This window comes from Hydra vulgaris, chromosome 06, assembly GCF_038396675.1.
Source record: "Hydra vulgaris chromosome 06, alternate assembly HydraT2T_AEP".
Taxonomy (NCBI): Eukaryota; Metazoa; Cnidaria; class Hydrozoa; order Anthoathecata; family Hydridae; genus Hydra; species Hydra vulgaris.
Window position 1 is genome coordinate 40,408,056 of NC_088925.1, and position 67,886 is coordinate 40,475,941.

A 67,886-nucleotide genomic window follows, 5' to 3' on the forward strand; every position below is an offset into this window, starting at 1 on the left:
GAAAAATTGTACTAAGAGTTTTTATTGATCTGACAAAGATGTTCGAAACAGTAGACCATAAAATACTGCTGAAAAAATTAAATCAGCAACTGTATTCACATCTCTCTGTAAACCCTGCGATAAGCTATCGGCTGGTTAAAAGTAAAGCGGCAGTTTATAACGCCAACGATAAAATAAAGACATTGTCTACGCGTCCGGCGACCGGACAAATATCTTCTGCACTATTTGTCCGGCGATGTATTACGTGACTGAATGGACTTATAGCGACGGATATATTCGTCCGGCGAGCGTACCACATGACCAACCGGACAAATAGTGATAGGGATATGCGTCCGACGAATATTTCCTTTAAGTTGCGTCAAGCTAGAGTTGCCGGATTACAAACTTGACAGTTATTCTTCTGGTGGAAATAACACTGTCGGGCAGATACTGATATTATTCTAAATAAAATCTTCTGAATATAAAGCGCAGAATATAAAGAGTTAATGGAAAAGCATTATTAAAAAAAAAAAATTACCTCAAATCTGAAATTGATTTGCTTTTTTTCTTATCTATTGATTGCGTATAGACTCATTACACAACATAACTTAAACTTTAATTGAATAATCTGAGGGAAATTTTGTCTTAGTCACAAAATTATTTAATCTATTAAAATGTATTAATCATATATTTAAATAGACGCTGTCTACAAACTTAATAACGATATGTCCTTTTGTAAACTTCATTTACTTTAAAATACCTCTGGAATAATGTCTCATACAATATGTAAGTCTTGCCAATAAAATTGCATATAACTAAAGTCCTTGGACTATGATCAAACATTAGTGTTGGCCTTACCTTTCCAGCCTCAGGCCAAATTTTAAAAACAAATACCATATATAAATGAAAATGATAGCCGATAAAGACTTAATTTGGTTCAGTTACTTAAATTTTCAGTATTTTGCCACGGAAGTTTTTATAACTAAATGCAAGCAGACTACCAATAAATGATAGTTGGAAATTCAAATTTGAAAGTTCTAAAATTTCTTTCGTAGATCTTACAGAAGGTAATTATTACTAAGCTATCTATCTCGAAAAACAAGGGTAATTGAATCTTTTTATTGCTTGATGAGATTTGTATTTTAAAAATATATTGTTATATCTTGCTACATTATTTGGAAATGCAATAGACGACAAGCATAAACAAGCGGCATAGCGCATCGAAAGAATTTGCAAACACTGGCAAAAAAGCAAACGTAAAAATAAAGTACATTCAACAACTGATATATATATACACTTGCAGAATAATGTTCACTAACGGGTTTAGGACAGTTAAAAACGTTTAACGCACTTACTGCACCTAAAAAAAATACTAAAATTGAATTCTATAACGATTGTTATATTGTATCTTATTGCTAATTTGTAATCTTAACTTGTTGAAAAAAAGGATTTATTTGATCAAAAAGTAAAATAAATCTGCATCTGCAGATTTTAGCATTAGCTGTAATGAGCATAGTTTACATCAGCACAATTACGCACATAAAAACCAAAACAAAAGCAACCCTTAGGATGTGTGTGTTCACATTGCCTAATTAATGGATCATACGGAATTTACACAATATGCCATTCACCATGCAACTATGTTACAAGGGCTTTTGTCATGTTGTAGAGGGTAATTAAAAATCCAAAAGGTGTCATATATGTTTTTATAATAAAATGAAATTTTTTTATATCGATTTTCTTGAAAACTGTTAAAAATACTTGAAAATTGTTAAAAATACCTCTTTCATATCATAAAAACTTAGATTATTAAACATTATGTGCTAACAGCCCTAAGAGCAGAATTTTCAAAACATTAAAAATACAAATATAAAAATGTAAGCAAATATAAAGATCTAATGCTGCTGCAATTCTAATGGATTCTAAAATCACATTCTAATGAATTCTAAACTCTTATTCTAATGAATTCTAAATTCATATTCTAATGGATTATAAACTTATATTCTAATGAATTATAAACGCATATTCTAATGAATTCTAAACTCATATTCTAATAGATTCTAAACGCATATTCTAATGGATTCTAAACTCATACTATGATCAATTCTAAACTCATATTCCAATGGATTCTAAACTCATACTATGATGAATTCTAAACTCATACTTTAATGGATTCTTAACTTATATTCTAATGAATTCTTAACTCATATTTTAATGAATTCTAAACTAATACTCTTATTTGAGTTGCAATTAGTTATATGGTTATAATTTTAATATGTTTTCAACTGTTACATTTATTTTGTTTATTGTTGTAATCAATATTTTATAAAACTTCAAGAAAATAAAATATTAAAACACAAGAGGAATTAGGATAATATGCAGTTCAGGATAATATGCAAATAACTTCATCATCTTGTTTTTCTGATAATACAATGCCTGAAGTTGATTTTGATCATTAATAACAACCTCTGTCACAGGATTCTTCTGCTTAAGCATTACACTTAACAGAGTTGTTAAATTGTTATCATCTTGATTTTTAAGAGCTTGATTTACTTTTTGAATATCCTTAAGTGTAATAACTTTCCCAATAGATTTCATCATGTTGCTGTATCAACTTTTTGTTAATTTTTACAGCAAGAATATGAATCATTTCATTTTTTTCATCTACATCCAATCTTTTCATCCATTTTTATTGGTTAATTTCCAAAAATGCTTAAGGATCAATATATATATATATATATATATATATATATATATATATATATATATATATATATATATATATATATATATATATATATATATATATATATATATATATATATATATATATATATAACTCTTTAACTTTGACTACTGAAACTAACTCTCTAATGATGATACCCAATATCTGTATCTTTTCACTCTAATTGCCTAAACCATCTTAATCTTTCTTGATTTCACCCTATCAGATACACTTACTTTTATCATCCTATCAGATACACTTACTATTTCCAATATTTGTCTAGATCATCATTATTTTTCTTATCGTTTAGATTCACACCATAGATTTGATTATTAGCTTTGTTTGTTCCAGCCACTATACAACATCAACCCTCATGGCCAGTGTTTTGCTATCACTTATCTTAATACTCTGAATTCTTGTAGTACATAACTTTCCGTAGATCTGCAATAATGCACCTCATACTCTAAAAAACATAGATAGTTCTGTAAACTTAGCCTATACTCTTGTCATTAAACCATTTCTCCACCGGCTGATCCAATTTTATCTCTAAGAATAAAAAAACTTTCCAACACACTTTATCTTTCCTTCACTATTTTTTTTTCAATCTACTTTATAACTTTTACATTATTCTCAAATCCATTATAATATGATGACCACTTTGATAATAATACTAGGAGCACATTGTGTTCTTGATATAAGGAAACCAAAAAGGGTTCTCTAATGCTCTTTCTACACTCTTCATTATTTTTTTACTTGCTCATTCTTCACTTTACAATTCATAAATTTATCTTATTTATCTAATCTAAAACCTTTAGCTCTCATTCCATCTTTGCAATAATGTATTCCCAGTATTAAATTTAACTTGCCTCTCAAATCAAACATAAATCATTTATGAAAAAATTTAATAAAAAGCAATTTATGTTTATATAATTGAGTTTATTCCTTTGTGCAAAGGAATAAGCTTTAACCAATACCAAGTTTTAATATAAATAATTTATTAAATTTAACTAAATAAGGTAATATTAATGATAAAATTATCACTGATGAAATTTGTAATTTAATAGATAAAAGTAGATATAAAAAATTAATTTAGTTAAGTTAGTATAACTTAACTTATTTAATTTTATATAAACTATACTAGGTTGTATATCGCTTTTAGTTGTAATGTAATCAATTGACTTACCTTGATAACCTTGATTTCTTTCTTTTTTGATAATTACCATAGCTTTAATTTTATATTTCCTAGTTCGTGTTGCATAAAGATTAATATAATTTTTTTGTTCACCAAATGAGAAGTATACAACCCTACACTGGTATGGGGTAGGTAGATGCAACAGGACCAATAACTTTTCCTGACAAATAATAATGACAAGTACAAACTTTTTAACAAAAAATATTGCTTTTCTCTTTACTTTCTCTTTAATTTTAAAATAATTTTTATTTTTATTTTTTGTCTTACATAATAAACAATCTTAACCGTATTAGAATAACATTTAGAAAGTTCAAATTTATGATTTGCTATGTTACATTACTGATTTACCAGAGTTCAATATTAGGATGTATATTGAAAAGAGTTCTATTGTTTTTAGTTGTGACATAATCAATTGACTCACCTTTACAATATTGATTTATTTTTAGATGTCTGTCTAATTTTTTATATATACCTTTTAAAATCCTATAGCTTTAGTTCTATTTTTCCTATTTTTCATGTGAGGTTGACGAGTTCGTGTTGAATGAAGGTAAACAGACTTTTTTTATTCATCGCCATATGTGAATTTAATACATAAAAGTAGATATAAAATTGAATAAGTTAAGCATACCTTTGCTTTAGTCTTGCAACAGAGATTGATTTAAACTTCTTCCCACCATGGATGCAGTTGAATCCTATTTCTACATATGTAAGGCAGTCAGGAATATCAAGATGTTTCTTTGATGGAAAACGTTTTTTGAAACCAGATATAGTTCTTGGTTTTTTTTTTTAAAATATTGGACAGGATATTTTTTCATGTAATTTTCTAAAGTATCCTAGATTTCTTTAAGTGTAGTAAATTGGTCACCCACACAAAACTCTGATGCCATCTTTAGAATGACTAAGGCGACGTATAAATTACACAATTTACACTTTTTACGGCGATCACGTCGTACGATCGCCGGACAAATAATGCTAAAGATATTCGTCCGGTCGCCGGACGTCCAGACACTTCGTAAAATAAATTTGTATTCTTATGTCACCATTTGGTAAACGGCAAAAGTAAACTTAGTTATCAGAAGTCTGTTAACGCCAAAATCTAACCCTGCTCTACCCTACAGTTAAAACTGCACCTTTGGAGGAATTTTCTATTATATTAAGAAAAATAAAAAATGGTATCCAATTGAAACAAGCGTAAGCAAATAAGTTTACTTTTATAACAAATAAACAATAATATTAGGTACCGTAAAATGAGGTGACTTTGGCCAAATTTAAAATCTTTTTTTTTCAAAATTTAAATATAAGTGATTAAAATGTTGATATAAATTGCATTAGGTGTGCATGGTGTCAAAGAATTAAATAACTCAAATTCAAAATAAAAAAATTATATTTTTGACCCTTTTTTTTTAATTTTAAGGGTGAGTCAAAGTCACCCCTATAGTGGTGGTGACTTTGGCCACCTAAAAGCTAATTATAATTATTGATTAATTGTTTCATATTTTACATATTCACAGATACATGGATATTAGGTCATATGTTCTTTGGAAAAAAAATATTTAAAAAAACAGCTTGTAGCTAACTTACACATTTATTCAAGATATAAATCACATAGAAATCTTAGTAATATTTAAAACTCAAAAAAACTATGCATCAATAATCAAACTATCAGTGCTAGAGTTATTCAATAAATTATTTGTAATTATTTTGTTGTCCAAGAGTGAATACCTTGGTTTTTTTACAACAGTCATTTTTTTCTTTGTCTTATTTGTATTTATAGCTGCTTACGTATTAACTACATCAACTTATGATGTAGTTAATACGGAAACTTATTACACTTTTTCCTGGGACAATCGCTTTTTATTAGGGGTATATGATCATCACCTCTAGTTTTAACTATATGTTGTATGAAAGAATCGCTAACAAGAGAACCTATTTCTACAATGACATCTGCATTTGTAAATGTTCTTTTAGGAAGTCTATCTAGTACCTGTTTTCGATCAAGTGGGTATAATCCAGTTTTTCTGAAGCCTGTCCTCATACTTTCACAACCAGGTTCTTCAACTTTTTTCATGATACATTTAAGCAATGCTGGAAACTTGTCTTTTGGAAGGGAAGGAGCTTTACGTCCTTTGCCACTTTCCTTCCAAGTTGTTAATATTTTTCTCCACTGAACTTCCATTGGTCGAAAATATGCAACATCCAATGGCTGCATTAAATGCGTGGAGTAAGGAGGAAGTGCAATAAACTTAATGCTGTTTTCTTCACACAAAGACAGTACAAAAAATTGTGACAAATAATTGTCTCCAATTGGAACATGTTTTCCAGAAGTTTTTTTTAGTTAAGATAACAATAAAGATTCAATCCAATCTGTAAAACAACTGGAGTCAAACCATCCACTCTTTGAGCGGTTATAACGTGCCCCTTTTGGTCCATTTCCTGTCCAAGTTGTCCAGATTGAATCTGCTTTATATACATTTTATGGAGAAAGGATATGACCTTCGGAATCCAGAAGAAGACATAGTTATAACATAGTCTCAAATATTAACAGCATTTTCAACTAACTCACAATTTTGCAGCAATAATAATTTATAGACTCTAATAAACAAACAAAAAAATAAATTAATAATTCCACGAACTGCAATTAATCTAAGTAATAAATAAACAGAATAACTTTAATTTTGAGAAAAACTTAAATTTGGAAGAAGTCGCAAAAGTACAAAGCAGTTTTTAAAAGTTTAAACCATTTTTCATAAATTAGCCAAAGTCACCTACCAGGCAAAAGTCACCAGGCAAAAGTGCCATATTACGGTACGCGGAAATAGAGTTTTAATGAACCGAATTTTGTGCTAAAATCCTGCGCCACGTTTTTTAAAGTCTGTTTTACGTTAGCTTGGTAAAGACTTGTATTGATGGAAAACTTTTCAGAATTTGATGTCAACATAGAGTATTTTTAGAATTTGATATCAACATAGAGTATTTTTAAAAACTAGAATAGTTAAACTTTATTACTGTGTGTTTTATAAATATATAGATTAGCCTTATTGCTGTGTTTATTGCTGTCAAAAATTTGATTGTACTTCTAGGATAAAATTAATGGCAATTCAAATTATGGGAGACAGAGGGACCAATCAATTCTTTTATTTTATATTTGATTTAGATTAAATAAAAAAAAGTCAAATAACTGAAGGTTTAACATTTTATTTAATTCATATCTAATTTGAAGTATGGAAATTTAACTTATTTAATAATTAATAATTATTTATTTAATATAAAGTTAATTAATTATTTTTAACGTTTCCTTGCTGTAATTTAAATTTTAGTTTAAAAATGTAAGCTAATAAATTTTAATAAATGTAAATTTTAACTTAGCTAAAGATAATCCTAAAGTTTACTAGACCTTTTTGCGTTTAATTTGGCCAAATTTTTCAGACCTTAATATCAAAAAATTTAATTTGACATGTTTTCGTTTTATTTTGACAATTTTCAATTTAACTTGTAAAGTGAAAATTGCCAAATTAAAATGAAAAATTGCCAAATTAAAATGAAAAAATGCCAAAATATAGTGAAAATTGGGCAACTTAAATGCAAAAAGGTGTAGTTGTTGCTTTTCGTAAATGCAACAACTAGTAAACTTTAAGATTATTTTTACATACCATTTTATAGTATAATCAAATGAAAAATATATATAAGTATTATATAAATTTTTTATACAATACTTATACATATTTTTTATTTCGTATAGTGATATTTATAATAAATATGTATGACTACATATCTTTATTTGATTTGCGTTTTGAAGTTGCAATCAATGAGAGTTGTAAATTATATGAAAACTACTGCATGGCAACCTTGATTATTATGGCTATAAGCAAAACGAGACATGCTTAAAGAGGAGACAGCTAGTGCAAGGCTTCACAATATAGACAGTGAGGAATTAATAGGTGTGTTTAGTTCTGCCAAATTACGGTCACCTAATGTAATAATTTTCTATATCTCTTGCAAATCAGGATAAAAAAATAAGATTGTGGTTTATCTACAGTCTAGACCTAAGTTTGAGAGAAAAGGTAGTTAAATGGTCAATTAATATAGCACATAAAAGTAGATTTAAAAATCGACTGCATTATGCTAAAATTTGAGTTGAAATTTGCCAAGCGCAAAAAATTGGATGAAAAAGATGAAAAAAACTTGTGCGAGCTATCAAAACTGAGTTTTAATGTAATTGTAAATTCATACTCATATAAACACTTGTCCAACGACCAACTATATGATTTAGAAGATGTCATGTTAGGGAGAATTGTTGGGAAAAAACTATATCACGAATGGTACAATCCAAACACATGCAAACATGTTTTGTATAATGGCAGAGTAGAAAAAGATAAAAGAGAAAAAGAAAAAGAAACTTAATATACACAATATCTTACTGGAAAGATGATGAAACTATTATTGAAGGTATTGACCATTGCATAAAAAAGATACAGCTTGCTGCTGATGTTGTTTCTGAGAGTTGCAATTTTATTAATTTGATAAAACCACAAAAAAAAAACTTTCCCCTTTCACCTGTTTAAATTTTAAAGTTTGTTACAAATTCTTTTTTTTAACAATAATATTTTTAAATTAATTAAACAGTTTATTGTAAATTACATGTATTATGTTATTCTATTAGGGAATGTTGGGGTATTGTGGATCAAGGGGTACAGTACAGAGGTACACCTATAATTATAGGCATTTTCTCAAAGATTAGAACTTTGTTTATCTTGATAATGTAATCGTTTTATGTGCTCATAATCATCAATCTTTATTTATAGTTGTCACCACAAAATTATTGACTACCGTTTTTTGGTAGGTAATTTTAGTTTTTAGCTAACTAAAGTAAATTTTCTTACCTTCCTTATGTTTGTTATGGAGATCATGGTTGAAATAATATTAAAAGTTGAAGTTTTTCATTCTGATAATTGATATTTTTGCTTCCTTTTTGTAGTTTAGCTTTTCCTTTAACAACACTCATGTCCCAAGAAATTAGGCCTAAATTTAAATTGTTATGGCAGGGCACAGTATGTTGCGGTACAGTGAATCGTTTAATTCACTATAGCCCATTGATAATCTTAAAGATTAAACTCACCTCGGTCAGCAAAAGCTCCATTATGGCTAAGCATACACTAATACAGTCAAGTAAATAAAGTTTTTTTAATTCTTTATTGTTTGTCTTTTATGCTTTTAAATAATTAACTAATAATTATATTATTAACACAGTTTTTAATTTTTAGAGTTTGTTAAAACATCATCATCACATTAGAAATCAACTGCATCATGCTAAAATTTGAGCTGAGATTTGCCAAAGACAAACATGTGAGCGCATAAATACATGAAAAAGTCATTTTGTTTTGATAGTTTATCATACAGTAATTGAAACTATTAGCCAATTAAAAAAATAAAATTTATGTTAGTAATGATAAAAATATGTGTTCAAAATTTTTTGATACCAGGGTCTGTTTCAGTCATCACCACCATACCCACCTTTAACTCTAACCTACACCTCTTTTATAGGTTAATGGCCTGGCATAAAATTATAATCACTTTTTGTATTTTAAAATTTTTAATTTATTTTCAAAACCTCTTTTTTATGAAAACAATGTTTATGTTTATTATTTATTCACTTATTATATTTTAAAATAAATTTTATTATAAAATGAAATGTATTTCGCATTTGATTATAATGTACGCACAGTTACGAGCATATATGTATCTTAAATACATGCATATCTGGATTACATTTATGTGTTTATTTATGTATAAAAGCAAATATACATGTACTTTATTTATAAATAGACAAGTACATGAGTATATACATAAATATATGTATAAATATGGGTTAGTTGACCGGTTGATAAACATTGAAATAAAATACCAATTTTTTTTTCATTGAACTTTAAAAGGCCAAAATATTAATTTGGAATTGGTTATGAAGTTTACATTAAAAAATATGTATACTAATTCAGACCAAGAAAAATAGCTTAAAACTTAGTATAATTTTTAAGTGTATTTAAATAGAATGACGCTTGCTATCGAATATAACTCACGTCAGTCACAAACAAAAACAAACTTTAAATTTTCGAACTTTTTATTCTAAAAAAGTAAAAAAAGATTAAAAAACGATTTTGTGCCATACCATTGCCAAAGCAAAGAATATTTTTTATTATCATAAACTGCTAAGTAAAGATGCTACGAAAAATCACGAGATTTTTGGTAGCATCTTTACTTTTTCAAAGACGTTTTTAGCAATATGTCCTCAGAACTGCATCGTTTTTGCTAAAAAGAAACTGTGGATTGATGGAGGATATAACGGCGGCATATTTCATGACAAGCACATTAGGTTTGCAAAATAATATATAATAATAGTTTTTTTATTTTTATCGAATTTTGCTTATATTAGTTTGTTAACTTAACGCTTTTCACTCTGCCTCTGACATAAGGCTACATTAAAAAGTTTTAAAGTTACTAGAAAAAAATTCAAAAAATATTATATGATCTGGGAAACTATTAAATGATTTAGTTAAAAATGGGCAACGTTGAAAAAGTTCGAAAAAGTACTATCAACAGAAAGTGGCAAAAAAAAAGTGGTGCTTACAAAACATTACTTGGAATATTTATTCAATTTTTCACAAAAAAATGAAGAAAGGTTTGTTCTTGATTATTTACTAATTTATCATTGTTGACCTTAACAATGTTGTTATATATTTTTCTTTGCAGAAAATTTGTTTTTTTACCTTAATTATCCAAGCTAATTGAGGTTGAGCAAAATAAAAGTTTTCATTAAAATGTATTTTTTGCATCGCCTACATGAAAATCAAACCAAACTTTATGTAAAAATAAAACTTCAAGGCAGATGGTACATACATATTCTGTAAAAAAATAAAAATAAAAATGGAAGAGCGGAGGGAGGGGTCGGGAGGTTAAGTAACGAATCCTCCGCCGCCCACCGCCAGCCCTCCAATTGGGGTTCCGATACTAGAAATTGTTTTTAAAATTGAACTTTAACTTAAATTTATCTTTGTTAACAAGAATTTTATAGAGTTTTTCACGGAAAGTTTGAGAGAAAATTTGTCAATTGATATATCCATAAATTTACGTAAAATTAGAACGTTTCGCCCATTTTTTTAGAGTCAAATCAATACGCTTTTTTAAACATTGGTTACACAAATGAAGTGTGCGAAAGGTCGCTTACGAAAAATAAACGATCAACTTAGAGGCCAAATTTCTGACACACTGTAAAAAACTTTAATCTGCCCATCAGTGGTTTTGTAAAAATTTAGTGTTTGAACTATATTTACTTAAGTTAATGAATTATATATATTATATATCTTTACTGTTGCCAATTTTAGAAACTCTTGGATAGTAATGACTAAAAAGTTGAATTCTATCTTTTGGCTTTATAAGTTCCTTTTAGTTTTATGAAAGATTAAGTTTTATGATAGATGATATATGCCGCACATATGTATATTTTTTTAGCTTGTGTGTGAATTTTATAAAACAATTAACAATATTAACTTTATAACGGGCACGTGCAAAGGGGTATTTTATAATAAGCACATGTTAAAATCTCTATGCTGCGGTTTGCATCATTGATTTTTGCCTTCCCCCTTCTAATTATTATTTTACAAAAGTTGATCTTAAAAAGATTAATTTTCAGTTAAATTTATCAAATGCTACAAAAAAGAAACAATCTTGATATTTTAAATTTGTTTTTGTATTTCCATGTTTTTAACTGACATAATCATACATTGTTTGATTGTACCATGATACAATCATACAGTGATATAATATCATATCACTGTATGATATTTACACAGTCCTGTATTACAGTACTGAAACAACAAAACATCGATTGGGTAAGCAGTAAAGTTTTCTATATGCTTTAATACAAAGCCCTGTAGAGATTATATGAAACTTTGTTAAAACCATACCAAGCTTATTCATAAGAACTTGGGCACAGTTTTGTAGTAAAATATCCATGTTTTTTTGTGTGCAACACTTTATATTAAATATTGTTTAAGAGTTATTTTTTAGTAGTTTTTGAAATACTGTTAATTTTTTTTGGTTTTCCTAATTATAATATTCATATATTATAATTAAAACATCCACTTTGGTGTGATAAAGAAGATCGCGGTTTCTTGAAATGCGTCACAATAAAATTACTCAGTTTTTACATTTTAAACCGTTTGCAAAAATCGAAGTTACAAGAAAGTGTGAAATCATAAGAGTGAAGAGACATAAGCATAAAATAAAAAAAAATGAAACTAAGTGTTAAGTAGATACAAACTCTTTGAATATTTCGTATTGTAGCGTGATTTTATTAAATTTAAAAAATTACTGAGCAACCATTGTTTAAAAAACTACCTGCGATAAACCAGTTAAACCAAATCATCGTCTGTTGGCACCGCAACGTTTATATGTAATGAGAAAAACAGCACGAAAATTAGTTAACGGACCTAGCTAACGGAGAAATTTTAACTGAAAAGTTTATCGGAGCGGTAATATAAGGAGCCTAAACGGAAAGATCAGAATACCATTTACTTTTCTCCGTTTTATAACCGACCGTTTGAAGTTTTTTTTGGACACTTAAATTCTCCTTTAGTTTAACGGAGAAATGTGAATACGGCTGCAGAACGCAAACCACAAAATAGTGTTAAAGAGTTTCTTACTTACCACAATATAATTTCTTATTGAACCAGTTAACAAAATTATGAAATGTATTTCCAAAAAGATGTTTATTTCATTAACAATAAATTAATTTAAATACGAGTTAGAAAAATGTTTTGGTTAGAAAATTTCGCAAGCTATTTTGATCATAGACATATATGTATTAAAAAATATTTATATTAAGTTACGTTATAAATCACAGTAAAAACTTGACACAGATACCAAATCAAATGTGATGTCCTTCAACGATCTATTGTGCAAGGATCTATTCTAGCTCTTCTATTTACGCCCTTTCTGGAGTTTCATCCAAATTAGACTGAATTTTTTTTGCAGACATTAAGACATAAGCGTAATTTCGGAATTTAAAAGTCTTGTTTCAGATTTAAAAAATTGTCGATAAACTCAAACAAAAATAAATACATTTTATTTTATAAATTTATCTTTGAATCTTTGCATAAATAATACAAAATTATCTAAAAACGTCTGACTATTTTTAAAGCAAAACCCTTCTTATCATAAAAAACCTTTAAACTTTTAAACTTTTCGTTCATTTGTATCTTTCATACGCCAATATAGCATGGGTAAGTACCCCTATATCTAGTCTATGTACACTCCATCAGTGGTAGAAATTTCAGTTTCTATAAAATATATTAATATATTAACTCGCTTTTAGAATTACATTTTATAGAGACAAGCTTACCCATGCAGATTCATTACCCAAACAAATAAATGCTTTAAACATTTTCTTAATCAGTATATCAAAATATATTGCTTATGCTACTCAATATATTAAAATATATTGTTTATGCTCAAACATGGGAATACTTACAAGTTGATATATTAATAACTTTTTTAAAACTAATACAAATAAAATTAACACTAGAGCAGCTGAAAACTATAAAGTACTGGAAACTATAAAGTACTGGAAACTATAAAAAAGAGAACAATCTTAGCTCTATAGCTAATCATGATTCTTACCTGTATATCAAATTAATTCCAAAAATACTCCACATTATCTTTTATGGAACATGTTGAAATATATTTAAAAAAATCTCATCATGTTAAATGAAGTTGAAAGTCAATTGATTTTTACACACAGTTGGCTAATAAACTAAAAGTTTACTTATTAACTAAAATAGCTAAGTTTTTATTCTATAATAATTAGAAAACACTGCATAGACTGTATATATAAATACAAAAAAAAGTTTGAATATTTGGTAGAATTTCTTTAACATTTATTTGTTCTTCGTCTTTTGGTGCTCCTATTATCTTGGCGCTTGGGCACATATGCCTCTTTTTTCACCTTCTATTAGCGTCCCTGTAAGTATAAACGAACGAGTTAAATATTTGGAAAGTCCTTAATGTTTAACTGTAGTTTCGAAAAAAAAAAATTTGTTTTATTGGATTAAAACTTTATAATGACCTTCCCAAAATAATCAGAGAGAAAAAAAAAGAACTTTTTAAAAAAAAATTAAAATGTTTTTACTGTCCAAAAATAATATAAATTAAAACTTTCATATTTAATATCACGACACTTGCTAGTAATGATTTATACTGAAAGGTTCATCCTGTATAAGTATATATATATATATATATATATATATATATATATATATATATATATATATATATATATATATATATATATATATATATATATACATATATATATATATATATATATATATATATATATATATATATATATATATATATATATATATATATATATATATACATATATATATATATATATATATATATATATATATATATATATACATATATATATATATATATATATATATATATATATATATATATATATATATATATATATATATATATATATATATATATATATATATATATATATATATAGGATTATTGATACAAAATAATAATTTTTAAAACAAGTGTTACATATTTTTTATTTGTTAAACACTGAAATACTTTATCTTAATGGTCTTATTAAAGAGCACTGCAGAATTATTTGCAATAATATTTGATTATTGCAAAACAATTTTGATATTGTCTGATATATTATCACTTTTGTTAAAAGAATATACAAAGCAAAAAGACACAGTTAAATATAAAAATACTTATTACTTGTTCAAAATTTTACTTACCCTCCTCCCCCTCCTTTCTTATAACAAACTTGTTACACGCGTTAGTTTTTATTTCCCTATATGAATTTGTTAACATGTGTTGGTTTCCATTCCCCAACATTTTTAACATTTGTTTATACGCATATACAAATTTTGTCAAAACAAACAACCTCAGATTTGTTTGTTATTAATGTCTATAGGTTTATTAAAATGTTAAATAAAAACTGTGTTTCAAAGTGCTTTTTTTTTACGGATAATGAACAGAAAGTCAACAACTAAGTTAGTATACAGATGAACACAAATATGAAAACTAAACTACAAAATAATGAGAAAATAGACTTTTATAAATACAACTTTATAAATACAACTTTTTTTCATCCAATCTACTGACTTTTGGTCTATTAAAAATACGTTAGGATTTGCAGTCAATTTGTTAAGTTAACTAGAGTTTTTTAAGCACAAATACGGGTTTATCAAAACACGGGACTATCCAAACACGGACCTATTCAAACATGGAACTATCCAATGACAAAAGAACTCATAGGTTCAAGGAGATCTTGGAAAAAAAGTATTATTTTATAAAGACTTTTTTGAATCATTTGTCACAAACCCGACAATTTTTCTGTTCCAAAATCTTATAATATTCTATATAAATTTTTAATTTGGATAATTAAAAAACTTAAGAAGCATAAAAAACGTTGGTTTTTCTAAGCTTCTTGATTAATTTCTACCAGTAGCGATATACCATAAAAACGGTTTTTTTTTAGAGGAAAAAAGGCAAGGAAAAAAGGCAAGGAAATAAGGCAAGGAAAAAAGGCAATAAAAAAAGTTTAAAATCAATCTTTTTGTTTTTTCTTTGAAACTTCTCAGTAATAAAAGCTGCAACAAAAAATGATCTTTGCGTACTAAATAAAAGCTTAGAAATAAATAAAAATGAAATATAACATATAATTTCTATAATGGTTTGCGTACTAATATATGATGAGCGTATTAATTGAAAGCTTGAAGATAAAAATTTAGATGTAATTTAAGCAATAAATTCCATACAAGACGCAAAAAAAAAAAAAAAAAGAATGTTTAACAAGTTTTAATATATAATGATTGTAAGAATATCTTGACAAGCAAAAATGTATAGAAATTTAATACGCTTGCAAAACATTCATGTGACTTTAAGCACACATACTATGACCACGTATATCACATGATATTTAAACTTTGTATATAAAAGGAATTTACAATATTTAAAAACAGTTTGATATAGAGAAAGATTGTGCGATTTAAACGTTTAAAGCCTCTGAAAACTTTGCACTTGGTAACTTTGGTAAGATTTCAAAAACTTTTATTTAGTGGGTAAACAGATTTAAATTTAAATCAAATTTATATATATTTATTACACTATATATACTTATATATACATGTGCGTGTGCTCTTAAAGGTTTCGCGATAATGAAGGTTTTCTGCGCATTATTGTTGTTGGGTGTGACTCTTGCTCATATAATTGAAAGGCCTGAAGGAGATGAATCTTGGATTCGATGGAAAATGGCTCACAACAAAGCATATAGTCATGATGGCGAAGAAACTGTTCGATACGCAATCTGGAAAGATAACGAGAGACGTATTAGGGAACACAATTTGAAAGGCAGTGATTTTCTTTTGGAGATGAACCAGTTTGGTGACATGACAAATAACGAGTTCAAAGCATTTAATGGTTATCTCTCTCACAAACATGATAGTGGTTCAACATTTTTAACTCCGAACAGTTTTGTTGCTCCCGATACAGTTGATTGGAGAAACGAAGGATACGTTACCCCAGTTAAAGACCAAGGTCAATGTGGTTCATGCTGGGCATTCAGTACCGTAAGTTTTTTTTTGCCTAGGAAACAAAATTTTGTTGTAGTCATTAGTCGATAAAACTACATCAATTTTTTGTAGTTTTCATGTCGCAGCTGGCTTAAAAAATATTTTTCATATCGTTTTTTAATTTGCTTTAATACTTTTAATTTGCTTTTAATTTTAATTTTTATTTATTAATTGATTATAACTTAATTTTAAATTTAATTTAATTTATTTTTTAATTAATAATATTTTTAAATTGATAATTAATTTTAATTTGCTTGCATTTAATGCTTTTGTATCCTAAATTATTTTTTAATATTTTTGAATAAATTTTTAAGTTGCATTGATGAATAGATAACAATCTTATTTTTACGCTAGACTGGATCACTTGAAGGACAAAACTTTAAAAAGACTGGTAAACTTGTTAGTCTCAGTGAACAAAATCTAGTAGACTGTTCTACTGCCTACGGCAACAATGGGTGCAACGGTGGTTTGATGGATAATGCCTTTACCTATATTAAAGAAAATAACGGCATCGACTCTGAAGCTTCTTATCCATATACTGCAGAGGTATGTTGAAATAACAAGTTTATATACAAGATAAAAAACAGTATATAGTTAAAACAAATGTTTGTAGGAAACATCAAATATGAATCATTGTTATTTTAAGTCTAAACCTTATAACCATATAAAAATAAATTAACAATTTTGGTTGATAAAGACGTTTAAACCGACACTCATTTTACATGTATTACTAAATATATCAATAAAATAAATATTTAATGGTATAGTATTAGTATTAATAGATTTTTTGACATTTAATCGCAGTAACTGGTAACTAGCCAAATTTTATATTTTAGGACGGAAAGTGCGCTTTCAAAAAAGCATCTGTTGCTGCAACTGATACAGGGTTTGTAGATATACCTGAAGGAGATGAAAACAAGTTAAAGGATGCAGTTGCCTCTGTTGGACCTATCTCTGTTGCAATTGATGCTAGCCACTTTTCATTCCAATTTTACAGAAAGGGAGTCTATAATGAAGCAAGTTGCAGTTCAACAGAATTAGACCACGGTGTATTAGTTGTCGGGTATGGCACTGAATCTGGCAAAGATTATTGGCTAGTAAAAAACAGGTAACAATAAAGCATTTTGAACCGTATTGAATATTTTTATTGTCAAAGTTATTACCAGAGTGCAATATGCAGATTTAAATTATGTATTCTTAGTTTTGCCCATTGTGATAAATATTATTTTTAACTAAATTAAACCATATCTCAAGGTAGATAGAAGTGTTAACGTGACAACTTAATATGTTTAAAAATGGATAAAAAGTTTAGATTACCTATATATATATATATATATATATATATATATATATATATATATATATATATATATTGAATCAGATTTTAAAATTTAAATTTTTTTCTTTCTAGCTGGAATACATCATGGGGAGATAAGGGTTATATTAAAATGAGTAGAAACGCAAAAAACCAATGTGGAATTGCAACCAACGCTAGCTATCCATTAGTTTGAAGAAAAAATACACTTTCGTTTTTGTAAAATAGTGTTTTTTCAAATAAATAAATTTTTTAAATTAATATCCTTAATTGTATTTCTACTATACAAACTTTAATAGCGAATAGCTTTCACCATAGCTACTACCGCCACTTGTCATTGGCTACTACGGTCACCTAAACACCTGTTGTTGCTTTAATATTTAATATTTAATGCACAGGTAAAGGGATCTCAGAATGTTAGGTGTTTTTTAAGATTCTACTAAGCTCCAAATATTTAAGCATATACTTTGTTTTTATTTTTGAGAGCTGAAAAAATGCTAGATTGCCAAAAAGTTTTAGTAGTTTTTTAATATAGTTTTCATATGTCTTTAGATAAATATTTAGGACATACTTTTTTCATTAGGGACCTCAGAATGTACCTCTGAATATATTTTTAAATGTTTGGTTCACTTATCTTTTATACTTTTTGCATTTCACTACACAATGCTAGGTTAAAGGACCTCAAGAGGCTCGGTAAATGAAAGTTAATTAAAAAAAAAAAAGCATTCAATTTCTTTTTGACGTTATGAAATGAATGTTCTGCTTATAGTTTCTTTGTTTTTTTGAACAAATAAATAAATATATAAATAATAAATAAATATATAAATAATAAATTAAACTAAAGTGCGTTTACTAAAGTACAAGTACAAAAGTGTGTTTAGATATTCCTTTGCAGTAGAGAATAAAAAAGAAATGGGAAAGTCCTTTAGAGTTAAACCAACAAGCAAATCAAGAAGCAATTTTCCAAGAGTTGTCATAGTGATGAAAAGTAAACAGTTAGAGTAAGCAGTTGAGTGGTGACGAATAAACAATAACGTGGTTGGGCTGCAATCAAATCAAGAAAATTTTCACGGGTGACAGGAATAATATCGAAAAATGAATATCTGAATAGTATCAAATATATTAAAAGGCCTAATGACACAAAAAAAAAGAAATTGTGTCGCAAACGAATTTAAGGAATAGTGTCGAAAATTAAAAAAAGGAATAGTGTCGCAAAAGAATTTAATGAATAGTGTCGAAAACATAAAAAAGAAATAATGTCGCTAATAGTAAAAACGGAATAGTATCGCAAATAGTAAGAACGGAATTGTAGTCGGAGAGAATTAGCAAAAAATAGGGTCTAAAAATTAAAATTATTTATTTGTAAAACATTTGTTGTTTTTGAAACAGTTTTTTAATTTCTATTTTTTTACTAAATAGAAAAAAGTTATAATGTTTATACAATTAATTTAAAAAGCAATTATTTATTTATTGAGAAAATAATAGGTGATTAAAATTATAGGGGTTTCTGGGTTTTTAGAAAAACACAAATTCTTTTTCTATATGAGGCATGGCTCAAATGATGACATTTTGATGACAAGTTGAACCAACTTTTAGAATTTCCTAGACCAACTTATTGTCCATGATATATTTTTGAAATATTTTTATTAAGCCTTCTATTTTTAAAAGACTTGAGCAAATAGGCCACAGCAACGTGGGGCCAAGAGGCCATGCCCATCCCACCTCCCTTAAATTTTTAATGACTTCTTTTTGTTTGTTTAAATAGATTAGTTTTAAATATTACTTTTTTTGGTGTCTTCGGTATGTTTTGTTGGTCCTTTGCCTCCCCTTCCCTACTAAAATGTCACACACATGTATTGAAAAACCTGACATTTATTTTATTATTTATACTATAAATATGAAAAGATAACTAAACTTGAATTTAATAAAGCAATTATTGAACTTTAACGCAACAAGTCATGTGGATATGATGATATAATACTTATGCTATGGACAGCATTAGTAAACCATTATTTTATCTTTTAAACCATTATCATCTCCATTTAAAAATAGTATATTCCCTGACAAACTTAAATTAGCCAAAATTAATTCAATTCTCAAAAAAGGTGATTGCAATAATTTTTCTAACTATCGACCTATTTCTCTACTTCTAGTATTTTTAAAAGTATTTGTGAGAGTAATTTATAATAGAGTTAATAAATACTTTACATTAAACAATTTATTATACAAAAATCAGTTTGGATTTTAAAGCAATTGCTTTACGGAACATGCTATTATTAAACTTGCTGACGAAATATACAAGTCGTTTGATAGTGATGAACTGGTATTAGGAGTTTTTATTGATCTCTCCAAGGCCTTTGATACAATTGATCACAGTATTTTACTTTCCAAGCAAACACATTACGGTATAATAGGCTCAGCTTTTAAGTGGATTCAAAGCTATTTGTCTAACAGAAAGCAATTTGTATTTCTAGAAAATGTGTGGAGTTCCTTATGGTTTAATAATAATATATATTAACGATATGCATAAAGCTTCTCAAAAAATACCTACAATTATGTATGCCGACAATACAAATTTCTTTTTTAATCATCCTGATGCAAAGACTTTGTTTGAAACTATGAATATTGAACTCAAAAACTTCAACCTCTGGTTCATAGCAAACAAATTATCCCTAAATTGTGAAAAAAATAGCTTTACTCTTTTTCATAAAAAAAAATAATCAATTAATCTTCCGTTAAAGCTGCCTAAACAGTTTATTAATAAAAATCAAATTGAACGTGAAAAATACACAAAATTTTTGGGAGTACTTTTTGATGAAAATTTGTCATGGAGAATATTGGTCTTCTTGAAACAAAGGTGTCCTCTGTAATAGGTGTTTTGTATAAGTCAAGACCTTTTCTCGATAGTAAATCACGTAATATGCTTTACTTTAGACTTGTACATAGTCAACTTTTGTACGCAAATATTGTATGGGCCTGCACCCATAAAACCAAATTGCTAAAATTGCAAAGTCTGCTAAACCATGCATGCAAAGCAATTAATTATTTAAATAGGTTAGTAAACCCGACTCCAGTGATGGAAAGCATGATGGTCCAAGATATTAAGAAACTTAACACATTGCAGATATTAATTTTTATGTATAAGTATAAAAACAATCTTCTACCAAGCGTAATTTCACATAGTTTCCTGATATTATTTTCTGAATCTGCGTTCAAATACCAGGTACAACTATTACCTGGGGAAAATTAAATCACATCAGTCAAGTTTTCTAATTACAAACCGTAGTCCATCAATATAGAATCATTTCGAAAATAAAAATATTAAAGACCTAAAAAGCATTTCATCGTTTAAACGGAGTCCCTGACTGAATATAACAGCATATATATATATATATATATATATATATATATATATATATATATATATATATATATATATATATATATATATATATATATATATATATATATATATATATATTACTATTATTATTCAAAAAAATTAAAAACGTTTTTTATCAAGGTTTTTATGTTTACGATGTTATTTATTTTTATTTTTTTAAATGATTACATGAAAAATTGTTTAATCAGCGAAATAAAGTTTGATGATGAAAAAAATACTTATGTCAAATAAGGATGCTTTGCAAAAAATTGCGATGATTAAAGCCTGGGAACAAAAAAGCCCCAAAGTTTTAACCCCACCCCCTGCCCCAAACGTAAGAGCAACAAGTTGATGAAATATTTTTTGTACTATTTTCAACTAGACTTATATTCATCCAGAAATTTTAAGTTTCATGGTATAATTTCTCAGCGTTCAAAAAATATGACCATTTAAAATTTGCAGCCCCCTCAAATTGAGGGGGGTTTAAACTTTATATGGTCATATTTTTTGAACGCTAAAATATTTTACTATGAAATTTAAAATTTATCGATGAATGAAAGTCTAGATAAAAATAGTTCAAAAAATATTTCATCAACTTGTTGCACTCACTTTTGGGGCAGGGGGTGGGGGCAAAATTTTTTGGGCTTTTTTGTTCACAGGCTCCAAATCATCGCAATTTTCAGCAAAGTATCGTATTTGACATAAGTATAAAGATATAAATGTTTGGAGTTTGCTCCATATCTGGAAGTTAGATATCTCGAAGACCAAAAAATGCTGGCGCCACCCCTGTTCATGGTACATATCAGCATCTAATTTAAATGTATGATACATAAAATATTCTAAAGTATACTATAACAACCTCGTACAAGTAAACCTTCACAATAAGTTTCCAAAAAATCTAAATAAAAGTACAATTTAAGATCAATCAACAGCTGTCTCGGAAATGTAAAAAACTCTCAGAACATTGTATTTCTTATCGAGGACCTAAATAATGGAATAACTACCAAAAGGAATATAAATTTATGGTGAAGTTTTTAAATTCATTTAAATTTTTATTTATTAGTTTTTTTTTTTACGAGCTTTATATCATTACGATATATTATTTAAATTTTTACAAAGAGGTTCTATAAAAAACATTACTGAATAAACAACAGGTGCTGTTTAAAATCCATTACTAGAAATTGAGCATTTTTTATAATATATATTTCTTAGGCTTTTAAATTAAAAAATTCTCATAAATTTCATATTTAAGATAATATCATTGTTAAATTAGTACCATCTGCAACATTGATGCACAACAAAGTTTCTTTTGTAACTTTTAAAGATTTAGCCACACTTTTTGTATGTACATCCTGTTTGTAAATATGTATTTTTTAGCCATCTCGTTTGGAAATTCGATAGAAAATGTTCTGCAAGTACAAGACTTGATTGTTTTCAACATGAAAATAATCAGAAGAAGAAAATTCAATATATCTTGTGAAGATACATTGAATTTTCTTCTTCTGATGTGTTCTTAAGATTTAATTGATTAAAATTTATCATCATCCATCAAATACTATCATCAATTTTCAAATCGTCGGAATACAAGGAAAATGCGGCAGTATGGAGTTATTTATACCATTATTTAGTATTTAAAATTTCTATATCGTTTGATATAAAATTGTTATTCCGTCACGAATATTATTATATTAAAATTTTTGAATATAAAGCATAAAATAACAGCTGCGTACAAACTAAATTGATTCTTCGTAATATTTCGATCTGCTTTTGCACAGATCGTCATCAGACGTAAAATAAAATACAAAAGAAACCGTTACAAATATTACATAAAAACGTAATTAATTTCAAGTGATTCTCTAACTTTACGTTCATCGTACTCTGATTTTATTGGTAGAGTTTTCGGATTTGACCAATTAAACATACCATTACATTCTCTACCATGTTCTGTTGCACCAGATGCATCCCATTTACCTTTTAAATAGTTTTTTTGATGTTCAATGCATCTCGTTAATATTTTCTTTTTTGTTTCACCAATGTATATACTGCCACAAGAGCATATGAGTTTATATACACCGGAATTGCTCCCAGTGGACACAGTACGTTTTTAAAACGTTCTTTGGACGTTTTTATTAGGTTTAAACCTTAAAAAACGTCGAAAAAACGTTTTAAAAACGTTTTAAAAACGTACCGTGCCCACAGAGCTATTTGGAATTAACTAAGACTTGTTGACCTGAAAGATTTTAGACATCTAGTGTCTAAAATCTTTCAGGTCAAACAAATAACTACTTTTTTTTATATAAAAATACCATAAAACAATGATAAAATTTAAAAATGGTCATTTTTATGCAATAGATATTTAATCTAATATCCCCCCCCCCCTCCTGAGAGGTAAAAATGAGACACATAATAAAATAATAATAAAAAAATACAAAAAGTTATTTAATAACAAAAAAACAATAGTGATAAACACTTGTCTATTTTTATATATATTATAGTATAGAGTAGGTATGCCCCACAAATTTCATTAGTAGCTGCTATCTTGGTTCAGTATCGGTTGCTAGTATGCAACTAATACCGAACCAAGCAGTTTATGCTGCTATCTCTGGCTGATGAAGATGTAGAGCAGAAAGTGAAGAAAACTATGTTGGATAGATTAGTTCAGTATAACGCTCCTTACAAATTCAAGGATGAATAACCTGAGCTACCAATCATCTAAAAAGTCTAAAAAAGATCTTTCAAAGTCCCAGTTAAAAGATATATATTTTATTGTTCCTGAAATACATATTTTTGGAGATCAGAAAATATTAGTTAGTGGACACTTGGGAATGGGGAAAAACTGCGTGCACATAGAAATAAAAAAGCGTAAATTTAGGACATCCTAATTTAAGTATATATCTTCATATTCACACATATATATGTTAACTTAATATAAACAAATGTATAAAAAATTATATAAAACATACCAATCTATATATAAATACACATGTATAAAAATAAAATAAAAAAATAATAATACGCAATATAAATATATATAAAAACTAAAAGGGGACAGTAAAAAGGTATTAAAAATCACAGTGTTGTAAAATCGAATAAAAATTAAGTAGTGGACTAAAGCCCATCCACAGGGCCACAATATATTCACCAATGAAAGCCTAATAAAAAATGACTAGCATTGCTTTTCAGGGATGCACCTTTTCAATCTTTATCATCTGTAGCCTACATCATATCAGTCATTATTGCAATAAAATGGAAAACCAATCACCCGCACCACTCTCAAATTTAGGCAACCTTAATAGATTTTATAAACAAATGTTGGTATAGAGACAAATATGCATAAAAACAATATCTAATTAATATAACAAATATAAAGATATGAGTATTTCCATAATTAGGCGCGTTTTCAAAAGACTAGTTTCACTAAAGATAAACTGCTTAAAAGTTTGGCAGAAACACGTTTGTTTTGATTTTAACTCCTATGTGTGTATAAATAAGCAACAAAACTTAATTTCATCTGCTTAAGTTTAATTTTGAAACTAAAATTTTAACCGCTTTACGTACATGACAGTGCGTTACGTATATGACATAACAATATTAAATGATGGACTTTATCGAAATAATTACTTTATATATGAAGTAGGCTATTATAAGCATTACAGTTAGTTTTACATTTAGTTAGATGACAAAAGTATCAGTTTCTTAAAAAAACACTTTTATTATTTTCATACTGTATTATTTGTTGTCAGCAGCCATACTTTTCATGACAGTTATCAAAAAGTTTATATACGAAATTTCGGTAAATACCATGACCAGATTTAAATGACTGTTTTTTCGATTCGATGAATTGAGACTGTTTTTAAATAACTCAAGTAAACAACAACTTAGATATAAGCAAATTGAAAAAAACATTGGGAGTATTAAGTGCAGTAAACTAGTCAACGATAAATTGAAAATATGATGAACACCGATTAATTATTTGCATTGATGCTCTACCAATCTTCTTCACTAAATGCCATTGCACACCTAGAAAATGCAACCGGTTATGAGGTTTTTTTGATTATTTGATCCCATTTATACCATACATTATCTTCACGAGTTGGATATTTGAATTTGTTCACTCATGTCATTTGTAATGTGAATACTTCACATTCAGCTGAATCTGCATCTTTATCAAGTATCAGCCTAATGTAACGCTTATTATCGTATTGAGCCTTACACCAGTCATGCTTTTTGAGCATAATAAGTTTACTTGTCGTTGGATGTTGTTAGACATTTGAAGCCCCATCAGCATTTATCAGATTATGTGGCTGACTAACTATTTGAGATTGCCCATCTACAATTAGTTGTACAATACCTGTTGCTGTATTGAGCAGATCGGATTCAATCTTAGTAACATGCTTATTTTCATTTTATGCAACCACTTCCAGCGGACCAAGCTGAACCCTCCGTGTTTTATGGCAATTACATGTGCTCGAGACTTAGCAAAAGGATAAAAAATTACAAACAGAAGCAGTTTCCTTTCCAATGAATTGCAATTGATGTAGTTTCATTGTTCCTGCAACAGGTTTCACTCCTTCGGGGACCATTTTAGCTATAGCACCAATATCTTCTTCGCTGAAATAGCTTGATAATAGTTTTCTGGTAATAAAATTCTACAAAATTTGTAGAACCTTTATACCAGAACTTTACATCATGACAATATGGTCGGCTATTTGATCAGCGGTACGTTTTAGAGTGCCTCCAATCGCATCTGCTGCGCTCTTGCCATGGCCAGCTTTAAAGTATATCTAGCTGCCGCCTGTAAATGCTTCATTATGACAAGTTAACAGCATATGATGCTTGTTCTTATACTGTGTTGTTGGCCAATCACTCCAAAAATGTATTTTTTTTTTAATTTTTTTTTGCCGTTTAATAATATATACAGTTTGAAAGCATATAAATAAAAATAAATATTGGCGGGGCAAGAAGAAGACTTATTTCGTCTTATCACCAAGCCCCATTCTCTCGTATATACAAAAACCGTTATATTTAAATACACTGTACAACAATTTTTAACTTTTTGAAAAAAACAAGAACCAAATTAGGTTATCTTTATTATTTCAGACGTGCTGATTCCAAATATGTAATCAGTTATGCTGTAGCACGTCACAATTTTTTGTAATAACGATTTAAAGATGTAACGTAAGATGAATTTTTCTATACATATGAATAAGTGTATGAACATTTTTATTATCACTTTTAACACAAATTGTTTACTTGCATTTAATTGTATTTAGCCTGGCGTTTGAATGCTGCATCGGGTTCATTGCGCTGCAAATTCCAGCAGTAATCTGAAAGCATGGCGTGGCTCCACTTTCCCTTGTATCTGCTTTCCATTGTGGCAATACTCTGATGAAAGCGCTCGCCATTTTCATCATATACATCTCCATTGACAGAGAAGAAGGAAAGATGGGAATGAAGAAATTGGAGCTTCAGCGACATGTTACAACCCAGTTGTTGATAGAATGCAATTAATCTGTCTACCAAATCAGCGTAATTTGGTGCAATATGTTTTCCAAGAAATCCCTGGCACACCCGTTTGAATGCATCCCATGCTGCAAGTTCATATTGATCCATCGTTCCCAAAAACGTTTCATCCAGCATCAGTTCTCGTATTTAGGGCCCCACGAAAATGCCCTCTTTAATTTTGGCGTCACTGATTTTAGGAAATTTGGTCTGCAAATACTGAAATGCTGGTTTGTCGTGACCTAACGCCTTTACAAACTGTTTCATGGTTCCAAGCTTGATGTGAAGATTGGGCAAGATGATCTTCTCTTTATCCACAAGAGGTTCATGAATGACGTTATGGGAACCAACCTCAAATATTTCTCGTTGTGGCCAACATTTCCTCATATAATGTTCTGATTTCATCCTGCTATCCCATTTGCAGAGGAAACACATGTACTTAGTAAAACCAGCCTGCAATCCATTTAGTATAGCAATAACTTTCAAATCTGCATATGTGGACCATCTCTGTATTTAATTATGTCCAGAATAAGTAATATATTCACATAGCTTTCCCTCAAGGTTACCGAATTTGCTATGGGAATGGAAGGAAGCACATTTCCAGTATGCAGTAATACTGCCTTAATACTATAAAGTCATGCGTCAATAAACAAATTCCACATAGATGAATCGTATTGTATTCCTAGATCATCAAACAATCCACTGATATCATTACAGAAGCAAAGTTCTTCATCCATAGAGAAGTATTGCTGCAGTTCCCGTGATCGTTTTCTAAATGACGACACTCATGCATCACCAGCCAACAGATGCCACTCCTGGAGACGTGAAGCCAGCAATTCACTCTGTTGCTTTGTTAAATACAAATCTCGAACGAGATCTCTCAGGTCAGATCCTGTTATGAAGTGGGGTTTACGCTCTGTATCTTCTGGCAACTCGTAACTATCATCATCATCAGTATCCTCGTCTGAATCAGAACTGTCCGTGTTTGGGATTTTTCGATGGAGGTTCAGGAACAGGGAGTTCAGCCGAATGAGGAACAGGACGAATAGCTGAAGGTAGATTTGGGTACACTATAGCTTTCTTACCCTTAGAATTGCGACCTGATATGTTAACAGAACAGAAATAGTAATCTGAGCAATGATTTTGGGGTTCCCGCCACACCATTGGCACCCCAAATGTTGGTCCTCCACCAGTCCTGTTCGCCCACGACAATAGTGAACTAGCGCACCTCACACAGCATGCATGAGGCGCGCAGTTCTTATCCTGGTCGCCGACTTTGCAACCAAAGTATAGTTCATACAGTTTTTTCACATGTGGTGTCAATCTTCGTCTGCATCTCTTTAAAGTCAGTTCGCCACAAATGTAGCAAAAGTTGTCGGCTTGATTTTTACAAGTTCTGGGCATTTCTTGTTTCAATATACACTGTATTATATCTATATATTACTTGGCTAACTGTAGTTTATCTAAAATAAAACAGACTTACATTTAGTCTAATACAAGGTTAAACAAATGCAAATAGGTATATGATAAAGAAATGCTAATAAATAAATTATAAACAACTGCTAATAAATATATTAAAAATCACATTGATAACTTTCATTGTGAAAATCGAAAATTTGAAAATGTGAATTTAACCAAAATTGGTGGGTCACACAACAAAACGGACATCATTTTCGTAATCTCCAAATCAAAATACAAAATTTCCGTTTTTTTTTCGTTGTTGTACAGTGATATCTATAGTTAATAAATTATTTATTAAAAAAAATATTAAAGTAAAATAGATAACAATTCGTTGCCTTTTAAAAAAAATTTAAAGAATTAAAATTTAAAGAAAGAGTAAGATCAAGTGAATAAGAAAAAATAAATAAGATATTATTATTTGCTTAAAACTTAAACATTTAAACTATGATTTAAAAATAAAAAGTAAATAAATTAATATACACCATAGAATTAACATAAATAAATTAGTATACTTCATAGAAATAACGTAAATTAATTAGCTAACGCCATAGAGGTAATACCATAATTAAGGTAATAAAAAAAAATGTTGACACACTCAGTGACAATTATTTTTGTATTTGAATTTTAATTAAAAAAAAAAATTTAAAATCGGATGTATTTTTTTTTTTTTTTTTTTTTTTTTTTTTATTTTATTTTATTTTGCCGTTTAACAAATTTGACAGTTTCCATAAATTTACAATTAAGTTAATGGCCGGAGCAAGAAGAAGGCATAATTTGCCTTATCGCCAAGCACCGTGTTACAATTTATAATTTTTACAAAGTTGCTTCAAGAATATTTAACATAAAAGAAAAATTAAATGAATGTTTACAAAAGATATATAATAAATAAAGTAAAATATCGTTTAATACATAATATCATAAATAGATTGAGTAAAAGTAAGAGTTAATATATAAAACTTTATATATATTTTAAGTAAAATATATAAAAGATAAAGTAAAATATCATAACTAGATTAGGTAAAAGTAAAAGTGAATATATAATAACTTTATATATATAAATACGCACAAAAAATAAAATAAAAAATCCATATTATAAAAATATTAAAATCCATAAATAAGAATGCCTACTTTGATTTATTTTTAAACTGCTCAATACTGGTTGTATGTGTAATCACAATTTTGGGAAACATTTTCCACAAGTAAGGTCCACGATAAAGAACTGAATATGAAGTTAGTTTTGAATTATATTTTGGGACGATAAAGTTGTTATTTAATTTTGTTGGATGTTTATGAACTATTTTGTCAAAATAGGATTAAAATATTTTAGGAGATAATCCTATATTTGTTTTATACATAAACATTAAAACTTGGTGTAAATTGATTTTATATATATTTAATGCTCTAAGTATACGCAGAAGAGGCTCACAAGGTACAGTTCTATCAGCTCCAAAAATTATTCTTCACGCGTGTTTTTGTTTAAAGTACAATTTTTTTAATTTTGTATGGTTTTTACTTGCCCATGCAATATTGCATTAAATTAAATAACAATGAATAAAAGAGAAATATAAACTTTTTAAAGAACCACTGTTTAAAAATAGTTTAATCCTATATATCATTGCTAAATTTTTTGATGCTTTATTTTCAACACTTTTTATATGCAAACTCCAACGTAAATGTTCATCCAAGATTACGCCTAGAAAGTTTACTGAGTTTTCTCTTTTAATGTTAGTGTTATTGATTATTAGATTAGGCAATTTGATGGGAATATTTTTTGATTTATTCACTTTGTGGATAAATCAAAAAATATAAAACACAAAATAAATTTGGTTTTATCCACATTTAGAGAAAGTTTATTGCTTTTAAACCACTCATTAACTTTCGATAATTGTTTGTTTGTTGTTTCAAATAGTGCATTAATATCTCTGTGGGAATAAAAAAGATTGGAGTCATCTGCAAAAAGAATACAATTTAATAGGTCTGTTGCTAAATTTATATCATTATTCTACACTAGGAATAACAGTTGTCCTAAAATAGATCCCCGGGGAACCCCACAAGTTATGGCAGTAGGGAATGTATGTTTTTGTTTATACACTATAAATTGTTTTCTATTGGTAAAATAACTTTTGAACCAAAGTAAATTGTTATTTTTTACTCCATAGTGTTCAAGTTTTTTTATTAGTACATTATGATTAACGGTATCGAAAGCTTTTGACAGATCAATGAAAACTCCTAAGGTAAAGTAGTTACTACTGAATGCACTTGATATTTGATTGACTAGTTCAACCACTGCATGTTCCGTTGAATTTTTTTTTTGAAACCAAATTGTTTTGAATACAGCATGTCGTTATTTGAAAAGTGATTAAAAAGCCTATTGTACATTATTCTCTCAAGTAGTTTTGAAAAACAAGGTAAAATAGATATAGGCCTATAATTAGAGATATTTGAGTCATCTCCAGACTTAAATATCGGCGTGATTCGTGCAATTTTTAGCTGTTCAGGGACGATACCTGTTTTAAATGAAAGATTAAATATGTGAAATAACAAGGGTTCTATTATATTTTATACTGATTTTGCAACATTAACGTTAATTTTATCAAATCCAGCACTTTTGTTAGTTTTAAGGTAAAAAAAAGGCGGTTTGCAATCCAATTAGTTTTAAATTAGGTTCATCCATAACTTTATCGTAATTTTTTAAATAAGATTCAAATGGTGTTGAATTCATAGGAATTTTTAATGCCAAATTCGGACCAGCATTAGTAAAGAAGCTGTTTAGTTTTTCAGCAATAATGGATTTATCATAAATTGTGTTTTTATCAATTGTAATTTTTTTTTGGCAGAATGTTTCTTGCATAGTTATTTTTTCCTATTATTTCTTTAACTACACTCCATGTTTTTTTAGTGTTTCCGGTGGCTATACTTAATAGCTTTGCCTAACAAAGCTTTTTTGAGTTCCTTTTTGTTTTTTCAAATATCTTTTTATAATTTTTATATGTCATTTTGTTTTTATAAGTTTTTTTTCAAGTAATTCAGGGTTGTTATCTGTCAAATATGTCTGAGACATAAAATATGTCCCACATATTTTCTATCGACATATTTTGACATAATTTTATGTCTGAATGATTTGCTGTGTGATATTCTTGAAGAAAAAATCAATCTAACAAATTTATTGCGCATTTCAACTTAATTTACAGAGTTAAGTGAAAATAGTTTAACAAATTTGTTGCTTTTTTGCAATCAATTATGCTTCATAAAACTTTTACTTTAAACCCTATAAGCAAACATCAGTTGTTTCATAAAGGTCTTTTTCTGCCCTTTTTAGCGATGTATCATTTGATAGTATTGACTAATATTGGCATTTATTGACTTATTTATTGATTATGACTTATTTATTGATGATGACTAATATCGAAATTGATAGTATTGACTAATATTGACATTTGATAGTATTGACTAATATTGACTAGTATTGAGGCATCATTTGATAGTATTTGATAGTATTGATTAGTATTTATTAGTATTGGCGCTTTCCCTTATTAGAATATAAGAACCATCTCAAGCTGAGTTTTTATTACTGAAAGTGGTTTTTATTAGTATGACTAAACTTAAAATTATTTCTTTGATTAAAATAATAATAAAAAAAAAACTTTTTCAGTTATTTTTAAATATTAGTTGATCCGGAAAAAGATTTCATTATGAAAAACTGAATTCAAAAGATCCTATGAAAAAAACGGTTCACAGAATTTCAAAGAATTCGTGCCAAATTAAATTCATTTAAGCTGAAGAATTTGAAATATTTTACAAAAGTTATATTCAGCTCATTAAATTCATATTAAGAAGACTAACCGGTAATAATTTATAACTAATTACGAATAATATACTTTTAGTTATAATAGTTATGATTTATTTAACAATAAAATAATTGACAATTGCATTATAACAGCATAATTAACTGCCATAAACTTGGTTAAAATGTTTTGAGTGAAATATATATTGGAATAATTATGTTTTTCGTTTTCCTTACAATTTGAAGTCAAAAATGGAGAACAATTTATTGAATGAATCAACTATTAGTTAAAAATAACTAAAAATGTTTTTTTTTAAATATTATTTTAATCAAGAGAATAATTTTAAGTATAGTCATATTAATAAAAACCATTTTCAGTAATAAAAACTAAGCTTGAGATGGTTTTTACATTCTAATAAGGCAAATCGTCAATACTAATCCATACTAATCAATACTATCAAATACTATCAAATACTATCAAATGATGCATCAATACTAGTCGATACTCTCAAATGATACATTGCTAAAAACACTTTGTCAATACTATCAAATGATACATCGCTAAAAAGGGCAGAAAAAGACCTTTATCAAACAAAAGATATTTGCTTATAGGATTTAAAATAAAAGTTTTATGAAGCATAACACAGGTCAACAAAAACAAAATTTTTTTCTGGTGCCATGAAAACAATTTGTTTTTTATGTAGGATTTCTTATTTTGATTTCAAATGTACAACTCATTTTTTACCATCACGTCAAGTTGTAAAGATATTTGGGTTCAAATCTTTAGAATTTGGGGTAAAGTCCCTAATATTGTCGAAAAAAAAGTTGTTCAAAAGTGTGTCAACCTGAGTCTCAAAAGAAGCGTATTTTCATAGAGATTTTAAAGATGTTATTCGTTTGTAATAAAAATAAGTATTTTTTGTATTATTGCTGAAAAACATTTTGTTGACATTTTTTTAAGAGTCTTTAGCATTTTTTCAAATAATTATTTTACCAAATTATTTTAAGGAAAAATTTTTATGTTTTCTAAAGTCTCTATACTATCTTCTAAAATACGCTTTTTTTGAGACCCAAGTTGACATACTTTTAAACAACTTTTTTTTTACAATATTAGGAACTTTACCCCAAATATTAAAGATCTGAACCCAAATATCTTTACAACTTGACGTGATGGTAAAAAATGAGTTGCACATTTGAAATCAAAATGTGAAATACAATCCAAAAAACAAATTGTTTGCTCGGCACCAAAAAAATTTTTTTTTTTTTGTTGACCTTCAATTATAATTGATTGCAAAAAAGCAACAAATTTGTTAAACTATTTTTACTTAACTCTGTAAATTAAGTTGAAATGCGCAATAAATTTGTTAGATTGATTTTTTCTTCAAGAATATCAAACAGCAAATAATTCAGATATAAAATTATGTCAAAATATGTCCATAGAAAATATATCTTACATATTTTATGTCAGCAGAAAGTAATTCAGGCATAAAAATATGTCAAAATATGTCGATAGAAAATATGTCCGACATATTTTATGTCAGCAGAAAATAATTCAGACATAAAATTATGTCAAAATATGTCAATCGAATGTTAATCTAAAATATAATGGATTGAGAAGCTAGTCAAAAAATGTTAATCTAAATATAATGGATTGAGAAGGAATACTGTTAAATAATATATTGTTGGTAACAAGGAATGTTGGGAAATGATCCGATAAGTCAGTTTTGATTATGCCTGTGTAAAGACGGTTATTAAGATGGTTATTAGTTATTATATTATCAAGAAGTGTAGAAGAGTTGTTAGTCACTTTCGTTGGCTTGATTATTGTTGGAATTGAATTATTTTGAAGAAGAGTGTTTATAAAATTGTTAACATTATTATTGGAAGCATGGTTTATTAGGTCAATGTTAAAACCCCCAACTAAGTAGGCATAACTTCGGGTTTTATTTATACTTGTTAAGAATGGTTTAAGATGAGTTTTAAATTTTTTTAAGCTAGTAGATGGAGGGGTATATGTTGCATTTATAATTATTTTTTTTGTGGTTTTATTTATTAATTCAATGCATAATGACTCACAATCTATTTCATTTACACAGAGATCGTGACGTAAATTATAACTAATTGAGTTGTGAACAAAAATGCATACGCCCCCACCAACACTAAAACCACGTGGTTGTTGAACTGATGAGTAATTAATTAGTTCAAATTGGGCATTTGTTTCACCACGCTTTCACCAAGTTTCCGTTAGACAAATAATTTTAAATCGTGTTTTAATTTATCCAACAAAAACCTAAGATTTTCAAAATTATTATTTAAACTTCGAATATTAATGTTTAAAATTGAAAAACTATTTTTATTTTTTGAAGATATTGAGAAGATTCAATAACTGCATAGTATTGGCTTTCAGATATTTTTTGAATAAAGTTTTTAGAGTCATCGACGTCACTCAGTACGATATTTTCATCTAGAAATTTAATTATACAGTTTTCCTCCATTTTAAAGTAAAGCATATATAAATAAACGCAAAATACTTAATAAAATAGTTAGCAATAGTTAAAAGAAAAGTAATTAACCCTAACCCTTACTGACACGGATTCGGGATTTCTTTCGTTTTCTTAGACACCCACTCGCGTACAATCAGCTTATCATGTGATATGTATGCAAATTTAGCTGTCGCTCAATTTTCATTTTTTCTTTAAGATCTTTTCTTATTATGTTCGTTTAGAAGCAAAAATCTTCGTTTATGTAGATATTTTCACCCTTTAATTTAGAAGAATTTTTAAAAATTTCTACCTTATCTTTGTAGTCTAACAGCTTAATAATAATTGTGCGTGGTGTTTTTACATTTAGGCATCCACTGCGATGCACTCGTTAAATTCTCACATTTTCCACCCCTAGAGTCTCCTCAAAAAGTTTATTCACTTTTATTTCACTTTCAGACCACGTTTTATTTTCATTTTCTTTGATGCCATCAATCCTAAGGTTATTTCTTCGTGACCGATCCTCAATTTCTTCAAGTTTTTTTTTAGAGTCAATGAATTCATCGTTTTTATGTGCCTCGGTTTTATAAAATCTTTTTTTTTAATAGACTCAATATTATTTTTGACCTTTTGTTCAATGAGTTTCCCAAAAAAATGTAAACTTGCCTTTATATCAAATACATCCTTTTTCATCGTTAAATTTTTTCCATGCTGTCATTAATGTTTATTTCAGCTTTTTGTTGTCGGTCGCTCGTTATTTTTGCGTTGGCACTGATGAGTTTAAGAATATTTTCTTCTTGTTGTTTTATTAGTAATACTATATCTTTTTGTACTCCGCAAACAATTCCTTGAACATTGTTCGAATTTCGGTAATGGTTACTGCTATATTTAATAATTGATAGCAACTTGTATTTTATACTTTTAAATTTGTATGATTAACAAAAAAAAAAAAAAATTTCTTCGATTAAAAAAAACACGTCTGTTCGCCGTAAAACTAAATGCAGAAGTTATAGTTGTAAGTGTTGGATGACGTTCTTTTAGATGACGCAGAACTGGCAGTAAATAAGCCCATATTTCAGCGGGCTCATGCTTGATGCAATCTGACTCTGTGCAAAATGATACAATTTCTTCCTTCAAGTATGCAATACCAATGTGTAGGGATAATTGATTGTTGAATGCACCAAAGTGCAATGAGAACGTGTGATACAATGCATGTCTCACACGTTCTCAAAAAGTACCTTTTTTGCAAATTATTGCATATTATTTTTTTTCACAATTACCAACAGTCATACAATTTGATGCAAAATCTTCAGCTGAGCAAGCTTGTTAATAATAAGTCGTACATTTTCATGCAGCTTGCAGAGGCAAGTTTCTCTGTCACGTGCAGTCGGAATTACCACCCAAAATTGTCTACAAACAAAAAATGTAGCATATAAAACTTTTATGTTTGGGTTCTACAGCAAACGTTTTGTGCAGGTCTGAAAGTGTACTTAGCAGAAGTCTTTGTTTTGTTTTTTTTCACTTTTAAGCGTGATAGTGTCTCTTTTGCTTGTAGTTATTCTACTGTTATAATCTCTTTCATAGAATACAACAGATGCATAGCAAAACATTGGAGACTTATATCTTGCACGATACTGTGAGCAGTTTGATCTTGATAAACAGCGTGTTTTAATACCAGTGAAATCTTAAGTTTTTTTTTTTAGTTTTTACTTATTCATCAGTTTAGATGTAATTATTTTTGCGATGACAAATTTTGCTCTGTCTGATTTGGTTGCTGAATACTTCTCGCGTATGGTATCACATAAAACATTATAAAACAAAAGTGCTCTTTTGATTTCAGGGCGCCTATTCAAATCTTGGGTTATGTTTCTCATTTTACTGCGTGGCGTGTTTCTGTTTAAAAAATCTTAATCTTTCTGCTCGCTTTCGATATATCGGCTTGTTTGGTTTGCTTCATTACCTGTACTCGTAACTTGTATATCAGTCAATACGCTTTACTTCGTTCGTTTCTAATGCACTTTTTTCCTTGAATTTTCTGCCTAGTTTTATTGTAATTTGGAGTTGATGAACTAGGTAATAAAGAAAGTGATGTACCTGGTAGAGATTCTATTGATAAATCATTTACCAATGATAATTTTAACTTTGCATTTGCTCTACTGCGCTGCTGTGCTTCTCGCCATTGTTTCCGTTGACGTCGCTGACGTCAACGTCAGCTGACGTCGCTGACGTAGCTCCTCTCACAAACTGCTGGGGATTTATAGATGGGACTGTTAGACCAATAACTAGACCAGGAAAAAACCAATTACTCTACAATGGACATAAAAAAATACAGTCTAAAATTTCAATCTGTAGTTGCTCCAAATAGCCTTATACCTAACTTATTTGGACCAGTTGAGGTAAAGAAACACGATAGTGGAATGTTAGCTGACACTATTTTATTAAATTTATTAGGACAGCATTCATTTGATACTGCAGGTAATCCCTTATGTATTTATGGTGATCCCGCATATCCTCTTAGAGTGCATTTACAAACAGGCTTTAAAGGTGCAATGTTATCTCCACAACAGAAAATTTGGAACAAGAGAATGAGTGAAGTTAGAGTGTCAGTTGAATGGTTATTTGGAGATATTTTGAACTACTTTAAATTTTTAGACTTAATTTAAAATAACTGTTTGTTGTTGTTGAAATAGTTTCAACATTTCTCTAGCTTTACTTTGATTGTTAACTTCTTTTAGTAATTTTGCATCACTTTGTGATGAATGTGTTTTGTCAGCCTCTTTGAATCTTTCTATTATATCAACAACAGCTATATCCACCTCTGATTCTACTGGGTCAATGCCAGATGCTTTTTCTTCATCTCTTGTTTTCTTTTATGGTTTTCAATTAAAACATTTAAGTGGTCTCACCCATCGCTATTGACTTAACTTTAAAAATTAGTTAACTCGCGGAGTTAAGTGCATTTGCAATCTTTTCCCAACTTTTTTCTCTTTCTAAAGACCCTTTTTTGTACTAGTATGGCCCATGGAGTAATATTTCACGAAGAAAGAAAATGTCATGCTCTTCTGTCCATCTCATTAAACTAATATATAAAAAATTAAGAACCTGACTAAATAAATAAACTTAAAGTTCATTATATATATATATATATATATATATATATATATATATATATATATATATACATCCATATATACATATATATATATATATATATATATATTATATATATATATATATATATATATACATCCATATATACATATATATATATATATATATATATATATATATATATATATATATATATATATATATATATATATATACATCCATATATACATATATATATATATATATATATATATATATATATATATATATATATATATATATAATGGACTTTAAGTTTATTAATTTAGTCATAATGGACTTTAAGTCTATTATGACTAAATAATGGACTTTATATATATATAATGGAATTTAAGTTATGTATATATAATGGACTTTAAGTTTATTAATTTAGTCTTATATATTTACATAATTATACATATATATATAATAATGTATAATTATGTACACGGTGTGTCCCAAAAATAACCGAACTTTTTGGATATAAAATAAAACACACATTATATCATCATTGAAAGTTTTTATTTATTCAAAATAGGTTCCATCAGACTAATACAACTTTTGACACGATCAACCAGCGCATGCATAGATTTTTTATGTCATTTATAGGAATGTTCTTCAGCATCTCGGTTACAGCTGCTTGAATGGCTGGGATATCATCATAAAATGCCCCTTTCATCTTGGTTTTCAGTTTTGGAAATAGAAAATAGTCACATGGTGATAGATCAGGCAAATATGGAGGGTGGTTGTTGAGAGAAATCCGTTTTTTCATCAAAAATTCGTTCACTTTTTTGGTCTTGTGAGGCGGTGCATTGTCGTGCAATAAAAACAGTTGTTTTCCTGCTGGATATTCAGGTCTAACACAACAGATTCTTTTCCACAAACAATCTAAAACGCCTAAATAGTATTCTCCATTAACAGTTCGACCTTCTGGAACAAATTCCTTGTGGACAATACCCTTCGAATCATAAAAAGTAATCAACATTGTCTTGATTCGAAACTTCTGGAAACGCAATTTTTTTGGTTTTGGCTCGCCTTTGGACTTCCATTCAGCAGATTGATGCTTAGTTTCAGGGTCATATTTAAAGTACCATGACTCATCACCAGTTATGATCGAATTAAGAAAGTCTGGATCGTTTTCAACAGTTTCAACAATGTCTTTGCAATGCTCCACACGGGCATTTAGGATATATACATAAGTATAAATACAAAAATGTATATATATATATACATATATATATATATATATATATATATATATATATATATATATATATATATATATATATATATATATATATATGTATATATATACATTTTTGTATTTATACTTATGTATATATCCTAAATTTGTATCAGAAATTAAATAATTACTTTCTTAGACTTTTGGACCAAGAACTACTTCGATCTATTTATAAGCCATTTTCAGAAAACACGAATTTCAACGTGTTGACGTTGCGTAAAAAGTTTTAAAACGGCATTTCGGGGAGTCCCATCCATTGCGCATGCCTAGTGTCGAATACTTATCATAAATTGTAGAAGTTGCGGTTGCAGTTCTCTTATCGTAAGCTCTCTAATTTTGCGATATTTCTGATCATGCGTTTAAAATGAATTAGTCAATTCATTGCAATTATGATTTTTTTAGTAAATAACAACATAATGTATCTAATCATGTAAATTTCAAGGATATAAATATTTACCTTAATAAAAATTCAACCGTTACGTGCCCGACAATTCAAAAATGTACGCAACGAATCGATTTTATTATAAAATGACAACGCGATAAAATTTGCTTTAATTACCGCTCTCATAAATAAATTCCTAATAATTTGCGAATACTTTAAAATGAAATAAAGCATTTTTTTACGGTAGCTAGTAGGGATGCGCCGAACGTTCGGCTGTTTTGCCAAAAGTTCGGTTCGGCCGAACTATAACAAATGTTCGGCCAATAATGCAAATTTGGAATTCATCATACATTTATCTAAGTATAAATAAAATTTAACTCGTACAATAGTTACGGTTTAAATGGATAAAGTTTTTATTAAAAAAAGCGTACCAATCGAACATAGAAGGACATAAGATTTTATAAATGTGTTTCAATACAGTTTTGGTTTAAATTTTATTATGTATTTTCAATATAGAATAAATAAATCTGACCAAATGGAATAACAGATTTACCAAAACTATTACTCAACTAAAATAATTGTACAACAAATACCCCCTCTGCATCAATTGAGTATTATTTCAGTTCATCACAAAAATCTAGTTATATAAAATCACCATTTGTTAATCTTAAAATAACAAATAGGAATTTAAAGGAAAAATATATTTTACTGAACTTAAGTTTGTTAAACGTGATGCCTATTGTTGCTGTGGTAAAATAAATAAATTTCTCTACAGAGAAAGTTTCTTACAACCTTGCTACTCAACTGGTTTAACTGATAAAAAATATTTGAAAGAAACAAACTTAGGGTAAAACATTATTATGGAGTTCCATAATAACGCTCCAATTAAGTATTTTGTTATTATTGTATAATTGTATTATGTAATAGTAATAACAAATCAATAATTTTAGAAAAATAAAATGTCAAAAAACATGAAAATCAATTATCACTTGTTGCCCTTAAGTTATAATGTATAAACATTAATTTTTCACCACTTTCTGGTGATAGTTTGATTTTACTTGGTTCATAAATGTTACCACCTGAACTAAAAAGTCTTTCACTTTCAACAGAAGGTGGTGCTGAAAGAAACCTTTGAAAGAAACCTATTTTTTTAAATTTTTTAAAGAGTTTCCACAATTTTTCCACCATAAAAGAGGACTTTTTTTTCCATAACAAGAGGGAGTTTTAAATTCTCTTCAATGTTGATCACTTGCACATTAGAGTGTGATCTTTTAAACCTTTTGCTATCTTTAGTAATTGAAAAAGGAATCACATTCATTTATAATTGTCAGTTTGGAAACTAGCCGAAAGCATTCATTAAATTTTGGATACGCTGGTTTCACAAACACTTCACTTGTGTCACTTACTGTGGGTTCTTCACAATTAGAATCAGAGGATTCAAGTTCTATATTTTGTTGCTGCATTTCTTGCATCTGCTCATTTAGCCAATTTTTTATTACATTCTCATCTTTTGATACATTAATTTATATCTAGGGTTACAAAAAGTGGAAGTAAATAAATACTTATCATGTAAAAATATACTTAGTCTTTTGCCTACTGAGTCTTTCAATTGTTCAACTAAAGTATTTAAACTTAAAAAAGCCTCACAAACTAATGCTTGATTAAATAATACTTTAAGAGCCACAATCGAAGGAATAACATCTGACAAAAATGTCTCACGTTTGCTTAGATTAAAAAAAAAAAAGTGAAAAAACGGTAAAGTTTTAAATGGTTCTAAAATATGAAAAACTTTATCTAATAAGCCCTATTGGAATAAATTTAATGTTGATTGGGTAGCATGATCAGCTGTATAAGTTGCCAAAGAAACTCTGTAATCAAGCATTCTATCAATCATACTGTAGGAACTATTCCATCAACAGACTTTTTGTCTGGATTTCGTTTGCAAATAAAGTTACTTCATGATTGAATTCAAAATTAAATAATACAGAAAAAGAACTTTTATAATTTTCTATACAACAATATATTCATACACAACTGTCCGTTGTCTTTATGCCGCTGCAAACGAAACCTTAACCGCTATACGACCAAACGCTTGTATTACAAAGATAACATGACTAGATACTAAAAAACACCTAACCCATATTATTACTAAAGTTTAACTTAAAAATAATGAACTCACTAATGTTGGTAATATATGAATAAAGATTCTAATTTTCTTTTTGGTAATTTTCTTCAAATATTTTTTAGCGAGTGGCGATATTCCAAATATTGGCAAAAGAGAATATACTAAATAATCATACTTTTAATATTGGCAAAAGAACGGAAGCTTCTAGCTTCAGGACGAATGCTTCTTAAGTTTAGCTCACCCGACATTTTTTAACATTTTTTAATAAAAATATACACAGTGACGTAACTACAAATTCTAACTTCTTCCACCGCAAGATTTTCATTGGAGCACTTTTTAAAAAAAATACCCGTGCATTATTAAAAAAAAAAAAAAAGTCCAGAAAATTTTCGCAGAGCCCTTTTACCGCCAGAGTCCTCACTTCTAGAAGGGATGCGCTTTCCTTCTTTACACCACTGCAAATACAAGTTTTATCAAAACAAACATTCTCAGCTTTTAATTGTTATTAGAAGTTTATTAGAATGTTAAATAAAAACTGTGTTTCAATATGTTTCTTTTTACGGATGATGAGCAGAAAATCAACATCAAAGTTAATGTGTAGATAAACACAAATATAAAAGTATAAGAAGCCTTAAAAATTAAAGACTTTTGTAGTCATTTTGATGAGTTAACTAGAGTTTTGGCGGTATTTATTGGTTCAATAAGATTTTGAAAAAAAGTATCGTTTCTACACACTTTGTTTCAAACCCGACATTTCTGTTCCAAAGTTCTATAATATTCAATATAATTTGGATAATTGAGCAAACAAGAAACTTGAGAAGATCTTCTTTAGTTTTAAAGTTTAAAAAGCGTTTTTTTTCTTTAACTTTCTGGTTAATTTACTTCCACAAACATCCATACCAGAAAAATTGTTTATTTTCAAAGAAAAATAAAAGACGTCTTAATATTGAAAAAAAATTAATTTTTATGTTTTTTTTTTGAAAAATTTTCAGCGATAAAAACTCCGACAAAAAAGGATATTTGCGTAGAAATTAAATGCTTAAAAATAAATAAAGATGAAATATAACATATAAGTTTTATATTGGTTAGCGTACTAAATATTAATTAATATATGATGTGCGTACTAATTAAAAGCTTGAAAATAAATTTAGATAAAATATAACATAAGTTCTATACAAGAAACAAACAAAAATAAACAGCAATTTTCAATATATTATGTGTAAGAATATGCTGACGAGCAAAAATATAAAGAAATTTAATACGCTTACGAAACATTCATGTGACTTTAAGCACACATAGTATGATCACGTATATCACATGATACTCAAACTTTTTATATAAAAGGAAGTTACAATATTTAAAAACAGTTTGATATAGAGAGAGATTGTGTGACTTAAACGTTTCAAGTTTCTGAAAACTTTGCACTTGGTAACTTTGGTAAGATTGCAAATTTGTTTAAATAAAATATGTATATTATATATATACATATATTTATATATTCTACTACTTTATATACATATATATATATATATATATATATATATATATATATATATATATATATATATATATATATATATATATATATATATATATATATATATATATATATATATATATATATATATATACATATATATATTTATCTATGTTTTTAAAGGTTTCGCCATAATGAAGGTTTTCTGTGCATTGTTGTTGTTGGGTGTGACTCTTGCTTATACTATTGAAAGGCCTGTTAGAGATGAATCTTGGATTCAATGGAAAATGTATCACAACAAAGCATATAGCCATGATGGCGAAGAAACCGTTAGATACACGATCTGGAAAGATAACGAGAGGCGTATTAGGGAACACAATTTAAAAGGCGGTGATTTTCTTTTAAAGATGAATCAGTTTGGTGACCTGACGAATAACGAATTCAAAGCATTTAATGGTTATCTCTCACATAAACACGTTAATGGTTCAACATTTTTAGCTCCAAACAATTTTGTTGCTCCCGATACAGTTGATTGGAGAAACGAAGGATATGTTACCCCTGTTAAAGACCAAGGTCAATGCGGTTCATGCTGGGCTTTCAGTACTGTAAGTTTCTTTTCTGTATAAGTTACAAAAACGTTTTTGTAACAAGATTTTGTTATAATTATTAGTGAATTAAAACTACATAAATATTTAGTAGGATTCTATCTCACTGTAAGATTTAATCGTATTTTTCATATCATTTTCTAATTAGCTTTAATACATTTATTGTAATTATTTTTTAATCTACTATTATCAACATTTAACATATTATACGGCTATTTGGTTGCTCTTTTTTTATATTTTGATTTATATATTAATTATATCTTTTGTATACGAAATTATCTTTTGAATAAATATCAAGTTGCATTGGTGAATACACATAGAAAATTATTTAAACAACAATCTTATTTTTAAATTAGACTGGATCACTGGAAGGACAAAACTTTAAAAAGACTGGTAAACTTGTTAGTCTCAGTGAACAAAATCTAGTAGACTGCTCTACTGCTTACGGTAACAATGGGTGCGGCGGTGGTTTGATGGATAATGCCTTTACCTATATTAAAGAAAACAAAGGCATTGACTCTGAAGCTTCTTATCCATATACTGCAGAGGTATTTTGCTATAACAAAGTTGTATACAAAGCAATTAATAGCACATAATTAAAACAAATGTTTGTAGGAAACATTCAGTATGAACTCCTTTTGTTTCAACTAAAACGCTTATAAATAACAATTATAACGCATTATCAAAATAAATGTATATTAAAATAAAAAAATAACTATTTCAGTCGATCAAGAGATTTCTACGTTCAAATTGATACTCATTTTACATGTTTTATAAAAACTTTTTTCAAGTTTATAATAAATACTTTGATTATGTTTACAGTCACTGGTAACTATTTAAATAGCTTAATTCATATTTTAGGATGGAAAATGCGCATTTAAAAAGTCAAATGTTGCTGCAACTGATACAGGATTTGTAGATTTACCAGAAGGAAATGAAAACAAACTAAAGGAAGCAGTTGCCTCAGTTGGACCTATTTCTGTTGCAATTGATGCTAGTCACGAATCATTCCAATTTTACAGTTCTGGAGTCTATAATGAACCAAGTTGCAGTTCAACAGAATTAGACCACGGTGTGTTAGTTGTCGGGTATGGCACTGAATCTGGCAAAGATTATTGGCTTGTAAAAAACAGGTAAAAATGAAAGTATTATGAAATACAGTAGTTATTTTTAATGTCAAAGTTATGAAAAAAGTGCATAACTCAAATTTAAATTATGTGTACTTTGTTACACCAATTATATTGTGAAAATGATTGTTTTTAACTGAATCACATACCTCAAGATATCTATAAATGTAAAGATGACAACATAATATGTTTAGAATTAACTTTTAATCAAACTATGGTATAAATATAAAAAAAGCATAAATTAATTATATGAAAACTTTGCATCAATTTTTGAAACTTTAAGTTTTCTTTTTTTAGCTGGAATACATCATGGGGAGATAAGGGTTATATCAAAATGCGTCGAAACGCAAAAAACCAATGTGGAATCGCATCCAAGGCTAGTTATCCATTAGTTTGAAGAGAAAAATACACGTTTTTGTAAAATAGTGTTTTTTCAAATAAATAAATTTTCAAGATTAATATCCTTGTTCATATTTCAACTAAAGAAACTTTAATAACGAAAAGCTACCACCATTGCTACTACAAAACCCTTTAAAACAGGTTGTATTGTTATCAGTTTTCGTGCTTAAAAAGAGGTTCTATTGTTATCAATCTAGTTTTTGTTCAAATTTATGATTTAAAGTTGTTTAAATTTTAAAATATTTCAAATATAAAAGTGTGTTTATATTTAGAGGTTTAAAAACTAAAAACTTAAAAACTCATTTATAAAAAACTGAACTAAATTACAATATATATTAATAACATACATTAATTTAAGGGTTGAGGCGCGTAACGCTCTCTCCTCTTACTTCAAGCTACTCTTCAAGCAGCATTTTGTAGTACAGCTAGAATAAAATATGTATGTATAGAACATCAGATCATACAACTTTTGATCATGTTGTTTTGCAGGCAGACTGATTTTTAAATAAATTGTTTAAATGAGGAGTTGTAATCTATGTTTAGTGATGCCAAATTATGGACCTCTAATGCAACAACTTCCTATATCTTTTAATCAAAAGTGAGATTAAAACTAAGATCAAAAGTGAATAAGAAAATAGATTATCAAGACAAACTAGACTTAAGTTTAAGAGAAAGGTAGTTAACTGGTCAATTAATGTAATGCAGCACGTTTTTTATTGTTATTAATTGATAATTATGGTAGTAGCTATAAAATACTTTAGTAACACATATCCAATTAATAAAAAAATTTATTTTAAAACTTTTAAAAGTTTTTTTACATTCTTTTGAGTAAAGGGTAGGGGAGCAGTTGGTTTGGGGAAAGAGTGTGACACGCCCCATCTATAAGTTAATGTAAACACCTTTTATCAAAAAATATATAATATATATATGTAAAATATTGCGACATAACTATTATATAGTATGCTAATTTTACTTATGTTAGTAATGATAAAAATATGTATAAAAGCAGACAATTTTAGATGCTAGGGTGCGTTAAGCCAATACCATTATATTGACCTCTAACTCTAACATAAATCTCTTATGTTTGTCTACTATCAAATTATAATCATTTTTTGCTTATCAAAATTAATAATTTTAAAAAAAACATTTTTTTCTAAATAAAGTGTTCAATTTCTTAACGAACAATTTCTTAAAGAAATCTATATATCAGAAAATCGACTCTTAAACCGTCATATTATTTAAGGAACTGTTTGATTCTGATCATTTTTTTACTTTTAAAAATAATATATTAATATATAACAATTTAATAACCAAACAAGTTGAAATTTTTATACACATATTTAATTGATGTTACTTAAATCGCTACCACGTTTTTTTCTTATAAGTAAAAACTAAACCGTGCTAAAGGAACTAGGCTGTTATGAATTGGGATGGCCTGGTTAACCTGACTAAAAAACAATACTAAAAAAAATAATAATAATTATAAAAAAATAAAAGCGTACATTGGAATTTTTAATTAGACTATCTACTCATTTTTTAAAATTTAGTTGGTTGTTTTAAAAACAATCGGAAATATCCTTCGATTGGATAAAAGAAATGGCGCGATATATTTTGTCAAATCAGCTACATTCATGAACAGGGCTCACTTGTTTGTGTTTGTATGGAAAAAAACTTACCTTTAAATAGTCTTACCTATAATTTCATCACCAGGGGGTCAAATACATTTGTTCAAACACAAATATGTTATTTCTAGATTCTCAAATACAAATTCAAAACAGCATTGGTGTTTTCTAAACACCAATGTAAACACAAATGTTTATAGTTAGTTAATTAAGTTACAGTCACAGCCTTGTTAAACTGAGTACACACACCTAAACCCAAATCGTATGTCGGCCACGGTAAATTATGAACTGTAGTAACTACAATGACTGAAAACTCTCCAATAGTTGTTTAAATTTATCAACTGATGTTGCTTCAATAACATTATCTGGCAACGCATTCCAGTCATTGACAAGGTTGTTAAAAAACTTTCGTCTGACTTCGCAGTTCCTGACAATTTTGCGATAAAATCTGATTCGATGTTGAGCCCCGGGTGCTATGCTGCAAGGCCTCACGTGTCAATAATTAGGTTTAAATTGTTGAGAAGCTTATACTATTGAAAATATATGGTATAATAATATACCATACATTTCAAGCTTTTGCAGCACTCTTACGTGCGAAACTTTATCGAATGCCTTTGCAATATATTATATTGAATTTACGATTGACTGTGTATTTATATATAAAATTTACGTAAATTATGTAAAACCTTATACATAACAAGGGTTCCTATCAAGTGAACTTGAAATTGAACATAAGTTGCACATTTTAATACCTAGTGCAATACTGTCCGCTGTCTCTATGCCAACCTTCTAACTCGACTTCTTTTAACTTTCTCTCTAATATCCTTCATTCTTCTAAAGATTACTTACTCTTGGTCTGTGAAGGGGTTATGATGCTATTAAGTGAGCTGAACTTGTCTTTGTGAGCCGTGGTATATAGCCTCTACATGGCAATTATTCGGAGGAGGATAAACCACATGGAGGATAAACGGTATATATATTAAATAAAATAGTATGATAGATGTATATAGTGCAGTCTAAAAAAATTTTCTTAATTATTATTATATTCTCGTTATCTGATCTATATTTCAATTTTTAATTTTTACGGAGAAAATGCTGTCACTTTGCTGCCGGATTTTCTCCGTTGAAACTACGGCGAATTTTTAACAGTGAATTTGTTTTTTACCAAATGATCAATTATGACTTTTCTAACTATTTTTTTCCAAAAGATTTCATGGAACAGAAGTGAGCGATATTGGCATGTAATTGACTGGATCTGTTCTGCTACCTTTTTAATAAATAGGTGTAACATTAGCTCTGAGCCAAGATGATGGAACGTTTCCAGATTTTATTGAAATTTAAAAAATCAAAGTTAGCTGCCATTGATGTGGCACATGCTTTTAAAATAAACGGACTAATGTTATCATCGCCCATTGCTCATCAATAACCCTTGATTATAGAGATTTGACCATATCAAACAACACCCTTAAGCATTGCGATCCATAAACCTAGCTTGTCAATTTATGTTATTTATAAAAGTGCTTATTTCATCATATTTGCCGTTAAAACATATTTTTTTGCTGTCAAAACTATTTTGATTATTACTGTTTAAATTGTCCTGCCAGCTAAGAGATATATGCCCTTTAAAGGCTGTACCTAGACAAGGTCCTGTTAAAACTTTGTTGATGCTATTTTTTGATTCTGTTATTATTAGATCAAGTGTGTTCCGTGTTTCAGTTATAGAGATTAGATCGTATTTGTTTTGCTCAGCTAATAGTTGGAGTTCAGTAATTTTGTCTTTATTAAGTGAAGTTGCATTGGTGTAGAAGCGATGGAGAGGTTTTGATTTATTATGATGAAGATTTTTTTTGTTTGGTGCCGACGTATTGATTGATTTGCTAATTGTTCTTGATTGATTTGATTGATTTGCTAATTGTAATTGACTGGAATGACATACGATAGTCCTGTAGCTTCGCAAGGTTCTTTCCAGTCGCCAAACGGATTTTTCTCAGTACCGTTGATATTGATTGTTTTTTGTGTTTTGATGCATTTAAGCCTCCCTCCTCGGATGACAAATCGAAAGGACTGTTTGAGTTCTTTATTTGTCTTTAAAACGTCTTTGTATTTTTTCCCGTTTTTATTAGGCTTTTTAAAGGTATCAACTTCAGAAGAAGTTCGGTCTGGGCTAATAAAAACTTTGTTTCTGTAATCGTCAATTTTTGATAGATTCTTTGCGGAAGGTAGTACACTATTTCTAGTTTCCACGTCTTCAAATTGGACAATAATCGGTTGAGTAGCTAGCGAGTCCTTTTGAGCGCTTATATTACTGGAAGCTTGTTGACTATTTTGTGAGTGGAACCTGTTTTAATGGCCTCAATAATAATTTTTACAGCAGCTTTGTCATCATCGTGACTTTTTGGCCATGGTACACCATAAGTAACTACACAAGTTACTTTTGTTTAGTTATCTTTGCAATAGCCTTTGCTGCTGTTGACTTGGGGTTAGCTACGACCTCTGACCTTGCTGCTGAATTTACCGTGTACGTTTATGAAGCAGATGTTGTTGTTTGATGCTCTTTAATTTGTTGTAATTCAATCTAAAAGCAACATTGTCCATTTCAAGTGTTGATATTTTCTCTGTGAGAAATTTAATTGTTGCTGCCAGTGACTGAATCCAGCTGTTATGCCTTGTGATTGTTTCTTATGCTTGACCAACCATTTTTGGCCTGTTTATTAGTGCGGGTATTGGATTGCGTTCAAATTCCTTATCTTGTTATTTTGTTTAAGGTGGTCCTATACTAAAAAAATTGAAAAAATCCATTTTTCAAAAATTGCATATTCTTGAAACCCAAACATTCTTCATTCCAAATATATATAGATTATTACAGCAAATGATTTTTAAATTGCTTTAAAATAGCAAGTTTTGTAATAAAGTTTAAAACTTTTCTTAGCAACGACCTTAGCAACAGGTTGTTTACATTAAATAGGTGTTTTATACTGTTGCGCCATAAACTATTGATTTGGATTTTTGACGCTTTTTTTAGTTTTTGACACTGCTGCCAGTAACTTTTTATGTTTATTTTCCTGAATTGCCATGATTTTTAAGAACAATTATTATGTTTAGATATATTACTTAGAGAAAAACTAAAAGCCTTGAGTTTACTTTATTTGCCTCGTGCTTTTTTAATTATGGGAAAAAATAAATATGATTTAAACTTAGGTAGAAAAGCAGGTGGTAACAGGATATTGATAAAAAACATTTTTGAAGAAATCAATTTTCTCAGCATCAGCAGTCTGCTATACAAATGGTTTGACTTCTTAATTGAAAATCGCTAATTTAACTCAATCAAAAATCTTGGTATCAACATCTTCAAAAAAGTTATCGCATAACAGTAATAATAATAATAATAACAATAACAATAATAACAATAATAATAACAATAATAACAATAATAACAATAATAACAATAATAACAATAATAACAATAATAATAATAATAACAATAATAATAATAATGATAATAACAATAATAAAAGTAAAAGTTAATAATTCAAAGGAATTGCCTTCATTCTTTATTTTTATTGGCACAGACATTTTAAAATCAGTTGTTACTTTGATTGGACATTGTCGACAGTGTCATGATAATTCAATTAAAATCTCAACTGATTTATAGAAATAAAATGAATTGGCTGCATTTTTTAGCACTTTTTATAAAATATCTTCGTGCAATTCTTATCCAAAAGTTTACATCTTGGTATCAAAAGATAGATACAAGAGTTATCTACAAATTTATAAAGATTACGGGCGCATCCGGAGGGAATAGCGGGTACAAAACCACCATTCATACCGGAAATAAAGACTAACAATATTTATATAAAAGTGTTGTTTTTTTTTAATGAAAATTTAAGTTTTTGTATACAAGATGTTTTGCAATTAGCTATCAGACCACAGTCAAATATAAAAGTTTTATCATTGTCTTTGGATGGATGTAAGGGTGATGGTTTCAAACACCCTATTGTCAAAAATGACTCTTTTTTTTAATAAATATTTATCTTCATAATTAAAAGGAAATCTAGAATCAAATCAAAAATGATATTTTACTACTTTACAACATACTTTACAGCGCACCCTTTGTTTCAAGGGATGTAGATGAGGAAGGGGGCGAGTCATCGCCCCCTCTCCTTCTTTTACAACCTAAAAAAAAATTATATTTTAAATGAGATTCGAAAAAATATTTAAATGTAATTAAAATAATAAACTTTAATATAAAAACGACTTTTACCAAAATTCAAAGTACACCACATAATGCTAAGTGATAGATGGTTCCCCCTCTTACCTGAAAAAATTTTTAAAAACAAATGTTTTATAATATTATTTTAATTAGTTTACATCTTGGCTTTTAGTTAATGATAAAGATATTTAATTCTATTAATGAAACTATATAATAATCATTGTTTTTTTTTTGTTTTTTTTTTGCCGTTAAATAATATATACAGTTTCGAAGCACATAAATAAAAATAAATATTGGCGGGGCAAGAAGAAGACTAATTTAGTCTTATCACCGAGCCCTATTCACACCTATTTACAAAAACCGTAATATTTAAATATCGATATAATACAAACTATTTACTAAATAAAAATAAAAAAGTAAAATTCGTTGTCTTTTAAAGAAAAACTTAAAGAACAAAAATTTAAGGAAAGAGTAAGATCAAGTGAATAAGAAAAAATAAATAAGATATTATCATTTGCTTAAAACTTAAAAATTTAAATTAAGACTTAGAAATAAAAAGTAAATAAACTAATATACACCAGAGAAATAGCATAAATAAATTTATAGAAATAACGTAAATAAATTAGCAAATCTTATAGAGGTAATACCATAATTAAGATAATTAAAAAAAAAATGTTGATTCACTCAGTGACATAACATTTGTATTAATTATTTTTTGTATTTGAGTTTTAATTAAAAAAAGCATTTAAAATCGGGTATATTCAAATCCATAAGTAAGAATGCCTGTTTTGATTCATTTTTAAACTGCTCTATACTAGTTTTATGTGTACATACAATATTGGGAAACATTTTCCACAAGTAGGGTCCACGATAAAGAACTGAATATGAAGTTAGTTTTGAATAATATTTTGGCACAACAAAGTTGTTACTTGAAAATTTTGTTGGATATATGAACTATTTTGTCAAAATAGGATTGAAATATTTTAGGAGATAATCCTATATTTGTTTTATACATGAACATTAAAACTTGGTTTAAGTTGATTTTATATATACTTAATGCTTCAAGTATACGCAGAAGAGGCTCACAAGGTAGAGTTCTATTAGCTCCAAAAATTATTCTGCACGCGTGTTTTTGTTTACTGTACAGTTTTTTTAATTTTGTATGGTTTGTACTTGCCCATGCAATATTGCAATAAATTAAATAACAATGAATAAAAGAGAAATATTAACTTTTTAAAGAACTACTGTTTAAAAATGGTTTAGCCCTATATATCAATGCTAAATTTTTTGATTTATTTTCAATACTTTTTGTATGTGAACTCCAACGTAAATGTTCATTTAAGGTTACGCCTAGAAAGTTTGCTGAGTTTTCTCTTTTAATGTTAGTGTTATTGATTATTAGATTAGGCAATTTGATGGGAATATTTTTTGATTTATTCACTTTGTGGATAAATCAAAAAATATAAAACACAAAATAAATTTGGTTTTATCCACATTTAGAGAAAGTTTATTACTTTTGAACCCCTCATTAACTTTCAATAATTGTTCGTTTGTTGTTTCAAATAATGTATTAATATCTCTGTGGAAATAAAAAAATTGAAGCCATCAGCAAAAATAATGCAATTTAATAGGTCTGTTGTTAAATTTAACTCATTAAAGCACACTAGGAACAACAGTGGTCCTAAAATAGAGCCTTGGGGAACACCACAAGTTACGGCAGTCGGGAATGTTTGTTTTTGTTCAAACACTATAAATTATTTTCTATCGGTAAAATAACTTTTGAACCAAAGCAAATTGTTATTTTTTACTCCATAGTGTTCAAGTTTTTCTATTAGTACATTATGATTAACGGTATCGAAAGCTTTTGACAGATCAATGAAAACTCCTAAGGTTAAGTAGTTACTACTGAATGCACTTGATATTTGATTCACTAGCTCAATCACTGCATGCTCCGTTGAATTTTTTTTTGAAACCAAATTGTTTTGAATACAGCATGTCGTTTTTGATAAGTAATTAAAAAGCCTATTGTACATTATTCTCTCAAGTAATTTTGAAAAACAAGGTAAAATAGATATTGGCCTATAATTAGAGATATATGAGACATTTCCGGACTTAAATATCGGCGTGATTCGTGCAACTTTTAGCTTTTCAGGGACGATACCTGTTTTAAATGAAAGATTAAATATGTGAAATAACAAGGGTTCTATTATATTATATACTGATTTTACAACATTAACGTTAATTTTATCAAATCCAGCACTTTTGTTAGTTTTAAGGTAAAAAAAAAGGTGGTTTGCAATTCAATTAGTTTTAAATTAGGTTCATCCATAACTTTATCGTAATTTTTTAAATAAGATTCAAATGGTGTTGAATTCATAGGAATTTTTAATGCCAAATTCGGACCAGCATTAGTAAAGAAGCTGTTTAGTTTTTCAGCAATAATTGATTTATCATAAATTGTGTTTTTATCAATTTTTTTGGCCGAATGTTTCTTGCATAATTATTTTTTCCTGTTATTTCTTTAATTACACTTCATGTTTTTTTAGTGTTTTCGGTGACTTTACTTAATAGCTTTGCATTATAAAGTGTTTTTGAGTTCCTTTTTGTTTTTTCAAATATATTTTTATAACTTTTATATGTCGTTTCGTTTTTATAAGTTTTTTTTTTAAGTACTTATCATATAACGTTTTCTTTTTGAAGATTTTAGTAACTCGTTTGACATTCATGGAGTTAAAACAATTTTGGTTTTTACAATAATTTTTTTTCAGGAAATTCTTGATCATATAGCTTGTTGAATTGATTTAAAAATAAATCATATGCGTTGTTAACGTCATGTGACTGCAATACCAGATTCCAATCAACGTTGTCTTAAAAGATTTTGAAATTTTTTTACCGAGTTTTCATTGATCTGTCGCCTAAATTTAATGGATTGAGATGGAATACTGTTAAATAATATATTGTTGGTAACTAGGAATGTTGGGAAACGATCCGATAAGTCAGTTTTGATTATGCCTGTGTAAAGACGGTTATTAAGATGGTTATTAGTTAATATATTATCAAGATGTGTAGAAAAGTTGTAAGCCACTTTCGTTGGCTTGTTTATTGTCGGAATTAAATTATTTTGAAGAAGAGTATTTATAAAATTGTTAACCTTATTATTTGAAATATGGTTTATTAGGTCAATGTTAAAACCCCCAACTAAGTAGGCATGACTTCGGGTTTTATTTATACTTGTTAAGAATGGTTTAAGATGAGTTTTAAATTTTTTTAAGCTAGTAGATGGAGGTCTATATGTTGCATTTATAATTATTTTTTTTGTGGTTTTATTTATTAATTCAATGCATAATGACTCACAATCTATTTCATTTACACAGAGATTGTGACGTAAATTATAACTAATTGAGTTGTGAACAAAAATACATATGTCCCCACCCACACTAAAACCACGTGGTTGTTGAACTGATGAGTAATTAATTAGTTCAAATTGGGCATTTGTTTCAATACGCTTACTCTAAGTTTTCCTTAGACAAATAATTTTAAAATCGTGTTTTAATTTATCCAACAAAAACCTCAGATTTTCAAAATTATTATTTAAACTTCGAATATTAATGTTAAAATTAAAAAAACTATTTTTATTTTTTTGAAGATATTGAGAAGATTCAATAACTGTATAGTATTGGCTTTCAAATATTATTTATTAAACTTATTACCCAGTGGGCACAGTACGTTTTTAAAACGTTTTTAGGACTTTTTTATTAGGTTTAAACCTTATAAAAACGTCTACAAAACGTTTTAAAAACGTACCGTGCCTACTGGGTAGAGTCATTGACGTCACTGAGTGCGACATTTTCATTTAGAAATTTTATTATAAAGTTTTCCTCCATTTTAAAGTAAAGCATATATAAATAACCGCAAAATAGTTAATAAAATAGTATTGTTAACAATAGACACGACGTGAATGTAAGCTAGACCCGTCTATCAAAAAAATTGCAAGTTCCACAACTCACTTTATATTTTTGCAAGTTCCACTACTTGCTGTATTTTTTTTTGTCCAAGTTCCACGACTCGCTGTAAATTTTTTTTTGCAAGTTTCACAACTCCGTGTACATATCTTTGCAAGTTCGACTACTCACTGTACATATTTTTTGCAAGTTCCACTTCTCGCTGTAAATTTTCTTTGCAAGTTCGACTACTTGCTGTACATTTTTTTTTTAAAGTTCCACTACTCGCTGTACATTTTTTTGCAAGTTCCACTACTTGCTGCATACTATATATATATATATATATATATATATATATATATATATATATATATATATATATATATATATATATATATATATATATATATATATATATATATATATGTATATATATATATATATATATATATATATATATATATATATATATATATATATATATATATATATACATACATACATATAGTCAAAAAATAGTAAAATCATGTAACATATTCACATTAGGAAAACATCAACTCAATGAAAACATCAACTACAATGTCAGCAACTAGCTGGAACTTTTTCATATAACACAGGTCAACATAAAAAATTTTTTTTTCTGGTGCCGAGCAAAAAATTTGTTTTTTGTATAGCATTTCTCATTTTGATTTCAAAAATGTAACTCTTTTTTTACCATCAGGTCAAGTTGTAAAGATATTTAGGTTCAAATCTTAAGTACTTAGGGTAAAGTCCCTAATATTGTCGAAAAAAAAGTTATTCAAAAGTATGTCAAAAGAGGGTCTCAAAAGAAGCGTATTTTCATAGAGATTTTAGAAAACATAAATATTTTTCCTTAAAATTTATTGACAAAAAAATTATGTGAAAAAATGCTAAAGACTCTTAAAAAAAAGTCAACAGAATGTTATTCACCAAAAATACACAAAATACTTATTTTTATTACAAATGAATAACATTTTTAAAATCTCTATGAAAATACGCTTCTTTTGAGACCCTCTTTTGACATACTTTTGAATAACTTTTTTTTCGACAATATTAGGGACTTTACCCTAAATACTTAAGATTTGAACCTTAATATCTTTACAACTTGACCTGATGGTAAAAAAAGAGTTGCATATTTGAAATCAAAATGAGAAATGCTATACAAAAAACAAATTGTTTGCTCGGCACCAGAAAAAAAATTTTTTTTTGTTGACCTGTGTAATAATCAACAGCTTTAGAATCATATTCTTTTTAGTCCAGTAAGAAATAGTAATAGTCTTTCTATGTTTTTTTAAGCTTTTCTATACTGCTATTGTGCAAGACTGTCATTGCTGTATTGGAATCATATCATTCATAATTATTATTGGTATAGTATGTATCAAATATATCTTATATTATAGTATATATTTAATACATACTATAATATAATATATATTAAATATATAATATACTATAAATATAATATACTATAAATATAATATACTATAAATAGTATATTAAATTTAATATACTATAAATATATTATATATGTCTATATATTTTTAGACAAATATTAGTATATTACTAATATATGATATATTCTAAATACATAAAAAAGCAATATATTATATTATTATATGATATAAATGCTTTTTAAAAATGTAATAATATGATTGGACTGCGCAAAAAACATGTATTACTGATTTAATATTTAATAAATGTTATTTTTACATTGATACTTTATAAATGTAGTATTAGTACTTATATCACAAAATCATTGTATAGAAAAATCACCTAAATACTTTAATAATTATTATTTTTGGCTTATAAAAACGAATATATAATATTCTTTAGTAACCCCCTCTTCATTCTCCCCCAAACAGAAGTCGGAAAAACAAAACTTAGGTACCAAAAGTGAGGGTAATAAAGAAAAAAAAAAAAAAAAAAAAAAAAAAAAAAAAACATTTACTAAGCACAAGAAGTACAACACACTTTTTGATATCAATAAATAACACTTTAACTTTCGTCAATATAATAAAAAAATACTCTTTAAAAAAGTTCAACTATTCTACTTTTAAAAAAATTTCTAAGTTAATATGAAATTTTAAAAAAATATGCTACAAAACACCATCCTACCATACTGCTTAAACGCCAAGTTCTAAAAACGTGGAACAGTTTTTTAGCACAAAAATCGGTTCCGTAAAACGGGATTTGACATACCTAATATAAAGATCTGCATCGCTATTTTTTCTTGTTTCTAATGATGCACACACATTGCATATTTTTGAAAGAACCCGATAGTCAATACCATTCCTTTAGTCACTAGTAAAAAAAGAGACAACACAATTAAGTAAGAAGTGATCCCTTTTTTGCCCAGTTCTATCACAGGAAACAACAACATCAGCTACTACATTAATATCAAAATCATTTTTTTGTATATTGATTTTAAATTATCAAAATTCATCAGCTACTCTTTGATATATGATAAAATTTATCTTGAATACCATTAAATGTTTTTATGTTCATTGTTGCAGGTAAGTTCAATGGACCACAAAATTTTTCTTAATAAAAATGACTTCTAGTTTCTCTTATGTCAACAATAGATCTATAATTTAATTACTTCTTTAGGACAAATACTCATTTAGGACAACGCTTTATATTTATATAAATTATATAAATATAAAGCGTTGTCCTAAAGAAGTATTTGTTGGTGGTACCACTTTAGAAATAAGTATTGCATCAGCAGTTATTTCAAACAATTATGGTATTCTACTATATTAGACATATTTTCAGTGGCGGAACTACTGGACGCAGGACCCTGCGTTGCGGGGGGGCCTACCAGCTATAGGGAGCCCTCATATAAAAAAAATTATACTCTCAATAATATTTATACTATAAAACTCTTTTCCGCAGGTATAGTGGGCCCTAAAATATAAAACTTGGATAAAAAAAATGTCATCTATCGTATTAAAATATATTGTTCAAAAATTTATTTTTGTATTGGAGTGCGTAGTTTACATTTAAACGAAAAGTTTTAACCTTTTTAAAATTGCATACGCAATTGAGAAATAAAGTACGATTATCAGCTGCGAACTGCCAGATGTTATTGTATAGTTAATTTTTATACCGTTATGTTGTGTTTGTGTATGAATTAGACAATTAGACTGAATTCGGTAAAAGTAATAATTTGTTGCGTATAAATTTTTTTTAAACTGTAAGAAGTTCTTCAATTTATAAGTTCTTAGTTGCATATTCAATATTTTTAAAATATAAACAATATTATTTGTTATGTCGTTGCATATCAAGGATAATGATTCTATAATCCTTGTTGCATATACAAATTAACTTTTAAATGTATGTTCTCATTTTCAATTTTATATTAAATCTTCCGTTGTATTAAGTTAACTTTTCATTTCTTATTTTATCTGAATTACTAGTCTCCAATTTATTTAATCGTGTTGCGAATAATAAAGTATTGTTGCACGAGAGTTTATTACTTCACTGATATATTTAATAAAAGGTAATTAATAAATTTGTAATAATTAAAAATTTTACAACAGGTACTGAATTTATAAATTTGTAATAATTTAGATTTTGACTCATAATAATGGAAAAGAAATTAAGTAGTACAAGCGGTGCAGCAAAAAGAAGAAAGTTAAAAGAAACAAAAGCTACTTTAGCTAAATTGCCGAAGCTAACAACGTTTTGGAAACCAATCGAAAAGCGAGCGGAAACGGAAGTGGAAAGTCAAAACTCTGCAGAAGTGGTATGTATAAATCAGTCAGTAGAACATGATGATATCGAAGAAAACATTGCTACTGGTAATAAAAATGTGAACGAAGAAGATGTGAATAGGTCTCCGAGAAACCACCGAAATGAAGACCAGGAAGATTCAAACTCTGATACGAATGACGCCATTGAACAAATTAATTTAGAAAAATCAAGTGAATTATTTTCTACTGTTTATTTTTAAGAAGTCCTTCAACTCCAAAAAGTAGTTTCGTGCAATATGGTTTTACTGATATAGTAAATAAAAGTGAAATATGTATTTTTAATTATATAATTTAAATGTATATTTTACTTTTACATATGTATTAAGATCTTATGAAGCAGTATTTAGATTTTAGTTTTTTGTTATTTTTTCTAAGTTTATGTTATCATAGTTATTGTAATTTGTAATTGTAATTATTGTATGCATTTTAAAATTACTCTTTTTTTTATTAATTAAATAATTTTATTTCGGTTAAATTTTTTTCAAATAATAAAGTTTTCACACTATCATTTTTTTTCTATATTTTCAATAATGCTCAAGACATTGTTTTGCAATAATTATCTGACCTTTATATATATGTTTTTTTTAATTTTGTTCAATAAAAATTGAAACTATTGTTTTTCTCATAATATAAGTTTCTTGCACGCTGCGATAAATATTTTGTGATTGGTTTGTCTGTTTGTGTTGAAATTTTCAGGAATTGTTTATTATTATATATATGTACATTAACCTTACCAAAATAATTCATGTTAGTTAACTGGTTCCAAAAAAAAGGTCAAAGTTCTAAGCCTTTTCGGGGCTATTTTTTAGACCATAAACCGGTTTTCTTACAAAAGCTTGAATAATTTGTTAAACTATTTAATTTTGGCAGGGTGAGTATAACATCTGATATTAAAAAGCTGTGAAAATTTTATGATCATACCATTATTAGTTCACAGGCTGTTTATTACAGCGCGTAGTCCAAATTTAGGGTCCATAGACCCAAAATCTAGACCCTAAAAAAAAAGTTAATTTTTTTTTCATTACTGTATTTTAAATATGAAATATTATACTTTTTATAAAAATCATAAAAACTGAATGCATTTTTAAAATATTGATTTTATTAGTATAGGACCACCTTAAGTAAAAAAGAGTCTTTTTTTTTTAAGTAATTTCTACTTAAAAAAAAAGACTTTTACTTTTATTGTTACCGTATTTTACAAAAAAAAAAAAGTTATTTTAATAGCTTTTTTTATTGTATTTTTATTTTTTATTTTAAACTTATTATGAAGTAATTGAAGAACAACTTGTGAAACTATTTAATGAATAATTTTTGAACTTGTAAGACAATAACTGATAAAATTGTTTACTAAATGGACCACATTCAACATTAAGGAACCAACCGACAGTTTGGCATATTATGAGACTTTATCGTCTTTAAATTCACTTTACTTTTTTTTCCTGTTTATCAAAAAGGAACAAACTGCAATGTCCACTGCTTGTATATAATATAATGCTAAAATGTTGACTTTATATGTCGTTAGTTCATTTAGAGATTTGTGTATTTCGTTCTTTTCTGTTGAATGTCTTCCAAAGAAAAGAATGAAAACAATTTTTAATATCACTTAAAAACTAGTTTTCAAGTCTTAAAAATAAAAAATGAATATTTGTTTATAACAAAAATAAAGCAAAGAAATTTTCCTAAAAAACTTTGAGATTCTTAAATGAATTTTAAATTTTTAGCTTGCCCAGCTGCTATAAAGTTACTAGAGTGCTTCTTGAGAATATTTTTATCCATTATGATCCAGTATAAGCTAAAAAACTAAAACAAAAACAATATAAACTACTTTTATATTTAATTTATGATCAACTAATTATCAATCAAACCATTAATCAAAGTAAGCAAATTTTTACTTCAACATAGAGTAAAAATGATAAATATTGGTTTATGTTAATAACATAAACCAACATATCACTGTTATGTATAACAGTGGTATGTTGGTTTATATATTCTGTAATTATTATATAATAAATATTCTGTAAATATTATATAATATAATAAATATATTATATAACAGGGTTCCTTAAAAACTTTAAATATCCTTAACAAAAAAAAAAAACTCCTTAAAAGTCCTTAAATAACCTTAAAAAAAGTTAAAATTTGACTGCTCTCCTTAATTTCTCCTTACTTTTTTTTTTTATTTATCTAGGAAATTTTATTAAAGCAAATGGATTATACTTATCTATAGAGAAGCATTTAGTTACTTCTTTGATGAGTTAAAATCCTATACTTTTGTTTTATATATATATATATATATATATATATATATATATATATATATATATATATATATATATATATATATATATATATATATATATATATATATATATATATATATATATATATATATATATATATAAACATACTTAATTACAGCTAAATATATATACTTTAGAGAAAAAACCATTAGCAAGATATTAAACAAACTTCATATTAAAAAGATTGTTATATGTTTTTTACTAATTACCTTTAGATGCCTAAATATAAAAGAAGTTTCTGGAATATTTGGTTAAATAATGGTAGCTACCCTTTTGTGATTTCGGAAAGATAAAAATCCCAGCCTTACAAAATGCAAAGTTTGCTTTAAGTCGTTCTCATAAGCAGGCATGGATATAAAGGCTCTTGATGTACATGCAAGAGGAGCAAAGCACATATAGCAATTGCCTAAAGAGGATTATGTTGTTTTGTTCAAAGAAACTTTGTAACAGTACCACAAAAGCCTACCTCATCAAAGCAATGTATCATTTCAGATATGCTTCAAAAGAAAGTAGTTTTGAAAGCAGAATTAATTTGGTGTTTAAATATTGCTCAAAGCAAATACTCTTTTAGATCAAGTGAGAATAAGTCTGAACAATTTGCTTTGATGTTTCCAGATAGAAAAATTGCCAGCAACTTTTAATGTGGTCAAACAAAATCTGGCGATATTGTAACTCATGGCCTTGCCCCTTATTTTGAAAAAATTCTCATAAAAGATCTTAACCTGCTGGATAACTTTGTATGTCTTTTTGATGAGTTTTACAATAAAGCTATAAAAAAAGGTCAAATGAACTTACGTGTGCGCTATTGGAATGAAGAGAGGAATACCGTTTGTACAAGAGATTATACTTCAGAATTCATAGGAAAAGCTGCAGCCCCAGATATTCTAAATATGTTTAAATCCTGCATGACTGGTTTAAATGCTGAAAAAATGCTTTAGGTTTCTATGGATGGCCCTAATGTAAATAAACTGTATTTTGAAATGCTCAACAAAGAACGTCATAACAATGAATTAAGTACACTCATTGATATTGCCTGTGGTTTACATACTATCAATGGATTCTTACAAACTGGTGCTAAAGCTACAGATTGGAAATTAAAGAAGTTAATGTCTTCATTGTACCAAATATTTCATTAAAGTACATCAAGAGCAAGTGATTATGAAAGAATAGCTGAGGCAACAAGTTCAGATTTTCCTTACATATATTATGGCACTCGACGGGCTGAAAATCAAAGTGTTGCCAAGAAAGCAATAGAGGTTTGGTCAAAAGTAGTCTTAGTTGTTGACTAGTGGAAGTCTTTACAAAAGAGTAAGCAACCTGGACTTGGTAAATCAGGGTAAAACACCAACTTTGAACATTTAAGTGCTCGAACAAATAAAGTTTTAGTTCCTTTAAAGTTGAAGTTTTTTAAAGAAATTAGTTGCAGTCTAAATACATTCCTTGGTAGGTAATATTTGATCCAGATATGTATATATAATATTTCTATATTTTTGTAATATATTTTGTTTTATTACAAAAGTATAGAAATATTCTGAAATATTCTTTTCATATTACTTTTTAAAATTTTGAGAAAAATCACAAAATGTTATTTTCAATCTTGCTGTTTTTTTTTCTTCTAGTTTCTTTTTAAACTGATAAACCAATGACTCCTTTTCTGGTTGTGACACTTAAAGAACTACCACGCAACTTTTAGGAAAAGTTCATTCGATTAGATGTTTCTTTTAAATGACAAAACTACAACATCTTTTTCAAAAATAGATTTGTTTAATTGCGCAAACCGGCTTTCAACCAGCAAGATTGATGTTAGTTTTTCATTGAAGTATTATCTCCAGCAACACAAGAGTAAGAGAAAGATTACTGATGTTCAAATTGACGAGTTCAAAAATATGTGACTTTCTTGTCTTAATATGTACTCATATTATTGAGAAAAGCCCTTTGTCTTCACTGGTTGCTCGCTGTCTGGTGTGTATTTCCCCATCAGAAAAATGTGAATATTTTTTTTGACAAACTGATGATGAAGCTTGTTACTTTCGAGAAAATTAAAGCTTCTGTTGGTGATTTAGCTAAGAAAGAATGTTTCAGGTTCTGTAAAAGTGTGGTCGTTGATAACAAAGAAGCATTTTTGACTTTTGATAAAGATAAGGATTGTTTGGATTACTTTTTGTGGAAATACACTGATTTAAGGATGTATGCAAGTCTACAGCACATTTTCAAAATTGTCCTCATTTTATCGCACGGACAAGCTCAAGTTGAACGTGGTTTTAGCAGCAACAAAAGTCTGATCGATGACAAAATGTTCCCAGACACTATAATCTTTTTACGTTCAATCCAAGATTACCTCACATTTCATGGGTTCATGGCTCATGAAATAATAAAAAATTAATTATATTACTGCAAACAAGAAAGAAGTATTTTGATGATCAATGTTCAAAAGTCCTGTCTGCAGAAAAAATGGTGAAAATAGAAGCAAATATTTGAAATTCTCAATACTTAAATTTGACAGACATTATCTATAATTGAGAATTTAAAGATGTCATTTGATGAAATTAGATTCCGTGCTGAAAAAATAATAGTCTTAGGTTTATGCCTTGAATATAAATGTTTTTTAGTTTATATCACTAAATATAATGTCGTTATTTAATGATTCCTTTTCTATTTAGATGACATTAAAGCTGATATATCATAATCTAATGCATTAAAAAGTATATATGTATATATATCCAGTGGCGGCTCGTCAATTGGGGCCATAGGGGCCCGCCCCACCTATATTTATTTAAGATAAAATATTTGATAATGTTAATATGTATTTTTATATATGCAAATATGCAATTATCAGCCTAAACTATTTGCAGACAAGTTTTATAAAAATAAATAGTTCGAAGTTAGTTCTAATTTTAAACTACTTTAATTTATAAGTAATACGTTTATTTGCAATTAATTCAAAGTATTGTAGCGTTGTTTTAATTGATTGCCAATAACGGATGGGCCGATTTTTACTGGCCCTATTTATTTTGTTTGTTATAATATTATTTTTGATGCGCGCGCAGAATTTATTGTGCTTTCAGATAGGAGGAAAAAACGCACCGCAGGGCCTCATTGAACTGGCCCGGAAAAAAAAGAACCATAAAAAGCATCACGAATTTTAAAAACTTCATACACCATTTTTAATTCTCGATTTTAAGAGTGAAGAATTTAGTATAGAAGTTTTGTTGTTTCAATAAAGTATAGTAATATTAGGAAACTTTATAACATTAAATGTAAACATTTATTTGTAACAATAATGTAAACACTATACATTTGTTAATATTGGAATTTCACTGTGAATATTAACAGTGTTTATATTGCAATATTATCAGTGTTATTATTAATTTCTTAAACTGGATATGTAAATAAAAAATTTACCAAGTAGTTATTAGGAGTATAAATTAACAGGAATAAGGACATGGCAAAAATATGATATTTAAAACAATGTAACAGAAATTACTGGTATAAATGTTGGTCTGACATAAACATTTAAAGATATACAGTTAGGTAAAAGAAATTAGTTTTTAATGTTTTTCAGAAACTTGATTTTCTAGGACAAGTCATTTTATTCTATAATTATAAACAGGAGTAATAAAAATTATAAGTTTGGAAATTTTATAGTTTAGAAAATTGATTTTAAAATATCATAGAAAAGTTCTGCATTTCTTTTATAATCAACAATCTTGTACATTTTATAATATTTGTTAGTGAACTACATTTTTAAGGCATATATTGTTTTATTTATTTTTAAAAATTTTAAAGCTTTTTTTTTTTTCTTACAGAGAAAAAAATTGTGGCTCAGCCATATTAATGATGATCTTGATTTGTGTATTTTTTGGCAAGTTTATATGTTGTGACACAAGAAAGTTTAGTCAATTCTACAAATATAATACGAGCTACTGCACCTTTGAAATTATTGTTCTTTTCTCAATGAGGGATTGCTAAAGTGTACTTTTTCCAAATAGCTTATGTATCATATTCTGTGGCATAATGAATCAGCCATTGAAAATTGTTTACATTGTTTGGTGGCAGTTTAGTCATTCTATCTTTTAAGTTGTCAATTGGATTGACGCTGAAACAGAGCCAATATCAACCATGATAATAAGCATTAAACACAAGTTTTAAAGACTGGATTTTCAAATAAAGATTTAAATTAGTCAATATTATTATTAGTTCGATACAACAAAGGTACAAACAACAGAAGATATAAAGAACATTTTTTTTCAATCACCAAAACTCTACCACTGGTGGTACTGTTACATTTCATAATACACCTTCAATAATTGCTACTTCCAAAAAGGCACTAATTAAAAAAATATACAAAGTTTAGATTATTTTAAAATGTTGGATATTTACTGTTGCCATCGAAATAAAAAAATTAAAGTATTTTATTGAAATGTTTTTTTTTTTGGGGGGGGGGGGGAATAAAGCTAAAGTCAAAGAACTAAAACTATGTAAGTATTTATGTATGCTTACAAACAGATATTAAGTTTTTATCTTCAATTACATAAAATTGTTAAAGAATGTAAAGACAATGTAAATAATCTTTAGAAGTTTACTATTATTTATGACTGACATTCTAAATGTTGTATTTAAGAATTATGGATTTAATTAACTAAAATATGTGTTGTATTATGAAAAGATTCTTTAAAAAAATTTTTATGTTGTAAAAGTATTTTTATTGTTTTTGTTGACCCTTTCGTCATCAGAGAGTTAAATGTATATGTAATGTTACATTCTTTATTATTTTATCGATTATTAATTAAGATTAAGAGTCCTTCTTGACTGAACTTCTGTTGATAAAATTTTGAATCATGCCAAAGTCATATTCTAGTTACAATATAGTTTAAAGTTATCTTATTACAAGATAATTTAACATGAACAAAATTAATAGTTTATTGGCAAAACGTTTCTCGTCATTGGGCCTTTAAGAAAAACTAGAAATCAAAAATCTTGGGGCATACCAACCAAAAGGCGTTCGTATAACTCAAGTTGATGGTAAAAAAACACGAACATTTTGTCTAACATGGTTTGAAAAAAAATCATGGTTAAGTGTAAGTGATGAAAAAAAATCGTTATTTTGTTTTTATTGTGTTTTGTTTGGTGGCGAGAGCTTGTGGGCAGAAAATGGCTGTAAAGATATGAAACATCTTTCTGAGCGAATACAAAAACACGAATCCAGTAAAACACATAAGTAATTCGTTGCAGTTTCAAATGCTCGGAAAGACAAACATTTTATCGACAATTGATGCTGGATATAGTCTTGGCATAAAAAAATATAATGAATTAGTTGACAAAAACAGACATACATTATCGAGGGTTATAGATTGTATAAAATTTTGTGGTGTACACGAATTGCCCTTAAGAGGACATGACGAAACTTTTGACTCAAATAATCGACAGGTATTTTTAGATATGATTTCATACATAGCTACATTGGATAGTGTGTTTAGCGATCATCTTAAAGATTCAAAAATAACAAAAAATCTTCGAAAACAAACCAAAATGACATTCTAGAATGTATGTATAAAGTATACATAGAAGAAACTAAACGTGAGATTGATAAAGCAAAATTTGTTTCCTTGCAAGCAGATGAAACAACTGATGCTTCTTGTCGTTCTCAGTTCATCATTATTTTGCGTTATTTAGAAGGTCATAAACCAGTTGAAAGATTTATAGCATTTATTGATGTTCAGGATAGAACTGCTATGGGTCTTACAAATGTATTAAAAGAAGAATTAAATTGTTTTTGTCAGAAGGAAAAATTAATTGCACAGGCTTATGATGGTGCAGCAGTTATGAGAGGATCAAGGAATGGAGTACAAAGTCTAATGAAAGAAGTTTACCCAAATGGCCATTATGTTCACTGCTATGCACACCAATTGAATTTAGTTTTGAAAAAAGTTTGTTCGTCGAATAAGCGAGTAAGAACATTTTTTTTCTACTTTAAGTGGATTTGGCGTGTTCTTTACATCCTCGCCAAAACGAAATGATTTACTTCGCGAAATTACTTTTAAACAGATACCAAGAGTTTGCGAAACACGATGGAATTTTCGTTCAAAAATAGTTACTTGCATAAAAGAAAACAAAACAAAGATTGGGGAATGTTTTAATAAAATTATAAACGATGAAGGATGGGATGATACAAGCGTGTGGCAATCTGTGGGGTTCAAAAAATGTTCGGAAGATTTAGAGTTCAACTTTTTTTTATCTTTTTTTTATTAAATTTTAAAACATGTTGATGTACTTCACAATATATTGCAATCTATCCCAATTTATGCATGAAAATAACTTGATTGAAACATTTTCTGAAGTATCAAAGTTAATAGAGATTGTTTTAGTCACACCTGTGTCTACAGCCGATGCTGAACGGTGTTTTAGTACTTTAAAAAAAGGGTTAAGACACTTTTGAGAAATTCCACAGGTCAAGGTCGGTTGAATGCATTAGCTGTACTATCAATACATAAAGATCATTTACAGTATATTGATCAGTTTAATCAAAAAGTAATCGAAATGTTTTCTCTTATGAAACAGAGAAGAGCAGAATATTTGTATAAATAATATGCTTAAATCATTGTTTTTAACATCATTCTTTATTTCAAAATATATTATACCTTTATAAAAATTATAGTGTTAATCGTAATTTTTTATGTTTATGACTTATAAAATTCCTTACAAACACCAAAGTATCAGTTACGCTGACAGCGAGTCGTTGCGATATTTTTTGGTCAATATTTGCTGGCCCCACCAAAGTTTATTGTCATCGGCCGCCACTGATTATAAATTCACTGTTAGTACAGGCAGTATATAAAATTACCTTGAACAAATTGCAACATAAGGTTTTTCTACGGCATAATAACTATCAAGTAGTTCTATGTGACATATAAAAAGTCATAATAACTATCAAGTAGTTCTATGTGACATAATAAAAATAAAGAATAATTTCAATAGTTTTATATACAGATTAACAACTTGACTTAAGTATGCACTGCTTGTATTTGTTCATATTTTAGATAAGTTTTTTATCGTGATAAATTTAACGCTTAA

The 67,886-nt window shown here is 27.8% G+C and overlaps 2 protein-coding genes across 2 annotated transcripts; both read left to right on the plus strand.

Moving 5' to 3' along the window:
- Positions 1-15,858: 15,858 nt before the first annotated feature.
- On the plus strand, positions 15,859-18,134 carry LOC100197138 (procathepsin L). The gene is made up of 5 exons (XM_065800145.1): positions 15,859-16,019; positions 16,134-16,555; positions 16,913-17,104; positions 17,395-17,666; positions 17,970-18,134. Exons 2-5 carry the CDS (start codon positions 16,145-16,147, stop codon positions 18,067-18,069), a joined length of 975 nt encoding a protein of 324 aa, XP_065656217.1. The 5' UTR covers positions 15,859-16,019; positions 16,134-16,144; the 3' UTR covers positions 18,070-18,134.
- A 24,898-nt stretch (positions 18,135-43,032) lies between these two features.
- On the plus strand, positions 43,033-44,967 carry LOC100198821 (cathepsin L1-like). The gene is given in 4 exon segments (NM_001309755.1): positions 43,033-43,443; positions 43,800-43,991; positions 44,305-44,576; positions 44,868-44,967. Coding segments are annotated over 4 exon segments (975 nt in total).
- Positions 44,968-67,886: the final 22,919 nt, after the last annotated feature.

Excerpts from the sequence above, each read along its gene's own strand:
- LOC100197138 (XM_065800145.1), top strand. The coding sequence starts at position 16,145 with ATGAAGGTTTTCTGCGCATTATTGTTGTTGGGTGTGACTCTTGCTCAT. Across the intron at positions 16,556-16,912 it reads CATGCTGGGCATTCAGTACC|ACTGGATCACTTGAAGGACA; the intron begins GTAAGTTTTTTT and ends TTTTTACGCTAG. Across the intron at positions 17,105-17,394 it reads CTTATCCATATACTGCAGAG|GACGGAAAGTGCGCTTTCAA; the intron begins GTATGTTGAAAT and ends TTTATATTTTAG.